The sequence below is a fragment of the Nansenia antarctica genome (genome assembly GCF_963989245.1).
Source record: "Nansenia antarctica genome assembly, chromosome: 1".
In the NCBI taxonomy this organism is placed as follows: domain Eukaryota; kingdom Metazoa; phylum Chordata; class Actinopteri; order Argentiniformes; family Microstomatidae; genus Nansenia; species Nansenia antarctica.
The window spans coordinates 65,494,352-65,566,223 of NC_137674.1; the positions used below are offsets into that span (position 1 = coordinate 65,494,352).

Genomic DNA, 71,872 nt, shown 5'->3' on the forward strand with positions numbered 1-71,872 from the left:
GATGAGATAGAATTCAACTTTATTGTCATTGAACAGAGCACTGAGACAACAAAATGTACTGAGACAACGAAATGTACTGAGACAATGAAATGTAGTTCTGTCTCTCCCCCCAGGGAGAACAGAGGCACATGGTCAGCCATCTTCAGCGCCCCTGGAGCAGTTAGGGATTAAGTGCCTTGCTTAAGGGCACAACGGCAGTGGCACAGTAGCTATCTAAACAAAGACTGAGGCTAGGCCTGCTGTCATTCAGTAATAGAGTGGTTCCAGGATGAGAGACACACAGAAACACACACCCTTAAGAGGCACTTGAACAGACTCGCACACTCTGTATGACAGACAGACGGACGAACAGACAAAGACACACTCTATAAATATCCGAGAGGGATGAAGAGAGGAATGTGTGTGTGTGTGTGTGAGAGAGAGAGAGAGAGAGAGAGAGAGAGAGAGAGAGAGAGAGAGAGAGAGAGAGAGAGAGAGAGAGAGAGAGAGAGAGAGAGAGAGAGAGAGAGAGAGAGAGAGGACGAGACAGTGGTCATCCGCAGGGCAGCTGAAAAAACTGATCTGGTTCTGTGTGTGTGTGTGTGTTCTCAACTACATACTACATAACAGTAACTGACAGACTATGAATTATCTTAACATGGAGGCCCCAACACTCCAATTAACCTTCTCTACTGATCGACCCACTTTCCATATTAAAATAACCCACACAACTCCCTCCTTATTCAAACCCTCTCTATATTTGGCTTAAGGGTAGGACTTCAACATTGACAGGAGTTGGCTGTTGAAGTAAACTGAAAGGGATAGTTCTCCTCAAAATCAAACTTTGCCAGATGTATTCATGATACCTCAAAAGTGGTCTCTTTACCACCTCCCCCCACCAAAAAAGCTAAATTGTGTTGTAGCCTAAATCCTAACAATAAACAACTCAAACACACATTCATGGGAAAGATGAATGATTGAGGTTCCCTGCACACTTAAGTGGTCTTTGTGTTGTTGTTGTTGTTGTTGTTGTTGTTGTTGTTGTTGTTGTTGTTGTCGGTCAGACGTGACCTGTGTGTGAGGGCTGAGGTTAGTTAGCCGCGGGTGCTAACAGGGTAACCTAGACTTTGCTTACTCTTGGCCCTCAGTGTCAGGTGTTTCCCTCCAAGGGGAGAGAGGGAGAGAGGGAGAGAGGGAGAGAGGGGAGGGGGGGAGAGAGGGAGAGAGGGGAGGGAGGGGGGGGTGAAGAACAACCCCTGACCACTCTCCTGCACTCTGACCCTCAGCAAAAGCAGCAGAAACATTGCAGACAGAAACACACACACACACGCTCTACTAGAAACTCACTATAAACCTACAGCCACTGACAGCACACTGTACTGTACATGTGTATACAGTAGTACACCCTGGTACACACACACACACACACACACACACACACACGCCCTGCCCTCAAAGTCAAGCCTCCAGCAGCCTCGGGGGCCCCTCGGGTTGCTATTCCTCTGCCCCTGACGAGTAACGTGAGCCGTTCCCAGACTGAGGTTAGGTACCCACATACGCCCACGCCCACAGTATGCTACGGTACGCTAGCCTTAGCATAGCATAGAGAGGAAACTAACCCGTGACATAGTGGACACACCAGTTCCTTTCGACAGTGGGTTTGTTTACACGTCAAACAAGTTGCAGTGTATCTGACAGCAGAGAGTAGGTAAATTATCATCACCTTATCATTATAGTTGGACACTGGACCCTCCACAACTAAGACCAGCCTACACAGAGAGACACATATAGGCTCCTCTAGAGCATAAACATGAACATGAACTTCATTCAGTAGAAAATTCAAATAACTGTTCACCACAGCATTTGCCTATAACTCACAGTGATCCCATTTGAATGTGTAAACAACTACGTGTTATATTTCCCAAACTTCCAAAGCAGTACAAACATCAAACACAAAGCAAGGTGTGTGCGTGTGTGCGCACATATTTGTGTTGTAATGAATCCTAGGGCAGTCATTTAAAACACGCAACGCTACCCTCCGGCAGTGGGAGCTGTAATGTACTGTGCTGCATTCCATCCTTCTCACACACCTCCTCGTCTAGAACTGCCTGCATGACATGATAGACACGCCATGGGGGAATGAGGCTGGGTATTAACGAGGGTTTGGGTGCTTGTATCATATTGTTAGCCTCATAGCATAATTGCCTAAGTCTTGCTTCACTTGTGGTCAGCCGTGCCATCTTTGTATGTAGTCAAAGAGATGACTTGGGCAGATAGTAATTTTGGAATGTAACAAGCATTCTGATGGCATAGGCAATAATGCACAGTGAATCAGCAGTGTTAGGAGAGTAGAGTTAGGCAGATATCTCAATTTGGCCAAAATATGACTATGGCAATTATGCTATGAGGCTATGACGATATGTGGTACCTGTGGCGTAACAAAGTGTTGTTCTTGGCAGTGAAGGCTGGCGGAGCTTAAAATGGGAGGACTGGGAGGAATGGGATTGTAATGCGTGGAATTCCTACCTCCACCAGTCTCCACTTGTCTCTGGAATAGTGAGCATCTGGTATCACAGGACATGTAACAGTCGGGGGGTTAATAAAGTGTGCTATCTGATAAGAAAGGGTTAATTAAGTGAGATTCCGGCCAAGAAATTGGCTCACTCACTCTGAGTGGATTAGGCCTTAGAAGGAGTGAGTGTCCATGAACTGTCATGAAGAGAACCTAACATCTCAGCCTGATGGATCACTCAGCATGTGTAATGACTCTGTTACTCATCATCCTCGCACTACTGTCTGCTTAACTTACCGTTGGCCATAACTCAATGAGAAGAAGAGTGTGTGTGTGTGTGTGTGTGTGTGTGTGTGTGTGTGTGTGTGTGTGTGTGTGTGTGTGAGTAATATTCACCGACTTGGGGGGAGAGAAAGAGAGAACAAGAATGAGACAGAGCAGAGACAGACTCCAGGTCTTTGCAGCTGTTATTCAGCCTGCACGTTAATCGTTGCTCAATGGGAAGTGGATCTCTTTGTTGGACAGTCACACATGAAAGAGAAGAAGGCTGTTTGCCAGTCAGTTTTTTGGTATTACATCCTGCAGAGAAAATTGTGAAGGTCACATGTCCATTTAAACTAAAAAAAAATCAGTAGATTATAAAAAGGATACGGCCATATAGTCAAGAAAGGCAACATACAGAAAACTTCCTGAAGTGATCTACCCTCCCTCCATGTGTCCCAACAAGCTTCTGAAGCAAACTATCTAGGCTAAATATTTGCCCATTGATCTTTACAAATTGGCTACAAACGTTTCTAAACACTAAATACACACTAAGCAGTTACCAGGGTCATTAGCTGAGATACAAAGTCACAACCTTATCAGACAGCTGGGTTACTTTTGAGTGGGTTTATAACAGTGGAGCTGATGACAATTTAGGCCTACTTATCTCCTAATCTTCCCGTGGCTGGCAGGCAGCAGGAGGCAGGAGGCACCACAACAGAGACAGACAATCATCATCTCATGAGTCACTAGTGTCTGACCAAGTGAATGAATGACTCGACTACTGTAGGATACCATGAAGCCAACCTCAACTGGAGTGAAGAAGTCCCCTTCAAAAGAGAGTGGAGGAGGGTCACCAAATGGTGGCTAAAAGGTGGAATTGATTTCCCGTTCATCTTTGAGGTGACAAAAGTCACACACACACACACACACACACACACACACACACACACACAGAGAAATCACACACACACCGTGAAGCTTAGGTCGTGAGCTGTTGGCTGCGTTCGTACACTCGCTCTGAGAGCGCCGGGGTGTACACTGGGTTCAACGTCACAAAGGGACCAAGTAATTTGATTGGACAAGAGGCATTCCATGAGTGCTGATCAGATTTCCAGAGCGAGTTTACGAACGCAGCCTTTGTCCGTCGCGCGCCAGAGCCCGAGGTCCAACCGTCACTCTGAAGCCGTCGCCACGGGCGCCCAACGAGGCTCGCGCAGATGGTCAGCAGCGCTCTGTAGGGAATCCATCACGTCTGACAGAACAACCGTGTTTGCATAACTCCAAATCTAACTCAAACACTGCCATGTGTTGGCACGAAAGTATCACGCCCTCCTTTTGTTTTTCTGTATTTTTTTAATGCTTTATGTAAAGCACTTTGAATTGCCCCTGGCTGTTGTATGAAATGTGCCATACAAATAAACTTGTCTTGCCTTGCCTTTTGTTTACCGATACAATGTGACATATTTTGTTAGTCATTGTTGTACATTATGAGCTGCATTCAGTGACACAGTTGTTTTGTTTAATAAACAAGTTTTCAATATCAACAAACTCATCAAACTCAAAGGATGAAGTTACAGCGAATGTCAGTGTATGTCAGCATATTATTGATGAATACGCTAATGTACATATTTCAAATTGCATTATACAATAAATGCTCAGATGCCTTTTGGATTTTCTTTCAAATTGTCGGCCAAGGCTACTGTAACAGAACATTGCAACAATCTGAGGTGCACATTGTAGACTGAAACAACAGACGGACCAAGCAGGGATAACATCACGCCACACTTACGGATTTTGACTTTCTTGTGATCAAACTTGTGGACCGCATTCTGTATAGTTTCCAGGCGCACTTGAATCCTGCAGGATCTTTGAAACACCATTCCTGCCTCCATCTCAATCCCAAGAAAGATGTCGCTTGCATGTCGGGAAAGGTCGGAAAGTTGGTGAATTATGTTGATCATTGTATGACAGCAAACCTCATCCAATGCAGAAAATATAACAGGCTTCCGAAGTTTGCGACCATCCACCACGATGAAACCCCCATCTTCCCCCGGCGTGTGACCGACCCTCCCGGGCAGCCTGCTCACACGCCGCGGCTCCACGGTTCTTTGGGTGAAAGGCATTTTTTTTGACGAACTCCCAGCGAAGCCGAAACACGAAAATCTGCGCTCACTACCTTTTTCTAGTTGAACATAAAATAAACTATTTCAATGCTGCTATTGTTTGGGAAGTTACAAGATCCTTACATCCCGCCATATTTTTCAAAGGATGCGAATTCTAATGTACTGGAGACGTTGATCCCAAAGTCTGTTCAAACCCAGGCAGCGAGACCAGCAGGAAAACACAACTCGAGAAGGAAAAGTAGGAGAAAGTCCACGTAAAACACGGGGAATCACGGCCAGTGTCGGCCACCTGTGGAACTGGGACGGGAGCTGGCTGCGGGGATGTGGGAGAAAAGTTTACCTGCCTCCTTCTGCCTCTGAGCCAAGGCGGGGTAGAAAACCCGGGATGGAGTCTCTCCTCCGGCCAACACAAGTATTTCTCTTTAAAGCATATAAAGTATATAGATTGGTAATATATTTTTTTTTATATATATATATATATATATATATATATATATATATATATATATATATATATATATATATATATATATACAGAAGTCACCTTCAGTGGCTAAAAATGTCATAGATTTTTCTGATATTTGGCACAAGTATTGAACATTTGCTCCACACATGTCCAGGGGCCAGTCTATTGTCGGCAACATTCCTGCCATTGCCCACTCCCTTGTCTGGTTGGAAACTGAACCCCTTCAATATATTTATTCAAATAAATCGGAGCCCCCCAAAAAAGGCCTAATCCGAGCAGTCCAGTTCAGTTCAGTTGGCAAAATCATGAGTTTTGCACTTTGGAGTTCACTCTGGTGAAGTTCACTAGACCAGATCTGCCCCCTTGTGGCAGAGAGTGAACACAGCAATACTTGCATAAAGTAGTGGCCTGCTTGTTGTCAACTTTATTGGAACTCAGCACTGGCGGACTCAGGGGGGGCGACCGCCCCTCCTGGTGCCCCCACAGTTGAAAAACGTCTCTCTTAAGTGCCCTTTTGAGTGGCAAAAATGCTCTTTTGAGTGGCGAGAATGCGAGGACGTGCCCTATTGGTGCCCCTCCAATGGTCTAAACTTGACCATGTGCCACCACAGTTGAAAAACGTCACACTAAAGTGCCCTTTTGAGAGGCAAAATTAGAGGGTGTGCCCTATTGGCTGACCTTCCAATGGTGACTCTAAACTTGACCATGTGCACTGATGGGGTCCCATGTTGTGCAGTAGGTGCCCTTTTTTTCTTTTCGCCCCTGCCCTTCAAACAGCCTGAGTCCACCACTGGAACTCAGTTATAACTTGTTATGTTTCCAATTATTCCACACACCACATTCGTCAATCAACCAACAGGCCATGTTCAAGCTCTTCTCCCATGACTAATTGTCATAAAGTTGCTGCACATTTCCAGAAAATATGCTATTGCAGCATTTTTTTAAAAACATCTATCTCTGTGGTAATTTCCTATTTGCTTATGGAGCAGCTGGCTGATAGAGTGAATTGTTCTTGTTTTTAACATGAGTCACTTCCATACTGTATCCTCCCCTCGCCACCAAATGGGTTTAGCTGGGAAAAGGAATGTGCATGGTGACGCATCTGACACTGTTGCGAAAACACACTCCAAGGCCAATCTGCTGGCTACAGAATACAGATGAAGTCTGTGACACAAAGGGTGCGTTCGTAAATACGGGTGCTCTCTGACCATTAACTGATTTCAGTTGAAACTAGAGCGCTCTGAAACCAGAGAAGATTTCCAGATAAATATTTACAAACGCACCCAATAACAATTGCACAACCCCAGGGTCAAAGGCATATTTGCTTTAACTCACTGCGTTTGTCTCTAGCTATTAACAACGCAAAAGTGCCTTGATTTTCCTCTTTAATAAATGCTCTTCTTGAGAGACACAATGCCACGTTTTCTGTAACCTTTGGACTGTAATGAACAATTGAACCAGTAGAGGCTGGCGGAGGTAGAAATCGTAGGACAGGCTCATTGTAATGCATGGAATGGAATCAGGAATGGCATCAAACACATTGCTCTTTCCATTCCATGGACTCAAATGAGCCGTGATTTCTGCCTCCACCAGCTTCCCCTGACTTGATATCATGAACAATTATTATTTTTTAAAATAAGACACATTCAGGTTGATAGAGATGAACATAAGTTTAATCAAGATTAAATATATGCCCACAAAAAGATTCCTCTTCAAACTCATACAGATCAAAAAGAGCTAAAGCAATACAAAAAGGGATGAGCTTTTCTTGCCAAGTCATAAGAGTCTTTCAGTTTACACCTTTCGACTTTCATTTGGGGCAAAATGTATACATTTCATTCATCATACTTTACAGTGCATTGATGCTCAACCCATGGCCTTCCTCCACATCTACAGCCAACATTTAAACCCATCTTATATCATTATTTACATACAAGGCGTGAACTGTTACCACTTGGTAAGCAAAACGTAAGTACTTCAGACAAATTAACATCATACATTGACAACAGGCATTTATTGAACTTGTGTGTCTCGCATATGCAGCCGTACCACATGGAGTGGCTGGCATTATGCATTTTTAAATTTGCGGGTGAGAACTAAAGCCCATTTCCAATTCTATCACTTGACCCCTTTCCTGGACAGGTCATAGATTATGAAAAGGGAGCAAGTGGTGTTGGAAGTGTTGGAATTGAGCCTATCTAGACTGTAGTTTCATACTCTGATGATGTACGACCACAGTAAAACCACAGAGGTTGATAAGTGTTACGGTGATGTTAGGCATCTTTTCAAACCCTTTTTTGGGGGGGGGGGTAACTTGAACCACTTTCTGAACGGGTTTCCCCATCCGAAAACAATAGTATTATTCATTTTGCGAACACTCTCAGACAAAAATAATAACACGATTCATACAGCTTCCACAGTGTGGGTTTTTGACTTCAAGTGACAAACAAAGCATGCAGATGCTATGTAGGTGAATAGTCTGGCGAGAGAGAAGGAATCAATTAGGAGATCATGAGAGTTAAAAATACAGCGTTTGGAAGTTGGAGCTCCGTTAGCAAACGACCACTCGACCAGAGACATAAATAATGAGACGTCTTTATCTTGATCGTCTCTGTTTATTAGTGATGGCCATATTTGAGATGACAATCTGAAATTAATTCATATCATGAAAGAAAGACAGATACGAATACAGAAAATACTGTGTTTTTTCCGCTGTAGATTTCTGAAGGATGAACGCTGAAAGATGTAACAGTGACATGACCAAAACAAAGGCAAAAGAAAATAAAGCATTTTGAGTTGTTAAAATGTCAGTTATGTCAGAAATCTAAGATGGCCTCTCCAGTGAGTAACTGAACACAGAGTGGTCAACAGTCCAGAGTCTCCCTCAGTCCACACATGGGACGTGTCCCGATACTCTAAAGCCAGCTCCCTTTCCTTCATATCCACTGATGGGGGGGAACAGGTCTGGGAGCGGTTTCCATCCTATTACCTTCACTTGTCCATGTTCTTACAGATCAGTGGAAAAGGATCAAGAAAAGGAGATGAGGAAAGGGAACATTTCAGGACTATTGGGACACTTCCTCAGGGAACTCTCCAGAAACAGTGAGACGACTGTTGTGGAGATGAAATACATGGAAATATCATCGTACAGACAAAAATGATACCTATTCTACAAGAAAGGGAGAATAATAAATATTTATTTAAATGCTTTTAGACACACTCACGTATTCAGCATTCCATTCTGAGATGCTCGACTTTACAAGGTTTCCACCATACTGTACATGATCATCCCCCCCCCCCCTTCCAACCTTATCTTTCCCCAATCCCTATTTTACCCCCCTTTCCCTCCCTCCCTCCATCATGCCTCATCCATCTAGAATAACATCCATTCCCTAACCTCATGGAATCTGGAACCACTACATAGATCTCAATAACAGGGGTTAGAACAGCTCTTTTGTCCTGTGACACATTTGGTGGAGTTCTCACCATATTACTACACCTATGACATCCTCTCAGACATCCACAAGTGGATGGGGGGGGAGCTGTCTGCGGCTCCTTCAACTGCCGTGTGACCATTTGAGGAGTGACTGACTGTATGCAGACGTGTGTTTTAGTGTGTTACGCAGCGGAAGGCAGCAATCAGAGACTCTCCCGCTGCCATAGAAAGCCATAGTACTGTTGTAGTGTGTCTGTGTCACACACACTCTCTCTCTCTCTCTCTCTAATTAAACGACCCCATCTCTCATTGGACAAAAACCTCACTCGTCCAATCGGCACTTCAGCTCGGGTTAACCCTTGGTACGCTGGTCACATCGAAAAAGGTTAAGAAGCTTCACTGAAGACAAGAACGGCGACAGCCCTAAGTGGACATGAAGGGCTGAAGGTTAGATGACGTTGGGGCAGGAAGGATACTAGTAAAATACAAGACAGCCGAGTCCTACAGCTGGTCTCTGTGGGCGTGACGACAGGCGGCAATTACTCTACACGGTCAACTCCTCCCTCCTAGACACCACAGAGACTGCAACAAGGTGTACGCAAACGCACACACACAGACACACACAGACACACACTCAGAAGTCCCATCTCCAAACGGAGGCCCAGAGACATCTCCTCCTCGTCGCCCTCTGGTGGTGTAGTCCAGAACAGCTCCGGTGGTGCCTCCTCTCATTACCCCTCTCTTTCATCCACATCCACGTACACACAAACCATCGTCACACATACACACACACACACTCCCTCCCGTGGTCCGTCTCCAGGCTTATCTGGTGTAGTAGACTCTGTAGTACACGCTCTTGGAGCGCCAGAGGGAGTAGGAGTTGTCGAACTTGAGCAGGTAGACGCCGCGGCCGGGGTACTGGTGGCTGCCGGCGTACACCTCCTCGTGACAGTCCCGCCGGTACACCGGCACGATCTCGTCCACTTGGGGCTTCCCCGCCTCCTTCTTGGCCTTCTCCTCCTCGCTGGGCGGGTCACCTGGGGGGAGGGGGGGGGGCAGGATGTCAGGTGACCTCTCAGATGGACCTGGTGGTTTTATTGTCTTTTCTTTTATTTAAGTTGTTCTGTTTGTTATTGTGATATGGTTGTGATATGGTTGTGCTGAACTATTAATTATTGTGATGTGATTGTGCTGAACTATTTATTACTGTGATATGGTTGTACTGAACTGTCAAAGCACTTTGAGCTGAATAGTCTGTATGAAAGGTGCTATACAAATAAAGTTATTATTATGATTATACTTTCAGTAGGCCTACAACTGTGAAGAGTTGTTGAGCAACAGTATGAACAGGCACTATTTCTCTATTTCTAGATCTCACATGACTTGATAGGTGTAATCAAAGGTTCTATTACATAGCTTACACCAAACCAGTTATGTTACATCAGTGACTATTCAGAAGGGAGGGAGGGATGGCCTAGCTGTCCATCTATTACATAAACATAAAAACATAAAATAACTAAGGGCGTGAATATAAGGTTCAGTAGCCGTGAATAGAAGTAAAGGTTACATCCCAGTCAACAAAATCACCAAAGACCTCTCTCTCTCACACACCTTTATGCCGTCGTACCTTTATTAGTATGTGGTACTAATACTTTTGATGATGGTCACATAAAGCGTGAATTAGCTAATTTCGACACGCAAAAACACAACCAAACTGAATTAATTTGTTCTACGCTTCGTCCGTACACACCCTTCTCCTCATCCTCACCTTCCTCTTCCTCCTCCTCCTCGCTGGACTCGCTCACGTGCACGCTGACCGAGGCGCTGGCCGCGTCCGTCCACTCGAAGAAGACGCCGAAGCCGATGTCATAGTGGTCCGTGGCAAACTCCCAGAAGAGGTAGGAGCCCTCCTCGTGCGTGGGCACGCGCACCGTCACCACCTCGCCGCGGCCCACCGTGATGACGCTGTCCACGTCCTGCCGGATCTTCTCCTTGAAGTCTTTGATCTGGGGCCGCGTCCACATGGAGGGAGCCGCGATCACCGGGGGGGAGTCTGGGGTGGGGGAGGAGGGGGGTAAATGTGTCATATTTTTATTTTCTGTTCACGGCTGTTAAAGAAACAAACTAACTAACTAACTAGCAAACAAACATCTAGTATGACTTGGTTCAAAGCAATTGCCAAAATGCTACATCATCAGGTATTACAAGGGTACAAGAGTACAAGTAAAGTAAAAAAGAGTACAGGCCTGTACAGGATATCATTTTTTAAAAATGTAAACTTTGAGATTGAGAATTGGACCCCATATTGGACCCCATATGTTCAAATATCTATTGGGAACTTTAGAGTTGTGGAAGCGTATTCTCTCCATCTGCATGATAATGATCATTCATTGAGCCATTTCTGGAAGCAGGGAGGTGGAGGTGATTTCCAATCCAATAGAATACTTTTCGTAGCAGCTACCATACCAATCATTAATGCCGACCGTTCCTCAGGCATATAGTTCGAAGTAGTCTCTGAACATCCAAAGAGTGCCAGTTCAGGATCAGGGGGAATGTCCCTTCTAAATGTGTCATCTTTCATCAATATGTGGGTATCATTCACTCCTCAGGAGGTGAAAGGCTAACCTAATACTGACAGGGGTGTACTGTGTAAAACCACCAATTTCTGCCAGAATAATCTGTATTATAATGATCCATTTGTAGCCCAAGCTGCCCCCATCCTGGCCACTGGGAGGAAGTGGACCCCATTGGCTGCAACTGAGCAGGCAAAGGCAGCACTCAGACACAGGGACATTGTGGGCCGAGTCCAGGAGGGGAGGAGTGGTCTTGGCCTCGGGATTAGTACACCGGCCTGGAGCAAGGCCAATCCATCTCAGAGACGCAAGCTGGTGGTCCAGGAGGTACGTCGGGAAGAGGAAGCAGGAAGGCGCGCACAAGCTGTGGCGCAGGCAAAGCAAGGGCAGTGGATGGCATGGGAAGGAGTGGAAAAGAGGAAGATCTCCTGGAAAGATCTGTGGGAGATGGAGGCATTCAGAGCGAGCTTCACCATCAGGGCTGCCTACGATGTCCTGCCTTCTCCTGCAAACCTAAGCCAGTGGTATGGCGAAGACCCCACGTGCCCTCTATGTCAAAGTCCAGCAACACTGAAGCACATCTTAGTGGGATGCAAGACTAGCCTCACCCAAGGCCGTTACACCTGGCGGCAAGACCAGGTGCTAAGGTGTCTTGCAGCAGTGCTGGAAAGTCAACGGACAAGTGTGAACGCCCTTCCTCCCCCGTCATCCCGGTGGCAGCCAGCACCATTTGTTCGGGAGGGCGAGGGTCAAGCCAGCCTCACCACCATAAGACCAGACACTGGGCAGCTGGGCAGAGCACGGGACTGGAAGCTGCTGGCAGACTTGGACAAGAAACTCTGCTTCCCAGCTGAGATCGCAGCCACCAACCTGCGACCAGACCTTGTGCTGTGGTCAGCCTCGCTCAAGCTCGTTTACATCATCGAGCTCACTGTGCCCTGGGAGGGTGCAGTGGAGGAGGCCTACGAGCGGAAGAGGCTGAGGTACACTGAACTCGCAGCAGATGCCCAACAACAAGGCTGGACAGCGAAGGTACGCCCAGTGGAAGTAGGCTGCAGAGGGTTCGTAGCCACCTCAACATCCAGGCTCCTCAGGGAGATGGGAGTGCGAGGGAAGACCCACCGGCAGGCAATCAAGGACCTCTCCAGGGCTGCTGAAAAGGGGAGCCAGTGGCTGTGGATGAAGAGAAAGGACTTGACCCGGGCGTTCAAATGAGCTGATCGCATCTAGGGAGTGAACCTGGGACGCTGGGATTCACTGCTGAACCCTCTGGAGGTGTCGTGGGCTTATCAGCGAAACATTCATGAAGGAGGGCGCCCACTTGACAACCCAAAGGATGCCATCGCTCATTTGAACACCACAGAGTCTCATCGGTGCCTTAAGTATGTATCTATCGAGGGATATCAACATCTAGTCCTACATAACAGATTATACGTCATATCACATAAACAACACTTTTCTGGTAACATAATCCGGCGTGTTTCCTTCTTGGGGTCGTCACAGGGGGCATCTGAAGAGACTACATGAGGCGGCGGAAGCTGAAACGTGACACAAACTGTCACCTAATTCCATTCCGGTCTGAATGGAGACAAGAGATACTCTGCTGTTCCCAAAAGCATGATGTGGTGACGTGGCTCTATTCCAAACCAGAGACTTCGCTCCATCCCTACTCTCTACCCTTGAGGACTTCACCTGCCCTAAAAGTCCTGCAGCGCTGAAAGCACAATGGACCAAAACTCCTCTTAGCCAATGGGAGAGCTGAGGTGAAACACTCCCATATATCCTTTACAGAGGATATCCTTTACAGAGGATTTATCCTTTTCTCCCCTCTCCCCTTTCTGTGCTTCAAGGCTCCAACGCCAAGGGTAGAGGGGGTAGGGGTTAGGTTTCTGGTTTGGTACGCAGCCCGTGGCTAAGTAGATGGTCTGTTCTCAGCCACTGTGTTTGTGAGTGTATGGTGTGTGTGTGTGTGTGTGTGTCTGTGTGTGTGTGTGTGTGTGTGTGTGATGCCTGCTCATGTCTGTGTATTTGTGCATTTCTGTGCATTTGTGTGTGTACGTACGTATGTATGTATGTATGCGTGCGTGTATGTATGTATGTATGTATATATGTGCGTGTATGTATGCATGCACGTGTGTGTGTGTGTGTGTGTGCATGTGTGTACGTCCGTAAGTGTGTATGTACCTGTGCGTGTACCTGCACAGACCGGTCCGTTCTCTGTGACCTCCTCTGCAGGCTCGGAGGGGTCTGGCTCTCTGTCTAGGCTGTCAGACTGGGAGTCAGACTGGCCGTTCAGCGTCGGGGCCTCCTCCCCAGCAGGGGGGGCTGCAGCCACGGGCTCACTGGCCTCCAGGGTGGCCTGGACCACGGCGTCCTCCTGCTGCTTCTGTAAGGCCGCCTGGTGACAGAGGAGAGGGGGGAGAGAAGAATGAACTTACAGCATATCGAATGAGAGACACTGTCTTAGCTGTGTATTTTGTGTGTGTGTGTGTGTGTGTGTGTATAAATGCATGCATGGTGTTTGTGTGTGTACATGCCCACCTGTGAGTGTGAGTGTGATTGTGTTGTTCCAGAGAAGGCATTTAAAACCAGTCAGACAGCCTCACACAGAGCAAGAGGCCAGACTCAGTAATCAGCAACTTATCATGTGAGTGTGTGTGTGTGCATGTGCATGTGTGTGTATGTGCATTAGTATGTGTGCGTGTGTATGTGTGCGTGTGTGTGTGTACCTGTTGCTGAGCCAGCTGGACCTGGTAGAGCTGCTGCATGTACTGCTGGTAGTGCTGCTCCTGCAGCTGGCGTATCAGACCCAGCTGATGCTCCGGGCTGTCTGGGTACTGCTGGGCCGCGTACTGCTGGAACTGCACCGCCGTCTGTATGTTCAACGCTGCCATGATCTGCTGTCTGCACCCAGGGAGACGGGGAGGGAGGGAGGGAGGAAGGTGAGAGAGTGAGAGAGAGATGGGGAGGGAGGGAAAGGTCAGAGAGACAGACAGAGAGAGAGGGGGGGGGGGGGAGAGATGGGGAGGGAAAGGTGAGAGAGACAGACAGAGAGAGAGAGATGGGGAGGGAGGGAGGGAAAGGTGAGAGATGGGGGGGGGGAAAGGTGAGAGAGAGAGAGAGAAGGGGACGGGAATATATATTCTTCAGAGTCATTCACATCCACACGATTACACTCCGCCCCCCGCCCCACCCCCCTCCCTCACACACACACACACGTACTTCTGCTGCTCCACCCGTAGCCTCTCGTCCTCCAGCTGCCTCCTCTCCTCCTCCTCCCTCTTCAGCCTCTCCTCATCCTCCTGCCTCCGCCTCTCCTCCTCCTCCCTCCGTCGCTCCCGCTCCTCCTCCTCCTGGCGCTGGCGCTCGTCCTCCTCCCTCCTGATTGGTCGGGACAAACGTGAGACGTGAGGCGTGAGAAAACAACGAAACGGACCGCAGAGAGACCACGGAACAAATCACAGGTCCTTCTTTTCCTGACTGACACCCTTTCCTTCGAGGTCATCACTGGTCTGACACGGTTGACTCGGTGTCAGTAAGGGTTACACAACTTGGCTTTTTACCTATCCAGTCACGTTAAGATTCGTATCATGGAAGAGAGGAGTAGAAGGAGGAAGGAAGGGTGGATTTTCTAAGTGTTGGAGAGATATATATACTGTATATATCAATAGTGAGGTAGGGGAGGGGAAGGAGAGATCCAACCACGGCTCACGCTTCTATCCTGTCTTTAAGATAAGTGGCAGCAGGAGTAAAAAGATAAGAGAAAGTGACGCCATTTTAAGACAGTTGAGAGAGACGGGTCAAGGGGACAGAAATAACATTTTTTACCGTTTTCTTTCTTGCTCCTCCTTCTCGATGTGGTGGGACGTGACGTACGGGGCGAATAAGTTACAGCATTTGTTCAACAGCTTGACGAACTCCACCATGGCCTCCTCCTTCTCCATGTTGCCCAGAGCAGCCCACTCTTTCCTACAGAGAGAGAGAGAGATAGACAGGGGTGGGGGGGGGAGAGGCAATGAGGGGACAATCCTTGAACTGAGGGTTAGAATAATACCACTGTCAGCTAAAACTGGGCAATCATTGGTGCATGTGTTTACAGTAAATGCTGTAAATACGTGTGTGTGTGTGTGTGTGTGTGTGTGTGTGTAATTGGGAAAAACACACACAAAAAAGCCCAGAGAGGAAAGCTGTGTTCCGTGCTCTGTTTCCTCTTGTTTCCTGTGTTTACTGAGGAGCACCAGCCGTGCTAGGGGCTAGAGCTGCCAGGGTTCAAAGATTCACACACAAACACACGGCCACACACTATATATATATATATTTAAAAAACACACACACAAAAACATACACAGACATAAAAAAAAACACACACACACACACAGCGTGTGTGAGAGGTTACCTGCGGTCATTGCCGAGGACATCAAAGAAGCCCACCTCAGGCGAGGCGTCTGGGTTGTAGGGGCCCAGTAACACCTGCTTGTGGAGGGCCACCAGGCGAAGCTTCTCCTCGTAGGTGGGGTGGAAGGCCTTGCCATCTTTATCTGGTGGGGGGGGGTGGGGGGGGCAACACACAACAACACTGTAGTCTAGACTCATCACTGCAATGTACACCACACAGACAAACACTGCATTAGTTGACAAGTTAACAAGACAATGTTATCATGACATTACACACTTTAACAGCTGTGAAATTGACTTTATTTAGCTATTGTTATGTTTACGAGGGCAAGACAGTGCTTGTCGCAAAGTAGCTAACAAATGAGCCAGTGAAAAAGCTTTCATGCAACCTAGAACATTATTATATATTTATTTATTTTTTACGTTTTGGGCATTTAGCAGACGCCTTTATCCAAAGTAAGTGAATCCATCCATCTATCCATCAGTCATCATAAGATGAAAGTAATCTAAGCTATGATCAGGGCCCATTGGCAGTTACAATGCTAGTAGAATGAACAGTTACTTGAAAAAGCCTAAAATGTTATGTGCTCTGTCTCCCTTCCATGCCAAAGCACTTAAGGGGGTATCAACAATACAAAGCGCTTCACTGAATAGGTGGAGCCCAACTCTGGAACCTGTTTGCATAATGTCCATAGTCACCTCACTATAAACCCGACGTGAAAGTGGACACTGGACAGGGTCTGAAACAGGTTTACTCCGCAGTCACACACAACATCAACAGTGTTTACTTAAGTAGCACACCTGAGGGAGGATTAGGCTACTCCTTCACTCTGACCTTTTCAAACAATATCCCACTATTCTTTAGTTCCCTGTAAAGACCTACGCTGTGACTCATTCCAAGAAGGCGTTCCATTCCCTTTGCCCTTGTTCCCATAGCGGATCTGAGACGACTGGTTAGGTGTGTTAGCAACAACATTGCCCGTTTGATTCTGATGTACTGCTACTGTAAAAAAAAAAAAAAAACACTTCTGTCAGATCCGTGACGGGGTTGAACAAGGAAGGGAAGAGAAGGTGGGAGAAACCTTCTGCAATGAAAACATCGCCCCGGGCTAGTATATCGTGAAGTCACGCTCCCTCACTAACCTGATTTCACAGCCAAACAGTTGCACAGTACTTAGGGAATGTGTGCCAACGTATGTGAAACGTACACTGATAAATGTATATCCTCACTGCAACGTAAGTCGCTTCAGATAAAAGCGTCAGCTAAACGGCATATGTTATTATGTATAGTAGGTGTAGGATCTGGAGGAACGCCAGTGGCTCAGACCCATGATGATCAAGCTGCTAATTCATCAACTATGAACTATACATTCAACAAACACATCAAAGGGAACTGAAGCGCTTTCTTTTATTGACGAGCCGAGTTGCAGTTCACACATGCGAGTGCTACTGCAGGTTAGAAGGCAGGGCAGTCGACCTACAATTAAGCTGTAAAACAAAAGTCATTAAAAACTGTGACAGGGCTCTTCAAAGGCTTGACCAGCATGTTTGCTTGGATGAGTTTGTCTGAGGAATCCATCGCATGGTGTGGACGTGCCACCAAGCTTTTCATTGTTGTTGCATTAGAGGCTGGGTTTGCCTGCTACCCAACTCATTGGTCCCCGATGTCATTCTACTACACAGCGATGGTCATTGTAACCAAACTGCACATGATCATAATAATAGATGCTGATGTTGATAGATATCAAGTGAAGTGAAAGAAATGAAATAGCTGGTGAGCAAGTCACACCATGCAATGGTTTCCTCAGACTAACTCATCCAAGCAAACTTGCTGGTCAAGCCTTTGGAGAGCCCTGTCACAGTTTCTAATGACTTGTGTTTTACTGTTTAATTGTAGGTCGACTGCCCTGCCTTCTAACCTGCACAGTAGCACTCACACTTCACTTGATATCTATCAACATCAGCATTTATCATTATATGTGCAGTTTGGTTAACAATGACCATGGTTGTGTAGAAGAACGACATGGGGACCAATGAGTTGGGTAGCAGGCAAACCCAGCCTCTAATGCAACAAGGAAGGAAGAGGTATAAATGACAGCAGAGGGTGTGTTCCTGCCACATACCAAACGTACTCGGTCCCCACTCAGAGCGACGTGGAGGGACCACATGACTAGTATGGACTCATGACATCTCAATAACGTCGCCGTACTCTTGGATCCAGACTGGACACTCGGGTTGATGTTGCAACTAGCCTCGACATAGACAGGCCCATGGTCGGTAACTAGTTGTCTGAATGTCAGCGGTGAGGTGTACAAGCATGCATGTCGCACTCATAAATCATGCTGCTGCACATGAAATCTGACGCCTTTGGTGGATGTAAAAAAAAAAAAAAAAAGCCTCTAATAGCTCTACCTAATATCATACTACTTTGACAGCTCGGTTAATCGTTAGCAAGTGGCTATTCTGTCTAGCCAAATGCATCCCATGAAAACAACGAAGTGATGAAAAGCCGACTGCTCGCTCGATCATAGTCACGTCGTGTCGGATCAAAACATGACTCCCGTTTCAATGTGGATTATCACCATGCAATGAGAATAACGACAAAATACCTTTGAAGAATTTCAGCGCCAGGCCGTACAGCTCCGGCAGAGGGAAGCCCCATGTCCTCTCTGTCGCGGCTCTGGCGGTCTCGCCTCCTTCCTCCCCGGCGGCGGCCCCCTCCTCTCCCTCGGCCTCCTGCTCCTCGGTGGGCTCGGCGGGCTCCGGCTCCCCGGCCTCCTGCTCCTCCCGCTCCTCCTGCTCGCCCTCCTCGGAGTCTGGACTCAGGGTGAGGCCGTCGATGGAGACTTCGAGCCGGCTGGAGGTGCCGTTGTTGAGGTCGCCGCTCCTCTGAACCTCCGTCGCCATCATGCAGAATGTCAGCTGGAGCGGCCACGTACCTACTTCCGGTTTTCATTTAGCGGAAGTTCCGGTTATGATTCTTGTTACAGGATGTAAATAATGACGTGGTGACGTCGCGTCGCTAAGCAACAGACATGTTATTTTACATGTATTATTTTATTATTTTACATTTTGAATGATTGTACATTCTATAAGGTCGCATATTCCTCATTAAACCTGCCCGCGTATTGCCGCAACCGTGACCCTTTCCCCAGAATTTTTTTTTTTTCCATAGATCTCCCCTCCAACTACACTAGACAGACAGACAGACATACAGACAGACACGTGTCACACACGTACGACACGCAGACAGACATACAAGCCCTATTTACTTTTCCCAATGCCCGAAAAGATTTCCCGGTGTATTTTTTTTTACTCCCGTTGATACAGTCCTTGATTTACTGTGTCTCCGAGTCACCCTGTTTGCACACACCAGTAACATGCAGGTGAGGGGGGAGGGGAGAGTTGGTGAAGGGTTCAGGTCAGGACAGGAGTGGAATTCAATGCAAATGAGCATTTCACCTCTTCTCCATATACACAGACCCGTTTTACCTGGACTATGAGTACGTCTGTCACAGGTGAAATGTGTAGCAGTATGCCCTATTCCATCAACGTCGCTAAAGGAAAGTCCAGTCTTATTTTGATATGTCTCGCGAGACAAAAATAAGCCTGGATAATACCCCCCGCGACATACCTCTAAACAGGTCGTGACATATGTTTCTCCTCTAACTGGCTGTATAGGGATGTTACATTTTCATACTGTTTTTTGTCCACTGTCTTAGAAGCAAAATAACTTTTTCCATTCATATTTCAGTGTGGCATGAATTGACTTAATCCAAAATAGCCTATAACTCAGAGAACCCCTTGTAAATCCCTCTTGTCCATTTTCCAGTCTGTTTAAATGAGTAGATAGGCCTATGTTAAAGGTGTAAATGGTCTAGTCTACAAAGGCTGGCCATCACAGCTTCACTTGCTGATCATTGACTTCTGCAGCTATCAAAAGATCCAGTGGCATGACTGTTTGATGTTTGAAAGTGAAACATGTGAATCACCAAGTCTGTGAGTTAATCAACTTTGAACCTTTATGCGTTTTTGCCTTTAATTTAATTAAAGAACCAGATTTTATCACCCGTAGCAACCAGTGTTCTTTGATAGTGCCAGACATAATCAACAATATAAGTGCCACTCAAACTGCCACGAATAAGCCCTATTTTTCCTTAATAGATTTTTTTTACAAGTTAGAATTAAGTGACTGAATCAAGTGAATTGTCAGCGGAATATCTGAAAGATATGTTTTTAAACTACTGAGAAAATTGTACTCCTGAGAGGCCGCAGGGACAGGCCATTACACATGATCAGGAACCCCAATAGCCCATTGCTGGGATAACACTGCATGGTCTGGGCCCCAGACACTGAGGAAACAAATTACCAAATGGAGTTAAAGCCCTCAGACAAAGTAAGTCTGGGTTGTGAATAGCCCACATGCACACCACTATTACAGGTATTTAGTAGCCAATGGGGCAAAGTAAACAAAGAACAAATATGCTTTAAAAATGGATCCTTTGCTTTTGCAAACTAATACAAAATGTTTGAAAGCCTTTTCACCCATGTATGACTCACACACAGACACACACCCACATAATTCAGTTTGGTGTGTCTAATGTGCATTGGGGCAATGACCTCTTGACTTGACCCCCCACTGACCCAAGTGGAGGCAGTCCATTCATCTCAAACACCCCCCACCCCCCCCCTGACAACCTTTGAACTGGAGGGAAGTGTGTATTGAGATGGTCTTTGTTGGTTGTGAACAGGGAATGAGTCATCATAATTTTTTGCAGGTTACATTTTTGGGGTAGGCTACGGATCATCTCCATTGTCTCCAAAATATTAAAAAGCTGCCTTAACAGAAATGACATGAGGGGCCGGTTTCACAGACAAGGCTTAAGCCTAAGATCTAGACTAGAAAACATCTTCAATGGAGATTTTACACAGAAAGTGTGATTTAGTCCAGGACTAGGCCAAGGTCTATTAAAATAATTTAAGGGGAACTCTAGAATTACATTCATTTTTGAACTCATATACTGAGTAATCTAGCCATTGATTCTTGAAGAATACAACTTAGAAATGCCTCATGCGCTTCGTTCAACAGTCTTACCCACTGATCTGGAATATATAGATCATTGGTCTGACCCTGTCAGAACCGAAAATATATGCTTGTTTTTCAAATGTAAACAATGTATTCATAAACAAAAACCCTAACCCTTTCAAAAAATGGTTTAAACTATTTCATTTTGATCTTATGGATGGTCAGTCTATGAATCTGAGAGTGGTTACATTTCTCCAGTCCCATACCTCAGCTGTTTAACCCCAAAAGTGGTGGGATGACCGCATTGTTGTTCTTATATATATTAGTCTTCTGAGGCTGTTGAAATGGAACCAAATCTATGGCTTGCAAGGGAGGAAATGATCAAATTACTTGAAAGCAAATTGTTTCAATCCATACTGCACTCAATACAGGCCTATTTTGTTGCATATAGGCCTATGATCCCAATGGCTTCAGACTCTCCCTTTGATGGCTACTGGTCCATTATTGTGCCAGGAGAAGCCCCATATCCCTTATCACTGCGGATAAATGTTTTCTCAAATGATGTGTATTGAACGTGCAAGATTCCATTAAAGACCTTTAAAGCGACCCTGTGTGCGCCACCGTTCAGGGTGTCGCAGATTCACACCTTTTGCGTTGATATCAGACGAAGCGAGGAACAATGTGAGTCTGGGCATCGCGCGCTGATGCTCCGGTGCCGGCCGTCGCTAATGGCTCGCGCGTTCACACATCCTGAAGCCACCTTTGATCACAAGATGATGTGGACGGATATAAGACCGGTAGCTAGGCAGTAGTGGTCAGTCAGAATCTGGAGAATAAGGATTAGAGGAGTATGTCAGCGGTCCATGGAACACCGAGGGTCGGAGACCTGAATCAATTCCAGATGTATCACGAAGGAAACCTCGACAGGAGCAGCAGCGGCATGCCGCCTACAGGTAGGTGTGTGTGCGTAATTACGCACAACGATAGCTCGAGCTCTGCATTTAAATATACTAGCAATATACGAACATTTTTTATTCATGCCGCTGTTTGATTGTTTTTAACAGATTATGGTGCCAACGATAGGACACGGTACTTCAACTCTGCAACTTCCACGATTCCAAGGACAGACAGCATGGCTTTGCTGACGCATCGCAGAAAGAGAACCAACTTCACCCAACAGCAGATTGAAGTACTGGAGAAAGTGTTCTCTGATACAAAATACCCGGACATCTACCTCCGCGAGAGACTGGAGGCTCTCACTGGTTTACCAGAGTCCAGAATTCAGGTAAAACAACACAGCATTGTTGTTGGTGAGAAGATAGGCTACGATTGTGTTATAGATTATAGATATAGAGCCAGTTATATAGACATATGGCCTGTCAATTTCCATGAAACCAACAACACTAAAAGTAAGAAATAGTAAGTCCAATGATTAAAACTATTTATTCTTTATCAGGTATGGTTCCAGAACCGACGTGCAAAGTCCCGTCGCCAAGTGGGGTCGTCCGTTTCCATGAAGATCCACGGTGGTGTCGCCAACGCTGCCCTAGTAGCTCCGTTCGTGCAGCAGAACAGAATCCTGCCCCCGGAGATGCAGAGGATGTCACACTTCGCCCTGGGAGACAACTTCAGACTTCCACTCCATAACGGGACGGAGGAGACGCGCGCCAAGACAACGCAACCAGCGAAAACGGGCAATTACGAACACTCCTCCATCTCCATCCCATGCGTCTACGATGCGTCCATTGACGGACATAGGAATAGGCCTGCAACTGAGAAGACTGAACGAGCCGAGCTGAGTGTGGCAGTTCCCTGCAACACCGTCCATCCGTATCACAAGGACAACGGGCATTACTTCAAAGCTCAAACCACCATCAGTGCTAGTAGTGTGGTCCCAAAACATGTCCTTGTTGAATATGACAATTTCCCACCGAATAAGACCATTGGGCCCGAGATGAAGGTGGTTATCCCTCCCATTCCATCACAGAATAACTTCGGCAGGTCCTCGCCCAAGGAAGCTACGTGCCAAGTCCAGCATCATCAGGTGAAGACCAGGTCAGACAGTTTCGGCCACTTTTCTCCAATTCGTGCCAGCGCCTCGCAAGAGTTTTCAGATTCTGATTCAGAATGGGAAAACGGTGCCTTGTCTGGTTTTGGTGGCTTCATGTGATATTTCTTTAAAATGTGAAATTCTGAGTGGGTCTTAAGCTTTTTGAGAAGCTTATAACTTGAACTAAAAATGAACGGAAGTTCAAGAACGTTTGATGTAAAGAAAAACTTATTTATTATTGTAATAACATTTTCAGCTAAATAAAGTCTATATTACATAATGTACCCCTGATGAATTGTATTCATATTTCTTCACCTCCCATAATCAACTGTGACATAAAATCAGGACCAGAATTTGCTTTGCTATATGTTTAATATAAAAAGACAGCAAGGAATATTTACAAATGCCAAGAGGCATTCCCATATACAGCTTTACAAAACCAAAGGTGAAATGGAGATTTTTGAGGAACAAATTTTCACCTTTAGTGTCTTTTTAAATTTTGACCTACACCAGTGATGGTACACCAGGTGATGTAAGGCTGCAGAAACAATGCCCAATTTGAGACGGTCAATCTGCCCTGAACTGAATCAAAAAACGGAACTTTCATTTACAAAAATACCAAAATCTCTTCTCAGTGCACACAAAATTACAAAGCCATCTCTGAATACATTACAGAAATATTGACGATGGATCCTGGTAATCATAAAGGTATTGTACAAATATCTACAATAAACAATTTTACAAAACATTCTTTAGCCTCCCCTGAGCTTACCACCAGTGGAGTACCACAACATACATTTGACTCACAATGGGAAGCTCCATAAATGGGAAATGCTGTTTCTCCTCTCAGAAATAAATAAATATGGATTATGGACACTGCTTGAAGTACTGTTTGGCACATGAGACCCTTGGATAATCTACAACAGAATTGTTTCTAGGTGAACTCCTGCAGCGACCAAGGCCCAGTGACCACAGACAATCCCTCTGACATTGTCTTTTTTCATGTTCATTCAGAAACAAATCATTTTCAAAGAACCATTGACAAAAAAACAAGTTGCTGATAGCTGTGTGAGGTATTTTTTCCCCAAATCTCTTAGACAAAAATGTGGGAAGATCATTCAACGAGGGTGTTTCGTTTGGAAGTCAGATTCAGGGGATCCACAGTCTTTTTCCTTTCCTTTTACAGTCATTAGATACATAGTGTGTGAAAGTTGTTCCACTTGGTTAATGCTGACCGGGCCGCTCTGGGTGTGTGTGTGTGTGGTTAGGATGCAGGCATTAGACTGTGTTGGTGTTGTTGGCGGAAAAGGCATGGAGGTTTCCCAGCTGACTCAGGCCACTCTGGATATGGGCAACATGGATCTCCACGTTATTCTGGAAGCAACTGTAAATAGATAGATAGACACATGTTAACACACAGTTTCTCCTTCTTCAAAATCTTTCCTGCGTTGACACATCTCTCCTCGTTCACCCCACTCCAAATATAAGGTGAAATAAGTATGAAGAGAGAAGTGTGGGGAGCTTAGCGGCATAGCACACTAATGCGCATACCATATCATCGCAAGGTTCCTGGCTCGATTCTGACCCTTGACATATCTGGCATGTCATCTCTCCTCTCTCACCCATCCTTCCTGTCAATCTGTACTGTCTATGCCAATACAAGCAGAAATTCCCTCTAAAAAAAAAAAAAAAAAAAGTGTGATGCAAGTGCTCACCTGAGGTTGGAAGGGTCTATGGAGCTCTTTATATCATTCAGAGAGTCGGTCAGGGATTTGAACTCAAATGAGTTGAGGTCACCTCCCTCAGCTAGACACTGAAACACACACAAACAAGCAAAGGATTAAGCAAAACAGCACTCCATTCAAAATGAATTGTGTAGTGCTGTGCTGAGCATGTATGCATCAGGCTTTAGGTGTGTGGGTGAGTGTGTGTATGTGCATGTATCTTCATTTGCAAAAGAAAAAAGTAGGAATGGTGTGGTAAGGAGTTGTGTTTGTACATAAACGTGTGTGTGTACATGTGTGTTTATGTGTAAATGATCTGGGTGATCAGAGTCAGGCTGTTAAATCTTACCTACGGTATATAAGGTTCCAAATGTCGATTGGTCTAACTTTATTTTGTATTTTTATCTATCTATTATTAAATTGTCACTTTATTTTGTTTCCCCTTAGTTTACATTTTGATGATGAATCACTTCAACTGCATTCCCAATGTAGCTAGCTAGTTTAGCTGTACACTTACAATAACACACCAACATACCACCAACGCACACTTCGACAACAGCATTGCAAGACGAGTGCATTGAGCTACAGCAAAATGTTCACTCCAAGTTTAATCTGCAATCAAGTGTCATGGGCTCAAAACACAAAAAATGTAGCTCTGCCTGTTTTAAATTGCACAACGCTATCAGCTACAAGACATTCACAAAAAGCATTCTAGGATAAGTTACGAACACAGCGGTTGCTGTGGAGCCTCGGTGGCAGAAGGCTGCAACTCGCCTCATCTGACCCAGCAATCCTTCAATCTGACACAGGGTACACCCAACCGTTTGGCTGGCCAAGTTTAACGTGTGGACAAAACACTATAATATGGTGATATTATGTGGTTCTAGCCCAGCCTCTCTCACTGCAACGTCCATATTCCTCGCATTGTCCGAAACAAATAGAGATTATTTTTTTAATCTGACAGATTTAAATAGTCACATATTTGTATCTATATTTAACTGCATCGCGATGCATCATTACATCCCTAGTTGTTGTTGTTCTGTAAACTCCTGAATTTCCCCTCTGGTATGAACAAAGTACCTATCTATGTGTGTGTGTGTGTGTGTGTGTGTGTGTGTGTACACACACACCTTTATCTGCAGCAGCAGGGCGGTGAGGCCGGAGATGAGGTGTGTTTGGCTGGGGTTGCTGACAGTGACACACTGCTGGTCTTCCCGTAGACAGTTGGTCTGCTGCACCATCTCCTGGGCCGCCTCCTCACAGCGGCGACGCAGCTCCGTTGGCCGGTCTGCAGGCGCCATGCCCTGGTCAGGAGCCAGCTGGAGGGAGACACAGAGAAACACAGTTCACATGCCCTGGTCAGGGGCCAGCTGGAGGGAGACACAGAGAAACACAGTTCACATGCCCTGGTCAGGGGCCAGCTGGAGGGAGACACAGAGAAACACAGTTCACATGCCCTGGTCAGGGGCCAGCTGGAGGGAGACACAGAGAAACACAGTTCACATGCCCTGGTCAGGGGCCAGCTGGAGGGAGACACAGAGAAACACAGTTCACATGCCCTGGTCAGGGGCCAGCTGGAGGGATAGAGAAACACTCAGGAAGGAGACGCGTTCTGTCTCCTAGAGATGAACGTACTTTGGTGAGAAAAGTAAAATAAATCCCAGAACAGCAGCAAAGGACCATGTGAAGATTCTGGAGGAAACGGGTACAAAAGTATCTACGGTATATCCACAGTAAAACAAGCCCTATATCGACATAACCTGAAAAGCCGCTCAGCAAGGAAGAAGCCAGTGCTCCAAAACCACCATACGAAAAGCCAGATTACGGTTTGCAACTGCACATGGGGCCTCTTTGGAGAAATGTCCTCTGGTTTGAATAAATGAAAACTGAACTGTGTGGTTATAATGACCATTGTCATGTTTGGAGGAAAAGGCGGCACGAAAACACCATCCCAACCATAAAGCACGGGTAGCAGCATCATGTTGTGGGGGTGCTTTGCTCCAGGAGGGACTGGTGCACTTAAACAAATAGATGGCATCATGAGGAAGGACATTTTATAATAATAAATAATAATAATACATTAGACCTATATAGCACTTTTCGATGTTTACAAACTGAAAAGATTGAGTAGTAATAATCAAGGTTCCTACAAGTTTAAACAAGTCAAATGTAAGACCTTTTAAGACCTCCTTGAATAGAATTGTTTACCTATTCGCGACACCATATGATAGCTTTTTGTCATCCTGCCGTAGCTTCATTCGCCAATAATTTCTCCCGGGGGCAGCGAATTGCTATTTTTTTGGTTCCAGCTTGATTAATTTCCATGTACCGGTATATAGATGTGGTCGGACTGATTTCCTTGCAGGACAAGCTAATCTCATTTTTTAGACTGAGCACGTCATTTTTTAGACCTAATAACTGGCTCGGGGGCTTTTTAGGCCTTGAAAGTCGTATGTCTGGATTTTTAAGACCAGCGCGGGAACCCTGAATAATAAAAAGAAACAAAAAAGGTAAATAGAAGTATAGGGGCCTACGGTAGTGCTGGGGACACATGGGAAGGTGAGAGAGAGAGGGTTAACTGGTGAAGGCGAGCTTGAAGAGGTGGGTTTTGAGGGCCTGTTTAAATGTTGGGAGGGTGTTGGCCTGTCTGATGTGGTTAGGGAAGGTGTTCCAGAGGGACGGGGTGCGGCTGAAAAGGCTCCATCACCCCAGGTCCGGAGCTTGGTCCTGGTGGTCTTGAGGGTGGTTTGGTCGTCAGACCTGAGGCAACGGAAGGGGGTGTGGTGGGGGACGAGGGCGGCATAGTAGGAGGGGGCCAGATTGTTGATGGCTTTGTAAGTGGTGAGTAGGATTTTAAATTGGATCCTGTATTTGACCGGGAGCCAGTGTAGGTTTTGGAGGACAGGGGTGATGTGGTCACGGAGGTGAGTGGAGGTGAGCAGACGGGCAGCAGAGTTCTGGACGTATTGGAATTTGTTTAGGATGTTATTAGGCAAACCGTAGAGGATGCTGTAGCAGTAGTCGAGTCGGGAAGTTATGTTAAGTGGATATATTGAAGCAACATCACAAGACATCAGCCAGGAAGTTAAAGCTTGGTCGCAAATGGGTCTTCCAAATGGACAATGACCCCAAGCATACTTCAAAAGTTTGGCAGACAACTAAATCAAGGTATTGGAGTGGCCATTACAAAGCCCTGAACTCAGTCCTATAGGAAATTTGTGGGCAGAACTGAAAAAGTGTGTGTGAGCAAGGAGACCTACAAACCTGACTCAGTTACACCAGTTGTGTCAGCAGGAATGGGCAAAAATTCCACCAACTTATTGTGGGAAGCTTGTGGAAGACTACCCGAAACGTTTCATCCAAGTTAAACAAATTAAAAGGCAATGCTACCAAATACTAGTTTAAACTTCTGAGCCACTGGGAATGTGATGAGAAAGAAATGAAATCTGAAATAAATCAATAATTCTCTCTACTATTATTCTGACATTTCACATTCTTAAAATAAAGTAGTGATCCTAACTGACCTAAGAAGGAATGTTTACTGGGATTAAATGTCAGGAATTGTGAAAAACGTGTGAGTTTAAATGTATTTGGCTACGGTGTATGTAAACGTCTGACTTCAACTGTACATAGAGGCAAGGCCAGAGACCAAATATTGCTCTTTTCCATGACGATGATGATGAGGCATGAAGATGGGACAGGCAGCATAAACTCACCTCACAACAGAACTGCTGCACCTCGTGTAGAACCTTGTTGAGGTCCTTGTTGAGCTGCTCCAGCTCCAGTACCGTGGTGGCGTAGCGCTTCTGGAAATCTAGACCAATGGGCATCGAGTAGGACTTCTGTAGATCGAGACAAATCACATCAACTCAACATCTACTTATCTGGTAAAACACACATAATTCATGATGCCATAGACAGGTCATGCAGCCCAATGTGAAACACTCCAATCGAGAGTTTGTGATGCTGATTGAATATGGCAATTTTATAACTCAATACATTTTTAAACAGCATCATAATTGCGTATTTTCATAACATTTTCTGTGAACGTACCAGTTTCTCGGCCTCTGTGTTCATGTCATTCAAGTGCTTGATGTGTTCCTTCTTGATCATGAGGATCTTGGAGAGTCTCGTCTAGGAGGGAGCGGGAAGACAGTCTTTAGATGAGTTTACCAAAACAATAAGGTTCGATAAATCAGCGAAGGCAAATCCAATACAGGGCTCAACTCACCACCTGGACGAGGAACTTGACAGGGAACCCTCCCAGGGTGTCTCCTTCTGCGCCGGGAAGTTTGCTTTTCCACGGTGACTGGCTGATGAGAGGGTCATTGTTGTCCTGTTGAAACCACAGAAAAGGTGTCATTGCCTCACCATTCCATCACTTAATAAAGATGAGTCCAATTCCACTCGTGAAACAAAGCCTGTGTCTATCGGCATGGTAAGATAACAGGAAATGAAACATATTATTTTATTTTATACAAACTGAATGTTTATTTAGCCAGGTTAGTCACGAGGAACGGTATCATAGTTCTGACACCATAAAACAAAAACAAACCATTTTCTAATGATAAAACTACACTTCTCTGAACATAAGCGCTGGTTCCCTGCGTTACCATGAGGACGGGAGTGGTGGGGGTGGGGTAGGACCCTCGGGGCGGGGTCATAAAGCTCTGGAAGCGTGAAGGCCGCTGTTTCTGAGCGAAGGCCGAGATGGGCATGGTCTCGTTAGGCTCGTTGCTCTGAGGAGAGAGAATAACACACGACTAAAATCATCCCAGACAAACTAAGGAAGTGACTTGTTGTCATCATCATGATCATCACAAATTTCAGAAGTGAATTGGAATGCAGTTTTTCTGCATTTTTGGCGAGCAAAGTGCCTTTCAGTGTATCGCACGGTAGTAAATATTAAGACAACGAAGCATTGTTTGGCATCTAACCAGTGGGTATTGTAAATAAATGAATATGAAAAATCAGTCTTGCATGGACTGAAATAGCCAAGTACATTTCCATATAGGTTATTGTGTCTTATGCCATTATCCCATCCCTATGCCTGATTACCCATGTCATACTTAACTGTCTGAACCTTCTGTCTGTCGTCTATTTTCATTTATTTGTTTTTGTTATTTGTCTGTGTGTTAGGGTGTATGTGTGGAGAAGGTGAGGGGTTTGTTTAAAAAGAGGGTGTATATTGTTCTCTTGCTCATGTATAACCCTTTAAAAACCAATAAATAGGTACTTAAAAATAAATAAATATAATTATAATTATGAAAAGTCAATAAGGGTTAATAGTTGTGTGGTGCTTCAGGTCAGAAACCCTGAAATGACGTGTCAGTGGTGAATTGTAGAGCAGATGCCAGACGTACCAGCACTTCATAGTCAGGCACGGTGTGAGTCCCCAGCCCGTTACGGTCGAAGGTCACCCTGTAGGTGGCGGCGCCTGTGTCCACCGCGTCTATCTGCCCCGTGAAGAGGCCGTCATGGACGCCCCGGAGTCGAGCTGAAACACACATACACAACCTCAAAACCGACAGGAAAAAAACCCTGAATATTAAACAGGGGGACGATGACGATGACACTTGGGTTGCTATTGCTAAGACTACACTTCAGCAAAAATTCACAATTGGCTTTGGTTGCCATGACAACTCTCGCCGCAGCGCTCCCCCCGCCCCACCAAAAAAAGCATTGTACCGGTGACTTTGGTTCCTATGACGAGGGGCAGAGGGATCTCGTCGGGGAGGTCTTTGCAGTGTGACACGTCGGCCAGCTTCCTCTGTTGCAGCAGACGCATCTTCTGCCTCTTCTGTCTCAGGGCCGTCCTCTCCTCCGCAAAGAACGCAGACGAACACCTGGACACCAGGAGGGGGGGGGGGGGTCAAGGTCAACACAGTCCTCCCCCCTGTGTGTGTGTGTGTATTTGTGTAAGTATGTACACTGTGTGTATGCATGTGTACGAGTGTACATGTATGTATGTATCCATATATTTATGTCATATTTTCTCTTTTTCCCCATTTCTTTTTAACCAAATACCAGTACAATTTTGCAAAGTGTTTGCTTTACCTAGACAACAATATACTCTTGTTTCCACTGTACAATCAGATTGTTTTCCCCGTGGTATATAATTACAACGTGCTTGTGTGAAACAAAGGGTATGTCAAAAGGTTGAAAGGTCAAAGGGGTAATGAAAGACAAGGAAATGCAAAGACCATGTGATGTTCTGTACCGTCTAGGTTTGCCCATCAGCCTCCTGATCGTGCCCCACTCCACACGTGTCAACTTCCTGGTCTTTAGGTTGGGGAAGGATTCTTTCAGACACAGGCAGAAGTCATTGTCCCCTTCAAATAAAGGTCTGTGTGTGGGGGGGAAGGGGGAATAAACAATGAAAGATCAATAGAAGTCGGACATTGGAAATGCTCTCTTTGATACTCATAGTTGCACTTTAGACTAGACTTTACTGTCATTGTACAAGTATCAGACAACGAAATGCAGTTTAGCATCTAACCAGAAGTACAAATAGTGATATAAAACATGTGATAGGTAAAATATGGCAAGTAGGGTATTTAGAGGTATATACAAGATGGATAGCAGTGTTTCCTCCAGGATTTTTCACATTAGTGGCGGAGCGGTTGTCTTTCGCGCGCACTGGCGCTCAAAACAAGAACGTAGTTTCACCAAAAACTAGAGGGTGGCAATAATTATAATTTCTTAAATAGCGGCTAAGTCATTAAAGCCGAGCAGGTGATTTTATATAGAAGGTGATCAAATACCAATATATCCTACAGCTGCAGCGGAACATGCGGAACGCGCATTACACACACACACACAGAAAGATCAATACGAAGTAGGCCTACATTAGAGTACACGCACAAAACCGGCTAACGTTACTCATTAACTGTTTACACAAGTAAAATCACAGTGTGACAGTCAGATGGAGCATTCGGTAAACAACAACAGCAAGGTAATGCTATCAGTTGAGTTAAAGAAAACCAACTCTTACCTTTGATGACACCAACATGAGCCCTGCTTACCCGTACCTCCGCCGTTCTGTTCGTGGTGATTTTAGAGGCAATAGATTATTTTTGCCCCGCTCATTGCTATGAATAGTTCGAAGCTAGGTGCTTGCACGTTAGGTGCGAGAATGCTCGCTTAACCCATTAGCGGGAACATTATTTGTTTCACAAAATAGGCTGATTTAATTGACCATGAACATCAGAGACATACATTACGAATGTTCATTTAAAATACTCTACACTGAGCACTGGTATAAGAACATGAACCAGAGAACAGCAGTGAATGCAATAACCCACAGTCGTCGCTGATGATGTTGCATTTTCGATTAGGATACGGGATTAAAGGCACCGGCGACGGGCTAAAAGAGAAATCCAAATGTCCCGCTAAATTCGGACCAATCACAAAACTGTTTTGAAAGCGCGTCGCCTCGCGCCGCGCACCTGTTGAGAGCGATTCAGTCTCGATTGCAGTGCGAACACAAACGACGAGGTTAATTGCAACATTGTAACATATTGTAAATAACTACGCCCTAAATCGTAACGAAATGTTGGTCTGGAAGCGGCCTAAATCTAGCTTCAATCTGCTTTTTTTCTGTTCTCCGGTCATAATAACTCGCTGCCTTTCTGCGCAGCCTGAATCAAAGTGGACTGTCTGAATCAATTAGTGGCGGAGGAAATTCATTCGTGGCGGCCCGCCACGAATAAATGCATATAGAGGAAACACTGGATAGCAGTAAGCTATGTACAGTTAAGGTAGCTATGTACAGTATGGTGTATACAGCACAATACATTGCCTCTTATAGATGTGGTAGTTATGCTTACCTGTCAATGTTAGAGTAGAACCACTCATAGATGCACCATTTGTGAGCTTTGGGCAGTTTGAGGAGGTTTCTCAACCTCAGACCAATCCTCTGGGACATCTTCTTATCTGGGGTTGTCTGATTAGCAAACTTCTGAAAGAACACAACAAAGAAACAAAAAAGTCCACAAACATATTTTTTTTTACCCCTAACAGAGAGGCTCCATCGCAATTTAATCACTGGATTTGGTTATCGACGCCTATACTGTGGATTGTGTGGAATAAAATAAATAAATAAAATAATTCCGTAGCCTCCTTTACACTCAAGTCATGCTATCGTGATGGTGCAGTCTGCAGTGGACTGCTAGCCACCAAGGTCAAGGGTTACCTGGGGTACGGAGGTGACCCTCTGGCTCCTCCTGGGGGATCTGGACGGGAGGCGCTGCTCCTCCTCCTCTCGGAAGAGACGGCCCCTCTTGGAGCTCCGTGTGGGCTGGACACACACACAGGGCCAAGTGACGCTTATGAGTATTTCACACGCAGCACACGTTTTCATTTAATAATACGATTTGAAAAAACTTTGGGAAGGTTTGCAAGTTTGAGATGACTTTTGCTTTGTGACATGATGCATTATCATGCTGGAGGTAGCCATTAGAAGATAGTTTACATTGTGGCCATGAAAGTAATGCACATGGTCAGCAACAATACTCAAATAGGCTGTGGCATTCAAGCGATGGTTGATTGGCATTAACAGGGCCCAAAGTGTGCCAAGAAAACACTCCCCACAACATCACACCGCCCTGATTTGTTGAATTCATATGAAATATTAAGTATTAACAGGGTTGAATTTCATGTGTGAAGTTGAACCAGACAGATGAGGGGAATGTAGACAGAAGAAACAAAACTGGGACTGCTCATGTGCCGATAAGATGGTGTCCTCTGACACCATACTGATTGAATCACCACAGAATAGATACAATCAATGAGCCCCTAAGAGATGCAAGGGACCGACGTGATTGGCCATTTCTCACCGTTTCCATGCACCCAAGGGAGTGTCTTCCTCTTGTGTTGTGAGCTTTTGGCAAGCTGTGCTTCTCATTCAAAGAGTTGGACAAACTGCCCTCTGGAAATTGAAAGAGATGTGTGGTTATTAGAAAAAGTATCACAAATAAACCTCTGATCTCTAGGCCATCATTAGAGCTTCCATAATATTTAATAATAAATGCCATTTAGCTTACGCTTTTATCCAAAGCGACAGTCATCTTACAGACTAAATGGACTTTAAATTCCCCTACATCACACAATGATTTCCAAATAAAAACACAACAAAGTGCAGCAAATCACAGAACATTTGATGATCAGTCATTATCATAATTGACAATACAATAGAACTGTAAATATAATAACAAATATTGACAAGAGATTTAAAAATTGATAACTGAGATTGTCAATAGACAATGTCAACTTCCTTTATGTAAGGCAGTCACCCTTCACGCACACAGGCACTTTATTCTACTGCTACCTGCTGTCATCTACTATTACCTCAGGGCTATATGATTTCTCCTATTACATTACTCTGTTGTCTTTTTTCCTCTTCTTCTTAAAAAAAAACAAAAAAACCCGATATACTATATTGCCAGTTTTCTCTTGTTGCTGCAATGTTGTGGCACCAAAGCCTAAGAATTTTAGTCTCTTCTAGGCCTACTTGTATAATGGGATGGAACAATAAATCTGATTCTGACACGTGAAGACTTCAGGCAGACTTAGTTCCAGACTTTTTAATACTCCCAATCCAATTATGGACTATCATCACCAACCACTTTGAGAGGGAAACACCAGGTCAGAGTGAGCAGTCTTTATGAACGCATAATGGACACAGGAAAAGAGGCATGGCACTCTGATCATCAACATCATTAAATGCCTGCTTTTAGGATGCAATCGATACCTTTCAGGCTGACAAGCGCCTCTGCCGAAGAGCCTGAAATCAAAGAAGAGGGTTTGATTTACATTACAAAACAGTGTTCATCGAATATTTAAACTTTAATCTAACAAGTTTAAATGTAATGCTATATAAAACAGACAAAGTAGCATAGCTGACAGTAAAACATGAGGTACTCTGATTATAGGGTGAAGTTAGGTTTATGTTCAGCAAATTATTAAAATAAATGTGTTTGAAAGTTTAGGAATACTAGTTGCTGATACAACACGTTACTAAACAATCTGGCAGCTGATGACAGCTGCACCAACCTGACCCTTGACACCGGTGCTGTGCTGTCAGTGACTGACTGACAAAGTAGACAACACAAGCAAGCTGTATATGGCATAGATACATTACCGAGAACCTTTGATAATAAGTCAACAGTTTAACAAATCGGCAGCGCTGTTTAGATAACCATTCTCCAGACAGTAACCTTGGCTATTCAACACTGCCCTGACCAAAACCATTATCTATGATGTGTTGTGACCAAAAGATTCAGAAATGAGGATAAACATGAAACATCAATAGAGCTCTATGAGCTGTAGCGACGTGTAACGACCGGGCTGCACAAGTGCATTACGCCTTAGCGAGCTAGAAGGACGACTGACTCAGTCTTTTTAGAGTAGCTACCGTTAGCTAGCTAGCTGAGTGTAAACTAGCTGCTTACCAGGGGTGCGTTCGTAAACTCGCTCTGAAAGCGCCGGAGCGCACACCGGGTTCAACGTCATAAAGGGATCAAGTAATTTGATTGGACAAGAGGCATTCCATCAGTGCTGATCAGATTTCCAAAGCGAATTTACGAACACAGCCCAAGCTAGCTGTCTATTTTGCTAACAAGCGCTACCGTTAGCTGACTAGGCTAGACAAGACTCCCTGCGTCTGCGAAATGAGTTTCCAAACGGCTTATTAAAAATTAAGACACGTACTCGTTTTATAGAAGTAACGTATTGCACATATTAAACAAGAAATAGCCGCATATAAATATATTCGTAGCTTAAAAGACTTGTTAAATCCGTGTTGTTACTTACTCTCGTCTAACAGCTGGTCCATCTCCGCCATCTTGAATCAGCCGCGCCGCTTTTTCAAAGACCTTATTGAACAGATGCATTCTGGGACAAAGAGTGTCTGGAGGGCAATTTGAGAGATGATAGTTTGACATGCAACTAATAAACAAGGACGTAATTGTTCCCGTGTAAGAAGACAATTATTGCAAGTATAATGATGATTAAAGTGAGTTGCTATAAAATAAATGCATTTTCTAAGCCAGACTGTTATGGCAAAGAACTCCTCACTGACATAACCTTTTATTTCAGCAGACCTTTATGTCCTCTCTGAAGGGAAATGGAAAGAGATCCCTGATGTATAATTAATCATGTCTGACCACACAGAAGCTCATCAACAGGTAGAGGTCAACACCCCTTGCCACAAGGGGCTCAGAGGATGGCCAATGATAGATCTACAGTAATTGGGACAACTGGGGATATTACGCCTAATTAGATCCCAATATCAATTCCCCACACAGGTAACATAGGTTATTATTATTATTGTTATTATAATTATTATCAAGTAAGTAATGAGCAGAATTCCATTTGATGGGTTATCAATTTGCTGGGGGCCTCAGACTACACAAGACCTCAAAGGTTATTGGATGGAAGGCAGATTTGGAACGTAGACAGAAGACCTAAAATTAATAAATATAATATGCAAGAAGGGAAGATAAACAAAAGGAAAGGCTTTATTCTCATTGTAGGAAAAATGAAAGAATAACCTCTGATGAAGAAGACATACCATCTCAACACTCAAAATCCAACATTTATTTTTACAGAGTAAGAAGCCTAAATACTGTATTATTCTCAAAAACTATTAGTTGAGAGACAAAAAACAAAACTGGTATTATACAGGTCAAACTTAGCATTTGACTCCTTACAAACAGTCTACGAAGAAGTCATCTTAACAGTTCTATTTACTAGAGTTCTAGTAAAATGTCAGCCACGATTCGAGTAAATATAATGTCCACAGGGTGTGCCAATTTATCAACCAATACCTCGTTGATGGCTACCTTTTTGTCTGGAACCGATATAACTGGACTGGTCCAAAAAGATGAGAAAAGGCTGTTGAAACCCTTAATTGACCATGAAGGCCAGATTGCACGTTTTCAACAGTAATACAAAAATAAAAGAACATTGCCGTGTGGAATACTACCTAGAACTACAGTTCACAAGTTAAGAAAAGAAAATCCTAACATTTTACAGACCAATAATTTCCCAGTGTGTTGTTTATCGCTCTCATTTTGTCCGATGGCAATCTCTCTTCCCAGGTGTCTCAAAATCAGCCCTTCTGATCGGTGGACCCTGAAATCCACTGTCCTTAAAAAGTAAAAGTCTGAAACAGGTACTGAGAAGGTGCATAACCACAATGTAAAATACATCAATCCTATTGAGGGCTATCAGCTATTGCAATAAGCCAGGTAAACAGTAGGCTAGGCGGATACTACCCAAAGAAACGGTAAAGTGGTGTTAGGCTTGAAAACGTCTACATTCCGGGGCCAAGCCTTCAAGATGTCCTCTGTGGTGGGGTGTGGGCTTGAGGCTGCGGAGGGGAGATGGTGACTGGGAGTGACGTCTGGATTCTTCTGGAAGACAGGGGACGGGACGGGGGAGTCTGCGCCCCCCCCCTTCACCACAGGGACGTCTGGTAGTTGAACTTGATCTTCAGCAGGTACTTCAGGTTGACCTGGGCCACGTCGTACACAATGTATCTGGGAGGAGGAACGGTTAAGGAAAACGTGTGGAGTACAGAGCAGAGACGGTGGGTTTGGGAAAATATTTGTTCAAGGGTAGGTTTCAAGAGCAAACAGACAAAATGCTGAATTGACTAGTTACAGTGTTATTTAGACGTTGGTATAGCCGTCACCACCGTTCACCATTTGTTTGATTTCTTACCAACATCGACATGAAAAACAACAACAACAACATTTGGACCAGCACAGGCCAACACATCTGATTTGTAAAAGGGGCCCAAGCCCTCAGGTGAAGCAGAGGATACTCGTTGTACAGCAGACTTGTGTCGTCAATGTTGGTGTTGACTCCTTTCCCCACAGGCACCTGCACCCCATCTAAAGTGACGGTGGCACTCGGGTCTGGGGCGTTCCTACCCACACCTGACAAGAAGAACGACAGAACAAAATGATGAAGGCCTATGTATGTATTTGTGTACTGTTTCCAGGTATATCGATAGGGAGCTAAAAACATCATTAAAATATGAGGTCTAATCATGATGACATCATCCAAGATCAAACCTTTACCTTTCACGCTGTGTTTACCCTTGGGTAATTTGGTGATGTGCGATGCCTTCTTCAGTTCATGCCTGTGTGAATAAACCAAAAACACAAAACATAAATAAACCAAACATCATCCAGTTCTATTTCGTTAAGCAGCTGGGCTGAGGAATGTGGAACAATTGACATCATATTAAGAAACCAGCCTGTCACTCACATGTTGCCGAGGGCGACCTCTCCCAGCAGAAGGAGACCAGTGGGGTCAGACTGGGAGGTGTGGCAGTAGTTGGCGCTCTTGGACACCATGTCGGCAAAGTATACACCTTTTCCAAACATGTAACCCGTCTAGGATGAATCAAGACGAGTACAGTAAGTAAAACAACATTACAATAAAGCTGAATGTAACCAACTGTTGCATCGATTCAATGATAGAATTGTTAACAATATGAATCAAGAAATGCGTAAACCTAAAAAGGCAGCCCTTATAAGACCTGCCACCATGCATCCAAGCAGTAGATGGCGCTGTAGCACGAGCTGAAACACTCACCACCGGGGCCTCTGGCGGGGCGATGCGCAAACCCTGAGACAGAATGCCAGCGTAGTTGGTTGCGCGGGAGCCGTGCCACAAGAGCTGACGATTGGGCAGTTCCTGGAAGGGGCGGAACCTCTGGTATTCTCCCTCTCTAACAATCTTGAAGATCTGCGAGGGGGAAGAAGATACCACAGAGGAAGAAAAGAAAGAAATAACTCCTTACTATTAGAACCAACAAGGAAGAATGAATTTAAGTAATGACGAAAAGCAGAGCCAAAATGTAATTTCTTCTTCTCTGTCAATGAAAAGTAACTTACAGTTCCAACAGAGACAGTTTGAAAACGACCCTACAAACTTGGAACTGCACACGCAGACAGAATAGCTCATCCTTAGACATCCAACTGAATCAGTATCAGGCCAGTAGACCTGAGGAACATCTTACCTCCTCAACTTCCAGTGTGTAGGTGTTGTGCGTAGCAGCGTGTGTGTTCTTGACATACTGCAGAATGATCTCTGCCTCCTTTGTACTCTTGTCAACAACCTGCAAGATAATAATAATATTAATAATAATAATAATGTATACTTTATAGTGTGTAGTGTACCCGAGTACACAACACCTGAACTCACTGAACCTTCAAACCAACTAGAATACAATTTTAGTAACCATAATACAACTAAAAGTGTAATAAACATCTAAGACATCAGCCTTGAAGCGTCTATCCCTACAATTAGGGAAGATACATGTACTGTATATTCAGGAGCTTTTGGAGTAGTACAAAAGGTGGTTTGGTGGTACACAACTAAAGTCAATAACTATGAGCTATGCTCTATGATCAAGCCTACATATATGGTTGTTTAGAACAACACTAGGTGTAACATAGTTAACGTTATGTTGAACAAAGTGAACAGTGTGGGTAACAAAGCTAACAGTGTGTGTAACAAAGCTAACAGTGTGTTTAACGTTACACAGGACCCTTACCTCGATCTTGGTCTTGAGCTTCTCATAGTTGATGTCGATGGGGTCCTTCTTGTTGTCCTCGGCCCCTCCTCTGAGCAGACTGTAGGCCACCTCGATGTCCAGCAGGTTATCCAGCATCTGGACCTTTGCCTACTCGGTATATAAAGGGTTGAACAAATATGAAATATATGAATTGAAGATGTGCTTTCCGCATTGATATCTTCAACCGCTGTTAGCTTAGCGAGTTTGGAGATAAGCAAGCTGGAGAGAATATGTATTATATAATATATGCCATTTAGCTGATGCTTTTATCCAAAGTGACTTCCATTGCAGTGATACATTTTAGTATATATGGTCACAGCGGGGAATCAGACCCACAACCTAAGCGCTGTTAGCGCCATAGCTCTACCAGCTGAGTCACAGAGGACTGTGAAAAGAACAAAGTCCTACCTGAATGTAGTCCAGATTGCTGAGCAGCGGTGGTTTCTTCATCCCAAAGTCGTGAGGTATGAGGGTGTAGAAGCGGTTGGAAAGATCCAGAATTTGGGACTCTGAGGAACTGTCTGACACAGCCTAAAGGGAGAAAAGAAACAACAATACCTTACATTAATTAAAGGGGTAGTGGTGACCTAGCGGATAGAGTTGAACTGGTGATCGGAAGGTTGTGAGTTCAAATCCCCCCTGAAACAAGGCCACTAGTGTGCCCTTGAGTAAAGCACATAACCCTCAGTTACTGCAGGGGGAATGTCCCTGTAATTCGTAATCCACTTTGGATTAAAAGCGTCTGCTAAATGTCAAATTCTTAAATTCTTAACACAATCCCACTGTCCAGTTTTCCCATACATAGAGGAGACTGTGGCGGGCTGCCATTCTGTCTGATTTTTTCAGTCTGATTTTTTCAGTCTGAGTTGTCCCGCCATAGTCTCATATTGAAAAAAGTATTTATAGCGCTGCTTTTTGGGGGGGGTTTAAGTATGCTTCAGCACTGCTCGCGCTGTTGTGGAAAGTGTTCCAGTAGTGTTCCCTTCCCCCGCCCCCGCCAATGTCTCACAAAATACTGTGGGGAAACACTACTGAAACAAATGTTCTTCAATACAGAGCAATCAGACCACAACACCTGACGGCTCTGAAGTCGAATCTAGGCGGTCGTAGAAGGATGAAGAACTTTTAATAGAAAAGAAAAGAAGGCTTTAAGGTTACTCGGTAGAAGGTAGAAAAGGAACACAAAGGAGTGGACTGCAGTTCCACTGACTGGACACCGGGGGGTGCTGTGTATCACTGACCTTCTGCACTTCGCTGAGGAGGGCGTAGGCGCTCTGGATCTGCCTCTTACTCAACTTCCCCAGGGGCATCTTCTGCAGGTCGATCTGAGAGGGGACACGGGGAGGGTGGACACGGGGAGGGTGGACACAGGGAGGGTGGACATGGTGGTCAACAAGAAGACATAAACAAATTGCAGGAATATCTTCTGGCATATCAATTTCAAGGACATTTTTCTTGTCATCCGTGCACACAAAGCATGTAGAATGGATGGAATGGAATGGACTTTATTTGTCATTGCTACAGTACAGGTACCAAACAACGAAATTCAGGAGGGGTGGCTCCCCTGGTGTTAGGAAAGGAAGAAAAAAAAACACATTTTAGAAAAAGCATAAAAGCATAAAATCACAAGAAGGTAAGGAGCTGGTTTACATCAATAAAGGCTATGTACACAATCCACTGCACTATACTGCACAGACAGTCAACTAGGGTTGTCATATTGCACAAAAGTATTTCTTCACGTTACTTTAAAGTGTCACAGTTTGCAGGCTTGAAAATGTACATGTTTGTGCCTCAGAACTAGCTGCCATACGGACAGTGCGGCATGCGAGTGCGGTGACCCAGAGCAGACCGCCGACCACATAATCACCATCTGCCCCTTATATAGACCACCCTCAGAAGCCAGCCTCTTCGACCTAGAACCAGAGATGCGGGCATGGCTACGCGACACCGAGTTGGACCTCTGACGTTACACGAAAGAAGAAGCTGCCATACAATCCGTCCGGACTGTCCTGGGCCCAGAACTTAGGCCTTTTCTGTGTTCAGGGCCTTGACGGCCCTGTGGTAGAAGCAGTTCTTCAGTCTGTTTGTCTTAGCGGCCGGGGTCCTGTACCTCCTGTTCGAGGGCAGCCTGACAAAGTGTACGTGCCCAGGGTGGGTCGGGTCCCTGGAGATCTTGGAGGCCCTCCTGAGACAGCGTGTGTTGTACAGCTCCTCCAGAGAGGGGAGGGGGGCGCCGGTGATCTTCTGTGCTGTTCTCACGACTCTCTGTAGCGCGTTTCTCTCCGCTGTTGTGCAGCTGTGGAACCAGTTGCAGATGCCGTAGGTGAGGATGCTCTCCACTGCGCCGTGGTAGAAGGCCACCAGTATCTCCTGCTTGTTGTGTTCTTTCCTGAGGCATCTCAGGGTGTATAGCCGCTGTTGTGCCCTCTTGATGGTGCCTTTTGTGTTGTCCTTCCAGGCCAGGTCATCCCGCATGTGATGTCCCAGGAATCGGAGGGTTGAGACTCTCTCCACGCTCTCTCCGTCGATGAGCAGGGGCTGGATCTCAGACTTTTTCCTCCTGAAGTCTACGATGAATTCCTGGGTCTTTGACTTGTTTAGCAGCAGGTTGTTAACCTTGCACAGCTTGCTCAGTTGCTCTACCTCATCCCTGTACGCCGCCTCGTCCCCCCCCGAGATACATCCCACCACGGTGGTGTCGTCTGCAAACTTTACGATGTAGTTGCTGGGGTGGACGGGGGTGAAGTCGTGGGTGTAGAGGTTGTAGAGGATGGGGCTTAGCACGCAGCCCTGGGGGGACCCAGTGCTGAGGCTGAGGGCTGTGGAGGTGTGGGGGCCCACCCGCACCCTCTGGGGGCGGTCGGTCAGGAAGTCCTTGATCCACGCACATATAGAGTGTGGTAGACCCAGGTCTAGTAGTTTGGTCACTAGCCTGTCTGGAAGGATGGTGTTGAAGGCGGAGCTGAAGTCCACGAAGAGCAGTCTCGCGTAGCTGTTTCCCCTCTCCAGGTGGGATAGAGTGGCGTGGAGAGTCGTCGCGATGGCGTCCTCTGTGGACCTGTGGGCTCTGTAGGCGAACTGGTATGGATCCAGGTTGGGCGGGAGGCGTGTGAGTATGTGGGCCCGGACTAGTTTCTCGAAGCACTTCATGATGATTGGTGTGAGTGCCACCGGGCGGTAGTCGTTTAGGCAGCTCACCGTGCTTTTCTTCGGGACTGGGATGATAGTTGAGGTTTTCAGGCAGGGTGGGACGGTGGCCTGGGACAGGGACTGGTTAAAGATGTTGGTGAAAACCCCTGGCCAGCTGGTCGGCGCAGTCTCTCAGCACCCGTCCCAGGACGCCATCCGGCCCCGAGGCTTTCCTGGGGTCCACCGCCTTCAGTACGCGTCTCACCTCATGCTCTGTGAGGGTGAGGCTGCTGAGAGCTGGAGAGAGTGGTGTTTGTGTTGTGGTTACCTCCGTTCGCCCCTCGTCGAACCGGGCGTAGAAGGTGTTCAGCTTTCCCGCCAGCAGGGGGTCGTCCTCTGCGGCTGTGAGCCTGTTGGCTCTGAAGTTTGTCATCTGCTGAACCCCCTGCCACATCCGCCTGGAGTCGTTGCTCAGGAGGCATTCCTCAATCTTCTCTCTGTGCTTCTCTCTGTGCCTTGGCCGCTTTGATGCCGCGCTTTAGGTTGGCCCTGGTGGAGCTGTACAGCGGTGTGCGCTTCCCTGCGAAGAAGGTGTTGTCCCTCTCATTTATCAGTTTTTGGACCTTCCCAGTCATCCATGGCTTCGTGTTGGGGTAGACCCGGACCCGTTTGTCCACGGTGACTGAGTTGGTGCAGTTCACTATGTGGTTCAGAACCGACGACGTGTACTGTTCCAGGTCCTCATGCTCATATTCCTGCCATAGGGTGTCATTTAGGCAGATCTGCAGTGGAGCGGACCCTTCTGGCCAGGTTCTGACAGTCTTAGTGGTGATGGGAGCACTTTTCCCCATTGTAGTGTATGCAGGAATCAGGAGGATTGACACATGGTCAGACATGCCTAGATGAGCTAGCGGACTAGCCTTGTAAGCACGTTTGATGTTGGTGTATACCTTATCCAGTGTTTTTTCTCCTCTCGTTGCACATTTTACATGCTGATAGAACTTGGGTAGTACTGCCTTCAGGTCGACATGATTAAAGTCCCCCGCTATGATGTGAATAGCCTGTGGATCAGTGCTTTGTTGGCTACTAATGACTTCATATAGTCGCGCCAATGCTACTTTGCTGTCTGCGCTAGGCGCTATATATACACACATGTAATTAGCACCGCGTTAAACTCCCTAGGGAGGTATGTGGGTCGGCATTTAACAGTCAAGTATTCCAGGTCTGGGGAGCAGTGGCTACTTACAGTTTTCGTGTTTAAGCACCAGCTATCCTTCGTCGATATTATGATCCCACCTCCTCTTGACTTCCCGCTAAGCTCCGTTCGGTCAGCGCGATGTAGCGTGCGCCCCTCTAAGCTAACAGTAGCGTCCACAATGTTGTCATTTAGCCAGGTTTCGGTCAGAATAATCACACAGCTATCCCCAACGATGTTGTTTTTGGCCACCTGTAGTCTCAGTTCATCCATCTTGTTCGTCAGGGATCTGACGTTAGAGAGGAAAATGCTTGGCAAAGCTGGTTTGTTTGGGCTTCTCCTCAGCCTTGCTAGCAGGCCTCCCCGGCGGCCTCGCCTTTTCTTACGGTCTCGCCGCCGGCGTTTCCGCCTCAGGGAGGGGACTGTGAACCAGTGCTCTCCCGGTAGCCTGGCGATGTCCTTGTCAATTCTGAATTGCTCCAGGAAATCCGCCGTTACTATCTTGTCGTTTTGCGTGCCGACTTCTAATAAGTCGAGCCTGCTGTAGGTACTATATACATAACTGTTCCCTATAAGTACTAAAAAAAAAGTGAACATACAAATGTTCTTAAAAACACAATGAAACACCAGTGTGGTAGCCCCCCGAGCTGCGGCGACTAAGCGCGCGGCCATCTTGGAACGAAGAGTAGGACTGCATGCGCACGTACATGTACACGTACACACACACACACACACACACACACACACACACATGTACACACACACACACGCACACACACACGCACACACACACACACACACACACACACACACACACACACACACACACACACACACCTCGAACTCCACCATGGCCTTTTTCATGCTCTCCACGTCGAAGATGGTTCTGATGAGCTCCTGGACGGGCTTGGCCAGCAGAGAGTTGGTGCCTGCGCTGGCCGTCAGCTTCTTCACCGCTTCCTCATCCTGGGGAGAAGAACAACACACACAGCCAACCAGACAGCCAGTCTTATTAGATGTGCAGCCAGCATTTGGGCTTTATCATTTTAAAGCTGGTGACTGAAATGAAAATTATGCCATTAGGTAGCAAACTGTAGTAAACGTATATGTTTGAGTATTGTCTTTCTACCCTGAGGTGTGGTATGTGCAGGGATTAAAGAAAAAAAAAAAATCAAGCCAAATCGGGGCCGGTGGCTTTCCGTGCACAAAGCGCGCGTGCGATTTTCCGTTCTACGTTCTAATGCTTTGACTTTTCTTTCGAAAAATGTGAACACATTTCCGCGTTGTAGAAAATCAACGACACATCGCTAGTCAACTAACACAGCTTGTTTTGTGAGCCTGCTAACAATGTAAAGTAGTGTTGTAGTTAACTAGGTAACAATGTAAAGTAGTGTTCTAGTTAACAATGTAAAGTAGTGTTGTAGTTAACTAGGTAGCAGTGTAAAGTAGTGTTCTAGTTAACTAGGTAACAATGTAAAGTAGTGTTCTAGTTAACTAGGTAACAATGTAAAGTAGTGTTCTAGTTAACTAGGTAACAATGTAAAGTAGTGTTCTAGTTAACAATGTAAAGTAGTGTTCTAGTTAACTAGGTAGCAGTCCAATCCATTTCGTTGCAGTATTTTGGATTGACTAGCGAGTTTGTGTTGTGATTCTCAACAACGTTGAAACGTAGTTTCACCCTTTTCCATAGTTTTGAATAATAAATATGTGGACTGACGATGTATCGCAGCCTAACTTATTCTAATAATTATTTAACATACTTTTATTCTGATAATTATTCCCCCCTCCTCCCAGACTTACAAGGTCACATTATTATTGGATTGGTTGTTTGCGTGCCGGGTGAAGTTAGCTAAACATTTAACCTGCTAGCCAGCAAGAGACACATAATGTCACTCTCCAAAGGTCTAAAGAGGAAGGTTGACGGTGAAAACAGGGCATTTAAAGAGGAATGGACAGCGAACTATACGTTCATCCTACCTGGGGCCTCATTCATAAAGAAGTACTTGAACGTCATCTTTGACTTTCACGTAAGCACAGTTTTCTAAACGGACGTAAGCATTATTTATAAAAAGGGCTGAGATGGTTTAAAGTTGCGTACGTGCTTCCTTCTATAAATACCAACGCAGGTAAAAATGAACGCAGGTGAATGAGGTTTGTATTAACACCCTGTGATAGAGGCTGAATTATAGCGGCTGAATTAAGACAAGTGCTATAATATAGGGTAGGCGTTCGTCTGGAAGTGGGAGAGGGCAGAGAAGGGTGGCTTCTCTGTAAGTTGCATTTGTAACGTTTGATCATGACAACTAACCAGGCACACAGGCACATGCTTATACTCTACTCAAGTTGTAAAAGAAAATCAGGGGAGGTGGTGGATTTTATAAGAGGACAATTTTAGCATCCCCTCGCCAGTGACTTCAGTGTCAGTAACTGTCATTGCATGTGTGCGTGCCCCCTCGCACCTTGAAATAGCAGTAATACCACGTTCATTGATAAAATGACATTAAGTATGGAAAGAGGGGGGTGATTTTGACTGTTTTTATTTCAGGGGGGATGCCATCCCCCCTCAACTCGAGTGCTGCTTATACTGTAATAATATAATGGTCTTATTCTTATCAGGTGGTCTTATTCTTATATGGCTGCTCACTCCCTGACACCGGAGAAAATCCAGTATAATTTAGAGCTTGGCCGGGCAAGGTCCGTTGTGGAACGCACTAGGCATGTTGAAGGGGAGATAGACAGCTACGGAGGGATATAAAGGAAGACTGAAATACAATCAGAAACATCAGTTCCTTTTAAATCTTGAATTAAACTCATTTTCTCGGCTGATAACAACATCGTTAATTTTATTACGAGCCACTTGCATGAATTACACTAGGCAGTGCGGCTCACATGCCTGTAATAACGCCGCATAACCAGTAGGTAATGTGCGTAAGCAAGTTGAATACTCGACGTCGAGCTACGATCGTTTCCACGATCAAATTGACTCACGTTGAAATTGTATAAATCACTACGTTGACGTGGTTTTCTACGTACGACACGGGTAAGATCAACATTTGATCTAAGCACCCGTTATGAATGAGGCCCCTGGTTTCATCAATGCAAAGCGACTCACATTTTCCGTGCTCACAAAGAATGTTCCCTTCCACCTATACATGCGAGTCGTCCTTTCGTCAATGAATGCGATAAAGACGCACTAGAGGAATCGATTGATGCATAAAACCTTGAGAACTGCCGGATTAAAGTGACGTCCATAATAATAATAAATAGTAATACATTAGACTTATAGCGCTTTTCTAGACACTCAAAGACGTCCGGCCCATATCACCAGATAGCCAACAAATAGTGACCGATGAGAGATGCCAGTTTTCTCATTAAGTGAGATTTAAATAGCCTAATATAATTTTTTCTATTGGCTCATTGTAATTATTATCCCTAGTAATGTAGCGTGTTTGCTCTGTCGTTTCAGGAGCATATAGGCTAAGCGGATTCAGCTTTTTTTTTTTCCGGCGATTTTGTAGTCAATGTTTTTCATAAAATTCAACTGCATTTGCTTTGTTACTGTTCACATGTGTGGTGCAGTCACATTCACATAGCCTATAAGTAAACATTAAGTTTGAATGATTTACTGAGCTGGCGTTACTTTTTTCAAACCACACACCGCATGTCGGCTATTTCAGCACCACGCGCCATGTCCACCTACTTCTCACTATGAGGGGTTCAGCGTCAGTGCACCCCGCTCTGTTACTGTCGCATAGTTGTAGCCAATAAAGGCCTATATGTAGGCTATATAGACTATTATATATCATTTATATACCTAATACCAACATCAAAATAGATTGTATGCCTCTACAAATCATATTACACCAGGTAAAATCCGTCACAACTTGGAATAAATCCGTCGCAACTTGGAATAAATTGACGGAAATCCGTCGTAGCGACGGAGAACTTTAATCCCTGTGTGTGTGTGTGTGTGTGTGCGTGCGTGCGTGTGTCCGTCTCTCCGCCTTTCTACGTGCGTTTGTTCCAGCGTTACAGTACCTGTCCGTAGTCGATCTCCAGAGGGTAGAACTTGTTGGGGTACTTGGTGAAGTTGGAGGAGCCCCAGGCGTTCCCCGTCTTCTCCTCGTACACGCCCAGGAAGTTGTCCATGGCCGAGTTCTTGTCGTGGAACTTATCCAGCTTGTTACCCCCGATGGTAGTCCCCACTCTGCCCCATGACCTGAACACCCAATACCTACACACACAGGAGAGAGAGAGGGATGAGAGATTAGGAAAGGGAGAGGCGGGGGAAAGGGGAAGGCATGGGAGAAAGGAGGGGTGAAATAGTGAGTGTAAAATAGGGAGTAGGGGGGTGGAGAGGAGAGAGAGAGAGAGTGTGAGGCTTATATGAAGAGAAGACTAGGAGAGGGAAGCCAGGGTAGGGAGGAGGGAGTGGGGAATGGAGAGAAGAGTGGTGTGGTGGGTTTGAAAGGAAGAAAGAGAGAGAGAGAGAGAGAGAGAGAGAGAGAGAGAGAGGGGGATGGGGTGCAATGGAATGGAGAGAGAGCGAGGGGAGAGAGCAGAATGAGTGGACAGAAATTGAAAGGAAGAGAGTGCAGAGGAAGGTACTTTAAGGCCTTCCAGCAGCACACAAGCAGCAACAACAAAATAAAGTGACAATAGAATAATAGAATAAAAATAAAATATACATCTGAAGCATTATATCCAGTAAGAACAGACAGTTAACAGCCCACAGAAACACAGAGAACCCTTAGCTCCTGACGTCAGACGTACCGCTTCTGCACGTCGTCCTCCAGCAGCTGGAGTTTGTAGTAGGAGTTGGTTCCCCTGACGATGTCCACCAGACCCAGAGTGGCGCTGAAGATCTTCCCGTTCTGGTCCAGGACGTGAGCGCTGTTCTCCAGACCTGAGCAATGGAGACACGAGTTCAGGAGAGCTCAAACAATTCAACAAAGTCAGTGATTTCTGTATTTTTTGCGACCTCTCAAGTGCTTCTACCACAACTAAATCTGAACACACACGCATGCACGCGCACACGCGCACGCACACACGCACACGCACACACACACACACACACACACACACACACACACGCACACACACACACACACACACACACACACACACACACACACACCTGAGTCTGGGTCCACCGCTGCTCCTCCTTTAACGGTCAGTTTCATCTTCTTGGCTTTGCTGCCCCCTGCAAACAACACAAACACCATATACAGTAGATTTAAATCAGGATCTATAGAGATCAGTATCAGTATCCACCATTATTTCCCATCAGTTCTCTCCTCCTTCCGACTTCCCCTCATCACTTCTCAATAGTGAACTCCCATAAACGCAAATAGAATCGTTCACATTCATTTTTTACATTTAGCAGACGCTTTTATCCAAAGCGACTTACAACCAGTACATTTGTCTAAATGGAGTGAATCATCTATATATGAGAAAAGAAATCGATGCTAGGACCAGAGGCCATTGGCAGTCACGATGCTAGAGGAAGGAAGGAATCACTCATATCACACTTGTGTTCTCCACAACATCCTCTAGCATAGCAGCCGTGGAGGCTGGTGGAGGGAGACATTGGAGGACAGGCTAATGTTCGATACCATTGCTCATTTCATTCAATGCATTACAACGAACCATTCTTCCCTCCACCATTCCTCCCTCCATCCATCCATCATTCAAGCAGTCTGTTGCATTTCTGGTCAACTAATCATCCGTTCCTCATCCCTACCTTGCTCCTCCTTCACCTTCCCTGTGCTCTTGGCAGCCATGATTCCAGACTTGGAGGCCGCAGCTGGAGCCTGGGCCTCTCTTTTGACCTCGGCCCCCCAGGGAGCGATGCCGTGCAGGGAGACCAGCTCCTGGAGGGCCTTGCCCGAGGACTTTATGTCTTTGAGGAAGTCCTCGGAGACCACACGCACGCCGGCCTCCTTCGCCTCCTCCATCTTCTTGGACATCTTCTCCACCTCCTCTGTGAGAGGGCGGAGGGGAGGGACAGAAGGAGAGAGAGAGAGAGAGAGAGAGAGAGAGAGAGAGAGAGAGAGAGAGAGAGAGAGAGAGAGAGAGACAACCAACCAACAACATGAAACTTTGGGTTAAAACAAACCCACAAAGATAGGAGTAGCCAGAGACACACAGCTCTTGTGCTGACTCAGCTTATTGTGCTGATTAGGTTGATTGGCAAACTCACTCTTGGTGCTGAGGCACAGGTCAGCCTTACTGGCTGTGCCGGTGATCTTCCCGCCCAGCTCCTCCACGGCGGTCTTCAGCTCGTCCTTGTTCTTGCTCAGCTTGCCCACGGTCAGGAGCTTCAGGCCTGTCAGGGGCTTGTCTACAGAGAGGGGGGAGACACAGAGTTAGAATGAGTAGAACGGGCATTCACATTTTATGAAAAAGGTTCGTTGCACGATCCATTCTCTCGGCAGATCTGTCAAATACATACATACAACACATACAACACATACAACCCATGGAAAAGTGCAAAAAGCCAAGCTTAAATCAAGCACACCTGTAATACTTTCACCTGTTTGGCATTAGATTCTTTACATTTAAATTGCTTTTTTTAAGTGAAGTCTATTTAAAGTTAAATGGCTTTTAGACATTCTGAATGCAGCACCCCCGTTCTCCGACTAGGTCTTCCATGATAACCCCTGTGCTGGTCTAGCTCACCTGCGGGGGCCCCTTCTGGGAGCGGTCTACTGGGGGCGCTGGAGGCGCTGGGGGCGGTGGGGGCGGTGGCAGAGGAGGCAGGGGGGGCGGCGGGGGGCGCCTTGGGGAGCACTCGGTCCTGCCGCTTGAACTTGTACTTCTTGAGGAAGGGGACTTCGTGGAACTCCTGGGAGAGGGACAGAGGGACACATATTTATCAAGCAATTGGATCTCAGTTTCCCATTAATTACCTAGACTGTGGCGGCCCCGCCGTAGTCTAATTTGTCCAGCCATAGTGTCCTAACGAACTGAAAAACAGGTGAGCAACCGACGTGATCTTTGGGATTCACACAGCCTCTACTGGAGGTCCACCCACCACAGCCTCTACTGGAGGTCCACCCACCACAGCCTCTACTGGAGGTCCACCCACCACAGCCTCTACTGGAGGTCCACCCACCACAGCCTCTACTGGAGGTCCACCCACCACAGCCTCTACTGGAGGTCCACCCACCACAGCCTCTACTGGAGGTCCACCCACCACAGCCTCTACTGGAGGTCCACCCACCACAGCCTCTACTGGAGGTCCACCCACCACAGCCTCTACTGGAGGTCCACCCACCACAGCCTCTACTGGAGGTCCACCCACCACAGCCTCTACTGGAGGTCCACCCACCACAGCCTCTACTGGAGGTCCACCCACCACAGCCTCTACTGGAGGTCCACCCACCACAGCCTCTACTGGAGGTCCACCCACCACAGCCTCTACTGGAGGTCCACCCACCACAGCCTCTACTGGAGGTCCACCCACCACAGCCTCTACTGGAGGTCCACCCACCACAGCCTCTACTGGAGGTCCACCCACCACAGCCTCTACTGGAGGTCCACCCACCACAGCCTCTACTGGAGGTCCACCCACCACAGCCTCTACTGGAGGTCCACCCACCACAGCCTCTACTGGAGGTCCACCCACCACAGCCTCTACTGGAGGTCCACCCACCACAGCCTCTACTGGAGCTCCACCCACCACAGCCTCTACTGGAGGTCCACCCACCACAGCCTCTACTGGAGGTCCACCCACCACAGCCTCTACTGGAGGTCCACCCACCACAGCCTCTACTGGAGGTCCACCCACCACAGCCTCTACTGGAGGTCCACCCACCACAGCCTAATGGTCATTGCCTGTCCTTCTGTCACTACTTTACTGCCCGTCTGTACAGCTAGCAGTGTTTCTGAAGAGATGGAATACGGCCCACTAGTCCCCACTAGTTTCTCCTATTATATATATATAAATGTATATTTTAGACATTTAGCAGACGCCTTTATCCAAAGAGACTTTCAACAAGTACATTTGTCATCAGTTATATATCAGTCATTATAAGAAAAACAAATCTATGCTGGCCCGAGTGGCAGTCACTCACCGGTTGAACATTTTAGTGTTGTTCTGTTACCAAACATTGAAGCAGCACAGTTAATGTTTTTGTTTTTATTTTACTTCAATTGTTGTTGGTGTTAAGAGTAGTCCTTGTGCATAGTGTAACTGCTGTGCCAACTACAGAAACTAAGACACCTGGCCTGGTGTGGTCAGTCTACAGTGCACACACATATGCCGGCATGGGTTCTTCTCCTTACTTTCCTGTCTATCTTCACTAGATCGGTCCAATAAAATGAAAAATATGAGTGGGACCGCCCCACTGAGAAAAAAGAAGAAAAGAAACTAAGACACAACCCCATGTGTTATAATATCTGGACTATGAAGCCCTATTCCGGTCCATGAAACTACATGCGATCAGCTTCACGGCCACAGAGAGGGAGGACTCACCTTTGGCGTGACCCAGTCCTTGCGGTTGGGCGTCTGGGTCTTGAACACACACTTGGTCCAGGCGGAGATGTCTCCTGTGCAGTAGTAGGCGTCGCTCTTGAACACCAGCTGGCCCATACACTCCTCGCAGGGCTTGAGGGCCCCGAAGGCCATGCAGTCTGCAAGGCTGTCCACCACCTGTCAATCAAACCACACCAAAACTTTTGTGAGTTGTCAACAAACTGTCAGTTGGACATAGACTAGCTAACCCGCAACCTAATAGGCTGTCGTTGATCTGTCGACAAACAACGTGCAACGGAATTGGCTGTTTGCATGAATCAAATGCACAGAATCAAGACGTTTTCATTGAGATAAACAGGGACAGAGAAAGAGAGAGACAGGGAAAAGAAAGAAACAAATGAGAAAACAGACAGAGACAAGAAGAGAAATAGACAGAGAGAGAGAGAGAGACAAGGACATAGAGAGAGAGAGGAACAGAGAATAGGACAGACAGAGAGAGAGAGAGAGAGAGAGAGAGAGGAACAGAGACAAGGACAGAGAGAGAGAGAGAGGAACAGAGACAAGGACAGAGAGAGAGAGAGAGAGAGAGAGAGGAACAGAGACAAGGACAGAGAGAGAGAGAGAGGAACAGAGACAAACAGGCTCCTTACGTTGGTCTCTCCCGAGGGCACCTCCTGTCCGTTAGCGATGAGCAGCTCCTTCATGTCGTTGGTGGAGCAGAACTGTCTCACCTTGTCCTTGATACCCCAGATCAGCGCACTTTGCTCCTGGACACAAGAGAGGAGAACATAACCAGCATAAAATGGCATATTTTGAATGAAGCTGAACAAAACATAGGTACTATTTATGGAGATAGAGGGAGAGAAGAGAAGCCTGGGCAAAGTTATTGTTTGGTGCAAGGTTCTTCAAAGCACCTGGGAGCAGCCATTACCGTGTGAATAACTCTCTTCCTTTATTTGATGATTTTGTTTAGCTCAGCACAGGTGCAAACTTCTGTGAACGTTTTGGAAGTGCTATTTACTCGTACTCTATTTACGATTTTTCGATTTTTCATATAATAAATTCTGGAGCAACATTCAAAGAACGTGACAAAGTAATAACAATATATAGCATTTAGCTGACGCTTTTATCCAAAGCGACTTACATTGCAGTGAGGGCATAACATTTTCAGTTTATATCAGTGGGAATCGAACCCACAACCTAAGTGTTGTTAGCGCCATGCTCTTCCAACTGAGCCACAGAGGACCACAAAGTGAGAACAAACCTTCATCTGCAGGTCCAGTTTCTTCTTCTCCTCCTCTTCCTCCTTCCTCTTCTTCTTGGCCGACCCATCGCCATCGACCTCGTCAGACTTTCTTTTTCTGAGAAAATAAATTAAAAAATGATTACATTGAGAGGATACATTTCATAAACCATCTCAAAAGTTCTCAAACCATCTTTAAAAAAATAACCATTCGATAATTCACACTTCAAAGTAAAAGTTTGCTGTTGACAACAACTTCCTGAAGGAACTTAATGGAAATTAACTTCCTAAATGAGGTCAGATGGGAGCGGAGGCTCATCCGAGGTTAGGTAAACAACTCTGACACCTTAATCTATTAGCGGCATTCATTAGTGTCCTGTCATTCTGTGGACACAGACTCAAGCTGGGACATGTCCTCCCGTCTCCAGGGGTGATTATGGGCGTTATCTCCCCTACCCCTCAGGGGTGAAATTAAATCAGCCTCCCAGATTCCTAATGCAACCGTCTAAAAACACACTTTTGTTGTTCATACGCACATATTCTGTTTTTTACACACAAACAACAAAAGCGAAAAAACAAACAAACATACGTGGCCTAATTATCGTCCTGTTATGGTCAGACAACCTGAATCGCAAGAGGACAAGACACAAGCTCATAAAAACACTCCAGCCCAAATATTAAGGGAGCTGGGGAGGAGATGGAATCTATAAAGCAACACGCAACAGTATTCAAACTTGACGCATCGCTCAGGCTGTGTGTGGGCGTGTGTATGTGCGTGTGTGTGCGTGTGTGTGTACGTGGTCTAAGAGGTGGGTGAGAGAAGGTTGGTGGCTCATGAAGACGCTGAAGAGAAGAAGACTGACGCTGGGACAGACTCAGAACAGGACAGACCGTATTCTTCTAAAGCACCTGCCATCTGGATTACACTTCGGTAAGTAGCCACGTTTATATGGATATATACACACATCGAAATGCAATACATGTGTATCGAAATGCGAAAGTAGTATCCAGTTGGGGAATTATATTTATCACTACTTTGGCTGCTGTGTTAAGACAGGTCCATGTTAACCTTACGACCATTCTGTTACAGCCACTCCCCCAGCCGCAAAACCAGCCTATAACATGACTAGAATTTCATCACGTGCCAAAACTCACATTGAATATTCAATGCACTCATCTTGAAATGTAATGTACACATCTCGAAATACAATACGGCTGTATTGATTTCATTTTGGCACAAATATTCTGTATTTTTGCATTGTACTTGGTGTTACACATGTATTGCATTTCGATGTGTGTATTGAATATTGATGTGTGTATTGTTTTTCATTGTGGCACAATTCGTCCTCAATACGTTTAACTCAATCAACAATGAAACATGTTGTTTGTGAAGAGACTTCAGCACGTTGAATCTGTTGACCATTGCTAGATCATGAAAATTAACAATAGATAAAATACCATTTCCCCCTTTTGTAACAGTATGCAAATCTGATCTTTGCACTTTTTTTCGCACCACGTCAGGAAAATGTCGACAAACCTCATCGCACGACCGAACCTCTCCACCTCACAACCATCCGAAACCTCAACCCTCCCATACGTCACTCCTCTCCAACAATTCCACTGGAACTCATCCTCACCTCCTTCCTCACCCTCCTCTTCCTCCGCCTTCCCTTCTCTCCCCCCCCCCGAACTGGTGGTCTCCCCCAATGTGGCGTACATGGTGGCCGAGCTGGTCATCGCCATCCTCTCCACCGTGGGCAACTTGCTGGTCTGCGCGGCCGTGGGCCTCAACAGGAAGCTGCGCACCGTCACCAACTACTTCCTGGTGTCGCTGGCCGTGGCCGACATCTGCGTGGGCACCCTGGCCATCCCCTGCGCCATCCTGACCGACATGGGTGTGCCGCACCACAACCTCTATCTGTGCCTGCTGATGCTCAGCGTGCTCATCATGCTGACGCAGAGCTCCATCTTCAGCCTGCTGGCGGTAGCCGTGGACCGCTACGTGGCCATCTTCCTGCCGCTCCGCTACCAGACGCTGATGACGCCTCGCAACGCCGCCATGGTCATCCTGGGGACCTGGGTTCTGGCGTTCCTCATCGGCCTGGTGCCGCTGATGGGGTGGCACAAGACGCCGCCGGAGTCGGGTTACTGCTTCTTCGTGTTCGTGGTGGACATGACCTACATGGTGTACTTCAACTTCTTCGCCTGCGTGCTGGCGCCCCTGGTGGTCATGTTCCTCATCTACGCCCAGATCTTCGTGACGGTGAAGCGGCAGGTGCGGCGCATCGCGGCCGAGCGCGGGGGCGGCGGAGGGGAGGGCCAGGCGGCGCGGGCAGAGATGAAGAGGGAGATGAAGACGGCCACTTCGCTCTTCCTCGTCCTCTTCCTCTTCGCTGTGTGCTGGATCCCGTTGCACATCATCAACTGCTTCCTGCTGCTGTGCCCCGGCTGCCCCGTGCCCCTGGAACTCCTGCTCGCCGCCATTATCCTCTCGCACGCCAACTCCGCCGTCAACCCCTTCCTCTATGCCTACAAGATGAGGGCCTTCCGGGACACCTTCAAGGCCATCTTCCTTTGCTGCCGAACCATGGGGGAAGGGGAGGAGGGGAGGGGAGAGGAGATGGGCACCACCTCCCACAGGACCTGACCGTTGACCATTGGTCGTGGCTCACAACGCCTGCTTTCGACCAGGTATGACCCTGCCATGACTCTGTCCCTGCCAAGAGCTGGCATCACCAACGAAGGTGTCCCAGAGGACACTTTCATCATTGACACCCGGTTGATGTTGCGAACTATGAGAATAATCCAAGTAAAAACAACGATTGGATGACAGTGGGTATAGAGCAGTTTCTTATACAGCCAACCAGTAGGGAATAGAGGTCCTGGTATGTATGTTGATATCGATCGAAAGTTAGTCTCCGTATCCATCCCCAAACCATCCAAAGTGATTAGGTGTAAATAAAGTGTTTTCAACTGTACCATATATATCAATAATGCCAACAATTGCCACATATGTGACATGTTCTAATGCTTTGGTCCTCATATCGGGATCCGATGTAATGATCAGACTTCTTTCGAAAAATGTGAATACATTGCCGCGTTGTTGAAAATTAATGACACATCGCTAGTCAACTAAAGGCGGCTACACACTAGACGATTTTAACCCCGATTTAGCTGTTGCCGACCAGTTTTTGCGGTCGGCGACAAAATCCTCCAGTCGTTGCAAACCCGGGGACGCGCCGTCTCCGACGCTCGTTTAATGTGACAGGCTCAGAGACGCAATCGGAGGACCGCCGACCCCGTCGTTAGGGCCGTCGCAGGGCTCCAGATCTTTTCAAACATGTTTCATTTTATCGGCCGACGGAATCTACATTCTGCTAGTCTGAGATGGGCAACGACCCGTGTGGACAGCACAGCCAATGAGAGGTCGGGGAAATGAGTGATAATAGCCTTTAGCTACGGCGCTAGTTGTTGTGCTAGGTGCATTGACTGACTGTGTCCGCGAATGCTATGCTATTGTTGTGCTAGGTGCATTGACTGACTGTGTCCGCGAATGCTATGCTATTGTTGTGCTAGGTGCATTGACTGACTGTGTCCGCGAATGCTATGCTATTGTTGTGCTAGGTGCATTGACTGACTGTGTCCGCGAATGCTATGCTATTGTTGTGCTAGGTGCATTGACTGACTGTGTCCGCGAATGCTATGCTATTGTTATGCTATGTTGAATGGTGTACTAGTTTTCACTGAATAAATCGCGATTTCTTTCAAAGAAGGTAGCAGGTGTGTTTATGTCCATGTCAAGGAATCGTCCTGACCAAGTGAAGAATCTTGTAGTCTGTGAGCCCCCGTCGTTAACACATCCTGTAGTCTGCGCTGTGCTGCGACGTCTGCGCGCCGCTGCGACACGGACACCAGCACGACGGTCGTTTAGTGTGAGAGGCTCAGCGATGTTACAACTTGAAAAGTCGTCTAGTGTGTAGTCGCCCTAACACAGCTTTGTTTTTTGAGACTGCTAACAATGTAAAGTAGTGTTATAGTTAACTAGGTAGCAGTGGGGATTACTCACCGAATCAGTTGCGTTGCAGTATTTTGGCTTGACTAGCGAGTTTGTGTTGTGATTGTCAACAACATTGAAATGTAGTTCCGTGTTTCAAAAGAAAAGTCTGAACGTTTTGATTGGTTGCCGATATGAGGACCAAAGCATTAGAATGTGTAAACTGGGAAAAAAAACTAAGAAACTCACCCCTCAGATTTGATAGTAGGAAGCCTCTTCTTGAGCTCCTCCTTGTCCTCAGCCTTGAGCGTGTTGAAGCCTTTGAGCTGGGCGGCGCTGTACTCTGGCTTGAACACCAGCTCTTCCCTGCGGCCCACGAAGCAGGCCGTGTGGTACCAGCGGTCTATCAGACCCAGCTGGGGTTTCTCCGGGTCGACCGTCTTCTTAGACACACGGATCTGGTCCTGCAGGAGAGGGGGGGGGGGGTTGGGGGGGCAGAACAGATTCAAACTGTGTTTAGAGACTGGGGTTTTTTCATCCTGTTTAACTGAAAAGTGAGGAGAGGAGTACAACTTTTGTTGTTGGGAGATGATCTTGGCATGTAGATTAATAAATGTAAATGTTGACTTTTCTTACCTTTTCAATTTTCTGCTCACACCCTTTGCATGTGCTGCGATTGGACTTGGCGTACTCCACCGCAAAGTCATTCAGTGTCTTCACCCCTTTGGCCCCACCCTTTTGGTCACCTTTACCTGTGAGGAGGGAGGGATGTCCAAATAGTGTTATTTGACCCTTCAACTTCAAACACTGACTTATTATTGTTCACCCCTGGTATCTCTCAATAGTAGCCTGACATTTTATAATGCTATGCTGATCACATAACAGTGACAATAGGCAGATAACTACTTGTGCACTTTTTTTACCCTTTTTAAATGACAACATGAGGGGTACACAGATCACTTCATGCTGGGTTAAAGGTTAACAGTCTGACCTCCAGCAGCTCCCCCGGTCTCGATGGCCTTCTTGACCTTCTCCTGGTCCTCCCAGCGGAGGTCAGAGAACCCAGAGATGTCCGAGGGAGACTGGGCGGCGGCACGGAGCCAGAAACAGGAGAAGTGGTGCCAGTGGGGCACCTTTCCGTCAAACATGGGCGACTAGGGAACAGAACATTAGTTGAAAATATGCATACATGCAGCCTTTGATTCTTGAAGAATATAACTTTGAAATCCCTCATGAGCTTAGTTCAACTGTTATACCCTATCAGAACGCAAAGTATAAACTTACTTTACTCCACTGTTTATAAACAATGCAATTGAAAAAAATAAACAATGTATGGCTTCAAAACATGGTTGAAACAATCTTTATCTCATGGATGGTCACATGATCCATAGCTCCATCTATGAATTTGACAGTGGTTACATTTCTCCAGCACCGCAAAACAGAGGCGGGGAGACCGCTTTGTTATTGTATGAAACCCAGAACAGCCCTTTAAGAAAAGCATCAATTAGCCTACTAAGTAGAGTAAAGAAGATAAGAAAGAAGATGGATGGAACTAAAACTATGACAGCAATGTAGCCTTGATGTGCATCCATGGGGCCCGTAATAATTGGATAGAACATGTTTGACAAAGTATTCTGTCAGTCAGTGCTAATGTTCTGGAGGTCAAATTAATACGGAAAACAACGGCCTTCATTAGTTCAAGTGGTGAACTAGTCAGGCAGACAACACATTGACTCAGTTCAACTCTGTACAACTCTTGCCATGCTGGTACAACCTACACATCAAGAGATACCAGATACCAGTGAGATTAAGAGTCACAATGAGTCATTGGTGAAAAAACAGAGCGTGAGTTTTTCTACGTATGTGCAGTTTTTCCTATTCTTTGGAAATGGAGGAAGACTCCCAAAAACGAATTCCTTAGATGTTAGTAGTAACAGAGAGTTATCTGTTAAATGAATAGGATGTACCAAGACTAACTGATGGCCTACTGAAGGTCTACTCTGGTTTTTGTGCAAAAACAAGATGTAACTAATGGCAATTAACTAGTAGCTACATAGCAAGGCGATTCATTATCATCAGAGCAGCCAGAAGCAAGGAAGGGAAGCCCTTTCATTCAACCCATCAGTAGCCATTTAAACGAGGGCCTATAACACAATAAATAACACTCTGGAATCCTATAAGAAATACACAACATATCAAAAGTCAGTTGGTGCAGAATCGACCAACATAATCGGGTAATGTCGGACTTCTGCGATTAAGATCGCTAGTTAAATAGACTAGTCCATATCTGACTATCTGCAGTTTTCACGAAGAGAAGACGGCCAGCCAGCAGCATACCTGCACCATGATAGCCATCCGCAGCGTCTCTTTTGCAATATTATCTTTGCATTTCTTACACGATGCACGTCCACTTTTGGCATATTCAGCTTTATAAAGCTTGTCGTCTTGCGAATCGGCCATTATTGCTTTGTTTGGACGCAGGATAAGATGGATTGAGTGTGAATCTAAGTTGCAGAGCAGCAGCCACAACAATCACAATGTACAGTCGCAGCCCGCGTGCAGCAGCGTACCCGCGCAGAGTCGCAGACAGAAGCAATCGAATGACAAATCGTCAGAAAAAAACAGACAGAGAAAGTCGAATACACACGAATACACATTATTATGATTATGATTATGATTATTATTACGTTTTATTTGTATAGCACTTTTCCTGCAAACGTTGCAACTCAAAGGCTTTAGCATATCCACACAGCATAAAAATAATAATAGAACAATAGTAATCAATAAAACACACAATAGCAATACAATAAACTACATATAAAACAAGAATAAACCATACAATCCAAGGGGCATAGAACAAAGATTAACTAAATAATATAAGAATTACTATAAGATTCAAACACATATAAATACATATACAAATATAGACAATATATACAAATATATAGATTCATCAATGTAATATTCTTAATAAGGATGCACGGACACAGACTCAAGGTAAGTGTGACTTTACTCGTAAACTTCAAGGTACGGAATCCCGTAAAGGACATACAGTGCGCATGACATAGAATAGGTAGATTAGTCTGCTAACACTCATCTACTACACTCCTCCCCAGGGCTGGACTTAGGGGGGTGGGGGCCCCTGGGCTTGAGTCATTGTTCGGGCCCCTACCTACACTAAAAATGATAAGCTACAACTACACCAACCAGAACCTATGACCAGAAACACACGTATCCCAATGGAGTATGTTATTGGCATAAAGCACATGAAGAAAAAGCAAGTGTTAGGCCTGAACCAAGCGGTCAAATGTGGCAGAACCCCAGAACAGACGGACACAGAGACAAGGGTGACAATAATAAAAAAAATATTTAATAAAGACAGACAAAATAACAAACCTACACTAACAGGGCCTACGTGGGGGGAGTGTGTGGGTGCCTGAGACGAAATGTAAGTGAGGTGTGTATTGGACAGCTACAGTATGTGTCTGGGCGCGAGTGTCTGAACTCATGAAGCATCTACGACTGGTTTGAAAAACCCAGTAAGTTTTGGAGTTTTTCTCAGTGTCTCCCTTTCGCGTTCCACTTTTTCATTTTTCATTTTTCATTTTTGCGCTCCACTCTCGTAATTCCTCCTGTCCGCCATGATCATGACATTGACAATCGCTCCACCAAAGATGATGCCCCTGCCCTGCGCGTGACGCGTCGATGTAAACCTCTCCATTGGCCTAAATATACAGTATAATTAAACAAATTAAAACACGTCATTCATCAGAGCGTCCAGTAGGAATAGTGATAGGGGCTGTATTTCCATGCCCGCGGGGGAGGGGGGGGGGGGGGGGCTGTATTTCCGTGCCCTGCGTTGCGACAAAACAATTTTTTCCAATTTGAAGGTAATTTATGAATTCAAAATCAAAGAGCAAATATTTATTCATACATTTGGATTTATTTTGGGGGCCCTTGTAGCCCGGGGCCCCTGGGCTCAAGCCCAGGGTAGCCCATGCATAAGTCCGGCCCTGCCCATAGAGGTCATGCTGCCTGAGCCTAAGATGTAAACACACCTCCAAATGTGACTGTGGTGACAAAGTCAGCTACGTGTTGTTAGAGAGACACTTTTGTACTATAATAAAAATATTGATTCTTAATTTTGTTGTGCTCATTAAAACAATATAGTTGAACTCATTAAAACAATGTTAAAACAATCTTCCAGCAGACTTGAATGAAATATTTTCTTCTCTTTTTTTTGCCGAAATAAGTAAAATTACCCAACAGAAAGTATGTACAATTTTGAAAAATTATGGTGCAATTATGGTGCAAATTATTTTTTATGGTGCAATTACAGTAAAGGGCCCAGAATTATTGATGACAACCCTCATGGTTGAAACCCAGTTGATATGTAATTAGAAGTACAGTAGTAGTAAAAATCATGTTTTGCCTGGGAAAATATTTTGTGTACAGTCCATTATGTGTCCTCTATGCAGTGCAGCAGTCTTTAGCAGTATTACATGTTTATTCCCACATATTGTTATTTATAATTTATGATTCCTTTTATGGAGGACCAAGTCTGTCTAAATTAACAATAAATATATAGATACATAAATGAATGTATGAACAAATAAATGAATGAATACACACAGTATAACGAAATACATTTCTATATTTATTTATTCTTTTACGCATTCATTCTTTGTTTTCCACATTCATTCTTTGTTTTCCACTTTCATTCTTTGTTTTCCACATTCATTCGTTCTTTTCCACATTTATTCTTTCTTTTCCACTTCATCAGATCTGTATGCAAATATCTGGGGGCGTATCTTGCATGTTGTCCACGCCCCTACGCATTTTCATTGGTTGATACCGCGCGTGACGTGTGAAAGCAGCGACAGCAGTTATCATCACAGACGGGTAGAGAGTCCCCGTTCGCGAATTTGCGAAACCTAGGATGGTATGGGGAAGGCAGGGCAATACCGCTACCTGATTGGTTGGCGAAAAACATGTTTTTTGACTGGGCAACACAGTGTAAATACAGAGTTCAAGTTTAAACAACTCCTAAAGTTCTGAAATGTATTTGTGGGTATACAATGTGACAAATTGAATGTTAACAAGCTGGTTATTATCAGAACAAACAGCCTGGTCTCACACATCAATTTAAATTTTAATTTTGCCATTTAGCAGACGCTTTTATCCAAAGCGACTTACAATTACGAATTACAGGGACATTCCCCCTGGAGTAACTGAGGGCTAAGTGCCTTACCCAAGGGCACACTAGTAGTGGTGTGGCTTCAGGCGGGATTTGAACTCACAACCTTCCGATCCCAAGTCCAACTCACTATCCACTAGACCACCACTACCCCTACATCACACATAGAGATTACAGGGACAGTCTAACCCTAACCCTAACCTTAACCCTAACCTTAACCTTAACCCTAACCTTAACCTTAACCCTAACCCTAACCCTAACCTTAACCCTAACCTTAACCTTAACCCTAACCCTAACCTTAACCTTAACCCTAACCTTAACCCTAACCTTAACCTTAACCCTAACCCTAACCTTAACCTTAACCCTAACCTTAACCTTAACCCTAACCTTAACCCTTACCCTAACCTTAACCCTAACCCTAACCTTAACCCTAACCCTGACCTTAACCCTAACCCTGACCTTAACCTTAACCTTAACCCTAACCCTAACCTTAACTTGAACTCTGTATTTACACTTTGTTGCCCAGTCAATAAACATGTTTTTCGCCAACCAATCAGGTAGCGGTATTGCCCTGCCTTCCCCATACCATCCTAGGTTTCGCAAATTCGCCAGCGGGCTCGGCAAAACAACCGCCAGGCGTCATCTTTTTCTTAGGGGTAATACACCTTAACAACCACCAGAGGTCAGCATAGCCAATTCTAATGTCTAGAGTAGACTTTAGTCTACCTCAATGACACGAACACATTTAACTTGTTAATATTGTGTTGTTGGGGAGATGGCAGATGGCTACTGATGTGTACATGCAGCTAATTGCTAGTCATATGCAGCTGATCACAATGTAATATTTTGGCAATGATTAAACATTTAGAGAGAGGCCCATGATGAACAAGATTCAGCACTGGAGCGGCTCGGCCTCATGGGAAATGTAGTTCATGAGAGCTCTTTGCCGGTTCCTAAACTCCTCACTTTTTTGCTGTGCATTTATACCACACGTTTATTGTCAGGCTTGACTGATACTGGTTAAGGACACATCATGTTATCGGGCCCAGGAGTGTGATTCAAACCAATCCCCGGTAGTCCGGGAGACAAAGCCTGCTTTTTTGATGAACCTTGTTTTGTCAAGTAACGTTTTTTTCCTCTCCTGTTTCTTGTTGCTTGGGGGTTCCTCTTCAAAATACAGGAGTCAATGCACTTATAAGTTATAACACACATGCAAAATAGTTTGTGAAAGAGACAAAAAGACAAAAGAATACGTTATGTGAATGAAGGTAAGTAATAAGATATGAGTAGCTCTCGGCCACTTACATTTTTTCAAAGTAGCTCTCAGATGAAAAAAGGTTGGAGACCCCTGATTTATGCTGATACATGCCTGCCATCTAGTGGACATTTAAGGGTAGGACCAGGTAGGGGGATATTGCTTGTAACTAACACAATCCTCATTCCTTCCCTCTCTCTAACCTAATCCCATAGTAACCTTCATAATTCAGTTTTAGATATGTATTTTCTTTATGTGGCTAACACAACTCCAATTAAACTGCTTCATGAAGTTAAAGTTAATAAATGTATAGTAATAATCACTTTAATAGTAATTACTTTGTTGTTTAGTATCAGGGAGGGAGGGAGAATGTATGACCATCTTTCTTCAGTAGGCCTACCATTTCTAGCTCATGTATATTTCTAATGATTCCTTATATGTCTTGTATATGATTCTTGTTATGATTCTTGTATATGATTCTTGTATATGATTCTTATTATGATTACATTTCTACTGGGATATTGCCTCAGGCATGGCTGTAAACATGCTTAGCTACTATATTTGTTGCTGTAATCGCAGTTGCTTCTAGCTATGATATTGTTAAGACCACTTATCTAGTTACACAATCTTCAGCATAACAAGTTCATAAGATATGAAAAATGCACAAGCAAAAGGAATTGAATCCAAATTATTTAATTTTTAAGTTTTGATGCATCCTCTGGAGGCGTCGTCACAGCCGCCACTGTGCCGGGCACTAGAGACAGGAGAGAGAGTTCATATGAGCTTCACCAGGCCTATCGCTACAGAATAGAATACGTCATTAGTTTAGTTCGTATGTCCTTGGTCTCTGTGTTCTATATGTTGACTTACCTCTGCTGTGTCCATCGTCGTGAAGACGGTTACTGGGTCTCGTTGGACGGAGACTGTCTGCGTGGACAGCAGCAGCCAAGGCTCCTCACAGATTTGAGAATCCACTGGAGGACGGAACGCTTCTTGGGCTTTGAAGCTCCGCTCCCCTCACAAGGCGTCGTCACAGCTGTCACTGGGCTGGCCGCTAGAGAGAGGAGAGAGAGTTCATATGAGATTCACCAGGCCTATAGCTACAGAATAGAATACTTCATTAGTATGGTTAGTATGTCCTTGGTCGATGTGTTCTACATGTTGACTTACCTCTGCTGTGTCCATCGTCGTGGGCAACCTCAATGCCCTCCTGTCCTGGGGCTGGAGGCGGGACACTTACCTTCATATCCTCCTGTCTTGGAGCTGGAGGCTGGAGACCTACCTTGATGTCCTCCTGTCCTGGGGCTGGAGCCTGGACACCTACCCGGTTGGTCCTCTTGCACTATATCAGTTATTACAGAAGAAGAATCAATGACAGAACATATCTCTTAAAACCCCATTATTCCAATGCATAGATTGTCTGCTGTTTTATGATAAACTGGTAAGACTTATCTCTTATAAATTCACTGTATATTTCTGTTTTACCTTGCGCATCACCATTGAAAGGAATTTCCTGAATTTTCCTTTCTTCTTCTTCCCACTAGCATCCCTCTGAGGCTGTGTGACCGAGGCTGTGGAGGTGTCGGATCCCACTGATAGGGCCATCACCTGGTTGACCAGGGCACTGGAGAACAGATCCACTGTCTCGTTGTAGATCTCCGAAGAGCTGGTGGACAGCAGGCTCTTGTGGCTGGAGACTCTGGTCGGGGCGTTGCTGTTGGAAGCTCCTCCCACCTCCATGCTCCATGATGAGGGAGGGACGATCACGGGAAGAAGCAAACGCTTCACAGACTCCTCGGCAAAGGCGTAGAGCACCTCAGAGCACACCGTCGCACGCGTCTCTGCCGGTGTCCGTTTGGACAGAACACTGTCCGACACACTGGTCCCAACGTCCACTGGCAGACTACTGTGGAGTAACATCAGCCCCTGGAGTCTGTCCACAAGGGCGTTGGTCAGGGTGCGGATCCCCCCCTGGGACAGATGCTCCTCCCGTCTGGTGAGGTCAGCTCCGGGAGAGGTGACCTCTTGAAGAGCCGTCGGGTCCAGGTGGTCCATCAGGACTTGCACCACGTCGGCCATCGGCTGTTTGGAGTCACTGACGACGGAATCCTCCGGCACAGACTCGTCAGAGGTCGCGCTTCTGACGACGGGGAAACTGCTTTCTGCTGGAAGCTCTGTGGGAGGCTGACATGTGAGACTACCCTCACTACACACCCTCTCTACATTCTCCAGTAGAGATCCTACAGCACTGTGCCATTGCTGTAGCTCCACTGAGGTCTCCATTTCCCTTGACTTTACCACCATGTCACCCTGAATGGCGACCAGGATCTGGCTAATGCTGTCTCTAGCCTTAGCCATCGATGCACTCTGCTCAGAGGCATCCATCTCACGCCGAGTGAAGAACTCCTTCAGCTTCCTCTTCAGATCTCTGAAGATGGTCTGCGCTGTAGACCACAGTCTCAGCTCCGACACACCATCACTAGCACTAAGCCCACTAGCCTCGGACACCTCAGAGGCCTCAGTGTGTGTGGGCAGCACACTGGGACCAGCTGAGGACTCCTCGTCCTGGAACAGGCTCTTCACACTGTTCACAACCATGCCGACGAGGTCTAATGCTGACGAGTCAGCACTGGCAGGTGACAGCCCAGAGTGGTGGGAAGAACTGAGGGAGCATCTCTCTGATCTCAAGAGAACATCCCTCACTTTCTCAGTGGCTTGACTCTGAAAGTCCTCCTTGGACAGTTCGCTCACGACTGCCTTTGGAGACACGCACAACCTCTCTGATGAGGAGGATGAGGAGGAGGAGTACTCCGTTAACCATGTTAACACGTCCTCCACATACTCGCAGGCAGCGAGGGATTCATCAGATGCCGTTGGTCCAGCGGAGGCTGTCCTCTCGTCTTCTGTCTTATAAAAGAGGAGAATCTCGCTCAGAACCTCTTTGGTCGTGCGGTCGAGTTTGAGCTGGCTCACCGGAGGGCTCTGCTGAGCCAGCATCGGTAGAGAGCATTCACTCCGACATCTATGCAGCTCTACTCCAACCAGTGAGGTGGATGGAAACAGAGGCTCACTGTGAGAAGACCCCGCTTTTACCAGAGTAGATCCATGGATGAATCTATCCTGGTCTGAGGGCAGTTTGCTCTTCTGGCTTGTGCCTTTAAAAGACAACAGCCGTGCGAAGAACGCTCCCAGCCTTCTCTGAAGCCTCTGAACTAGGGTCAGGGCAACAGGCAGAGACTCCTCCTTTGAAGCACCAGACCCAGCTGAGTGAGTGATAGACCTCATGTCTGCCACAAACTCATCAACAATGTCTGAGGCCTCCTCCGTGGTTATATCTATAGATATAATGCTATTCCGGCACAGAATTGCACTCACGGCCTTGATGGCTTCGGAGTGAAACTCCTCACTCTTCACACTCCTGAGGTGTCCCACACTGCAAGAGGAGGACACGCGTCTATGCGGTGCTCCAGCAGAGGATCCGTCCTCATCAGAGACAGAGCTGATCGTGCTGATCTTCTCTGCCAACTGTCTGAGCATGTCAGCTGCCCCCTGATCAGCAGTGCTGCAGGACTCCACCGTCTCAACGATGGCAGTCATGACGTCTGCCGCCACTGACCCCAGGTCGGTCTTAGAGGCTGTGACCTTGACCTTTGGCACCACTGGTTTGGTGATCCCCAACTCCCGGAGCTTGGTGCACACCACGTGCAACATCCTCCTAGCCGCGGACATGGTGGTGTCCCTGTCGCAGACTATCAGGGTGGACTTATCTGACCTTGATAAGGAGATTATCAAGGAGACGTCCGAGTTCACCTGCTTCAGGACGTCTCTCACCACAGGTCTGGTCAAATCAAATGGGCCAGAGGAGATAGAGCCCAGTGATTGGAGGACGGTGTCCTCTGTGATCCCAAAGTGGACCTGGAGTGGATCATCCAGGGGGGGTGATCCTCCGGACACACACTGCCGCAAAGTCTGGGAACTTCAAAATAAAGACAAATATGACATTCAATTCAATCGAATGTAACTTTATCAATCCCTGGGGGATAAAAGCATAAGAGTTGGTGGCTCACATCAGACTCTGATGTAGTGAAGAGAGATTTGACTTTTTACAGTACGTTGTTACTCATTCTGATTATTGTTGGTATTTTGTCAATGGTCAAAACATTTCATCACCCAAAAAATAATTGTATTATCAGCATTGATAAAGTCCAACACTTTAACTGTGCAACAAACATTTGGTTCTAAAACAAAACAAAGTAAAAATGATCATCATCATGTTATGATCATAGTAGTCATTACGTAGAGGCGTGGCTGTGATTATAGCATACCTCGCAGAGGAACACCTTGACGGGGACTGGGCCTCTCCTTCCTCCAGAGAGGTGGTGGAGGAGAGCTCTGACCCACTCTGAGAGGCTGCAGCATCCCTGGCCTCACTCAGCTCTATGACCCGCTGTAGAGTCGGGAGGAGGACCTCTATGACCGTGTCGGCGACCAGTTGGACAATCTTTCGACCTGTGATGTCAAGCTTCGCCTTGGTCATCTGTGTTCATTCAGAGAGTGAAGAATTAGTTGGTGTTTAGCTTAAAGAAGGTAATCATTTCGATTCACTGATTCACAACACAAACAATGACTGGTATGGTATGCCTGCTAACTCTAAAGTCACACACATCAAATACACTTACAGGGTCTGTCATGCCGTCATGGATCACCGTCCACTGCCTGGTGAAGAAACAAGTCAACATTTTCAGTTGTTTTGGTCTTGGCTCACACTTGTTGTACTGTTTATGCGCAGGGTGCAAAATATTGGGTGTGTATAGAAACATAGGGAGCATAGATACAGTAGAGCGCATAATACTGACTCATCAGTGAGACCCTTCATGAACTTCATCAGGATGGGGAAGGAGTCCTGATCTGTGTTGATCAGGGCACCAGCCACGCCTTCCTCCGCCAGCAGCTTGATTACTGCTCCTCTGTCCTCACACTTCGTTCCGGAAGCAGAGGACATCACAGAAGGAGCTAAAAGAACCAAACAGAGAGGATTCTGGGGTTTTATTGCCAGCTATGAAATATAGTCTGTAGTACATTAAGACAATCAATGGTTGTGTTTACAATATTCACACTAGCATACCATGATGGAGCCATTTCCCAGCCTTGCATTCAAAATGATATGTATGGCCATGCATTCATAATGAATGTTAGCATGTGGATATTGGAATGATGTTCAAGTCATTATCATTGTCTGTGATCGGATGTTTAATAGGAATGAAAGACATTTTTTCTTCTCATCAAACCAAGTCTTCAACATAGGGACTCTACAGGGAGAAGTCAACAGAAAACTCTCACCTGCATCAGTCTTGGTGCTCTTCTTTGCGCTCTTCCTCGTGCTCCTACTCTTCACCTGCAACACAACAGAGTTCAGATCGTCACATTCTGGTCAACTTGTTACGTGAAGTCAAAGTAGCTTCAGACACAAAAAGTAGCTTCACATAAAAAACGGATTGAAAGGATTAAAAACTGTCTGACTGAAAATCTAAATATATAATAAAAATATACTGCTCTTCACAGTCTATATACTGAGCTCTCAGGTCTTCTGACGCTGGTTTTCTCTGTGTACCACATGTACAAAAGAAGAGATTTGGTGTGGCTGCGTTCTCATTTTATGCACCCACATGTATGAATGTAGCCTACTGCCAGTTTACATTAGGCATGCAACCTCAGCAAATATGTTCAAGTCAAGACTAAAAACCCATCTTTTTAATATTGCCTTTAAATGACTAAATAATTCAATTAAGATTATAATGATTGGAGCACTTTGAGCTGCAACGTTTGCAGGAAAAGCGCTATACAAATAAAGTTATTCTTATTCTTATTCTTATTCTTATTATTCTTATTCTTATTATATATACTATAATAGGTATCCTTACTTTTTCTTGGTCCATACTCTCAATCTGCTCGTTGTTGTTAACAATACAACGTGCGATCTGCGATGTAAGATGTCATCCAAGTTGACATCGACCACATGACTGACGACAAGACGCCGCACCGTGGTTTTATAGTGGCGTTTATTACGTCATAATACATTGCGCGCGATTACGTCATAATACATTGCACACAGTGGCGGCCAATCAGAGGCCTGTAGACCATCTTCATGTGGCCCGCCGAAGATATATATATATATATTTTAAATGAAAAATATTTAAATATATATATTTTAAATAAATACTTTATTTATGACTGTCTTGTATCACGTTGGTTATTACATATTAAGGGTTTAACTTTTAACCACTCCGGTTTTTTTTTAAACGACAAGGTGTATTACCCCAAAGAAAAAGATGACGCCTGGCGGTTGTTTTGCCGAGCCCGCTGTACTTGGTGGATTGGGCCCGAGGAACAGTCCTGGGGTCAGGCTTTGGACGTCCTGGATCAGGGGTTCCTGTCAGACATGTCACTGAATCCTGATGTGATACTTTTAAAAACATGAATGAATAGGATTTAGGTCTAAAATAACCATGCAATTGTAATAAATTGATTGTAATAAATTGATAGTAAATTAGAAAGAGTACACATCGAATCATTTCGTGATTAAAAGAGTCCAGTGTTGAGTTATATTCGTAATTTTGAACATGTCACCTCAAGTGTTGAACATGTCACCTCAGTTTCTGCCGCTAGGCGTCACTGTTTTACACCTGCCGTTTGACATATCCACAGTTATCAGTCTATCCAGAATAACTGCCTGTTTCCTGGGCTTTCACCCCTGTACACAGGGCTGGACTTAGGGGGGTGGGGGCCCCTGGGCTTGAGTCATTGTTCGGGCCCCTACCTACACTAAAAATGATAAGCTACAACTACACCAACCAGAACCTATGACCAGAAACACACGTATCCCAATGGAGTATGTTATTGGCATAAAGCACATGAAGAAAAAGCAAGTGTTAGGCCTGAACCAAGCGGTCAAATGTGGCAGAACCCCAGAACAGACGGACACAGAGACAAGGGTGACAATAATAAAAAATGTATTTATTAATAAAGACAGACAAAATAACAAACCTACACTAACAGGGCCTACGTGGGGGGAGTGTGTGGGTGCCTGAGACGAAATGTAAGTGAGGTGTGTATTGGACAGCTACAGTATGTGTCTGGGCGCGAGTGTCTGAACTCATGAAGCATCTACGACTGGTTTGAAAAACCCAGTAAGTTTTGGAGTTTTTCTCAGTGTCTCCCTTTCGCGTTCCACTTTTTCATTTTTCATTTTTCATTTTTGCGCTCCACTCTCGTAATTCCTCCTGTCCGCCATGATCATGACATTGACAATCGCTCCACCAAAGATGATGCCCCTGCCCTGCGCGTGACGCGTCGATGTAAACCTCTCCATTGGCCTAAATATACAGTATAATTAAACAAATTAAAACACGTCATTCATCAGAGCGTCCAGTAGGAATAGTGATAGGGGCTGTATTTCCATGCCCGCGGGGGAGGGGGGGGGGGGGGCTGTATTTCCGTGCCCTGCGTTGCGACAAAACAATTTTTTCCAATTTGAAGGTAATTTATGAATTCAAAATCAAAGAGCAAATATTTATTCATACATTTGGATTTATTTTGGGGGCCCTTGTAGCCCGGGGCCCCTGGGCTCAAGCCCAGGGTAGCCCATGCATAAGTCCGGCCCTGCCCATAGAGGTCATGCTGCCTGAGCCTAAGATGTAAACACACCTCCAAATGTGACTGTGGTGACAAAGTCAGCTACGTGTTGTTAGAGAGACACTTTTGTACTATAATAAAAATATTGATTCTTAATTTTGTTGTGCTCATTAAAACAATATAGTTGAACTCATTAAAACAATGTTAAAACAATCTTCCAGCAGACTTGAATGAAATATTTTCTTCTCTTTTTTTTGCCGAAATAAGTAAAATTACCCAACAGAAAGTATGTACAATTTTGAAAAATTATGGTGCAATTATGGTGCAAATTATTTTTTATGGTGCAATTACAGTAAAGGGCCCAGAATTATTGATGACAACCCTCATGGTTGAAACCCAGTTGATATGTAATTAGAAGTACAGTAGTAGTAAAAATCATGTTTTGCCTGGGAAAATATTTTGTGTACAGTCCATTATGTGTCCTCTATGCAGTGCAGCAGTCTTTAGCAGTATTACATGTTTATTCCCACATATTGTTATTTATAATTTATGATTCCTTTTATGGAGGACCAAGTCTGTCTAAATTAACAATAAATATATAGATACA

General features: G+C 45.6%; 5 protein-coding genes across 8 annotated transcripts; 2 read left to right on the plus strand and 3 right to left on the minus strand.

The window, feature by feature from the left end:
* Positions 1-8,711: 8,711 nt before the first annotated feature.
* On the minus strand, positions 8,712-18,689 carry acbd3 (acyl-Coenzyme A binding domain containing 3; the record flags this gene model as incomplete). Of its 4 annotated transcripts, none has more annotated exons than XM_080546707.1 (8): positions 8,712-9,817; positions 10,549-10,833; positions 13,538-13,751; positions 14,083-14,257; positions 14,576-14,734; positions 15,182-15,322; positions 15,750-15,891; positions 18,358-18,689. In XM_080546707.1, 8 exons carry the CDS (start codon positions 18,656-18,658, stop codon positions 9,603-9,605), a joined length of 1,632 nt encoding a protein of 543 aa, XP_080402833.1. In that variant the 3' UTR covers positions 8,712-9,602. The 4 variants fall into 4 exon arrangements, with proteins under 4 accessions (XP_080402833.1, XP_080402832.1, XP_080402831.1 ...); XM_080546706.1 differs by having other exon boundaries at positions 10,531-10,833; XM_080546705.1 differs by having other exon boundaries at positions 13,550-13,751; positions 18,358-18,658.
* Positions 18,690-21,906: 3,217 nt separating this feature from the next.
* Positions 21,907-22,944, plus strand: mixl1 (Mix paired-like homeobox; the record flags this gene model as incomplete). The annotated part of the gene is made up of 2 exons (XM_080531433.1): positions 21,907-22,059; positions 22,231-22,944. 2 exons carry the CDS (start codon positions 21,907-21,909, stop codon positions 22,942-22,944), a joined length of 867 nt encoding a protein of 288 aa, XP_080387559.1.
* Positions 22,945-23,282: 338 nt separating this feature from the next.
* Positions 23,283-35,412, minus strand: lin9 (lin-9 DREAM MuvB core complex component). Its single transcript, XM_080535050.1, has 15 exons — positions 35,361-35,412; positions 34,300-34,332; positions 33,386-33,477; positions 32,743-32,847; positions 32,378-32,508; positions 30,769-30,894; positions 30,237-30,394; positions 29,912-30,045; positions 29,162-29,287; positions 28,780-28,884; positions 28,602-28,682; positions 28,265-28,390; positions 25,679-25,867; positions 24,540-24,637; positions 23,283-24,208 (listed from the first exon to the last, which is right to left on the minus strand). Exons 1-15 carry the CDS (start codon positions 35,389-35,391, stop codon positions 24,103-24,105), a joined length of 1,641 nt encoding a protein of 546 aa, XP_080391176.1. The 5' UTR covers positions 35,392-35,412; the 3' UTR covers positions 23,283-24,102.
* A 730-nt stretch (positions 35,413-36,142) lies between these two features.
* Positions 36,143-59,641, minus strand: parp1 (poly (ADP-ribose) polymerase 1; the record flags this gene model as incomplete). Its single annotated transcript, XM_080550229.1, has 23 exons — positions 36,143-37,090; positions 37,378-37,492; positions 37,637-37,698; positions 37,827-37,954; positions 38,157-38,309; positions 38,584-38,682; positions 39,121-39,249; positions 39,550-39,672; positions 40,383-40,466; positions 44,303-44,431; positions 47,504-47,699; positions 48,239-48,371; positions 48,603-48,668; positions 49,209-49,448; positions 49,668-49,808; positions 50,147-50,312; positions 51,945-52,121; positions 52,595-52,711; positions 53,209-53,305; positions 57,431-57,645; positions 57,818-57,933; positions 58,173-58,335; positions 59,519-59,641. 23 exons carry the CDS (start codon positions 59,639-59,641, stop codon positions 37,009-37,011), a joined length of 3,054 nt encoding a protein of 1,017 aa, XP_080406355.1. The 3' UTR covers positions 36,143-37,008.
* On the plus strand, positions 54,713-55,834 carry adorb1a (adenosine receptor B1a; the record flags this gene model as incomplete). Its single annotated transcript, XM_080547383.1, has 1 exon — positions 54,713-55,834. The coding sequence occupies one exon, from the start codon at positions 54,713-54,715 to the stop codon at positions 55,832-55,834; it is 1,122 nt and encodes a 373-aa protein (XP_080403509.1).
* Positions 59,642-71,872: the final 12,231 nt, after the last annotated feature.

Coding starts and splice junctions, on each gene's coding strand:
- lin9 (XM_080535050.1), bottom strand. CDS start 35,391: ATGGCGGAGATGGACCAGCTGTTAGACGAGA. Junction 29,288..29,911: donor TGCCTGACTATGAAGTGCTG/GTACGTCTGGCA, acceptor CTCTCTCCTCAG/AGCAACGAGCCTAACGAGAC. Junction 28,391..28,601: donor ACACAGAGGCCGAGAAACTG/GTACGTTCACAG, acceptor CTCGATCTACAG/AAGTCCTACTCGATGCCCAT.